Source organism: Lampris incognitus, chromosome 6 (assembly GCF_029633865.1).
Source record: "Lampris incognitus isolate fLamInc1 chromosome 6, fLamInc1.hap2, whole genome shotgun sequence".
NCBI classification, from domain to species: domain Eukaryota; kingdom Metazoa; phylum Chordata; class Actinopteri; order Lampriformes; family Lampridae; genus Lampris; species Lampris incognitus.
The window spans coordinates 58,621,698-58,690,880 of record NC_079216.1 but is presented as its reverse complement, the minus strand read 5'-3'; the positions used below and the strand labels follow the sequence as shown (position 1 = coordinate 58,690,880).

Here is a 69,183-nt window from a genome sequence, read left to right as displayed (position 1 = left end):
AACTGCTCTTGATGAGCTGGTTGTTACCTTGTATGGTTGACACCGCCATCGGGGTGTGTGTGTGTGTGTGTGTGTGTGTGCGCATGGGTGAATGAATTTGGGGCAATAATTGTAAAGCACTGTGAGTGGCTGTTGCAGCTAGAAAAAAAAGGGTTATATATAAATGCTCTCCGTTTACCATTTAATATAGTCAGTCCCTCTCTGGTAAAGGCTGTGTTCATTGAAATCAACGGGTGTTTCGTTTAGCTGAAACGCCACTTGAAGGCGCGTTACTAGCTGCCACCGATTTAAAGATGTTATGTCTACGACGAAAGGGAGTGGCTCACTATGACACAAGGGATAAACGAGACCTGGTTGCTCTCTGTAGGCCGTCGAAGGCGGTCAGCAGATCTCTGGCGTCATCCATCTTGTCAGGGTCGTCGGGGGTTAACCTTCAGAGAAAGAAGGTGCAAGCTAACTGATGCCAGCATATCTAAAACAGTAAAGTGTGACATTCAGAACAGCTAGAGAGATTACCCCAAAAGGATCTCCTCTTCAACCACACCTCCGAGAAGATGTCTCGTAATCTCACTCATTTTGCCTACAAAACATTTTTTTTTAATGAGTCATTAGTGAAATACTGTCTCAAGTTGTGTGTAAAAAGGCAGCTGACTCAAATCTAGAAAGCAGATTAAAACACCTAGGAGCCACTAATCAAAAGCAAATACTTCGAGCTTGTTCGGACTGCTCCATCATCTTTCGGTCCATGTTATCTTTCTGAGTCTGCAGGATGTGGAGATCTTTGCGTAGCTCAGGTATGGCCTTGACATGCTTGGCGAGCTGGACCACCTGTTCCTGTAGGTCGGAGTTGGTCTTGCGTCCCTCCTCCATCTGCTGCTGTAGACATACCCTCTCCTCCTTCAGTTTCCTTATCTCTTCTTTCAGCATTTCCACTTCATTTTCATGGTCCTCTCGCTGGATCTCAATATTATTCTCCGCAATTCTGACAAGAAATGTCCCATCAGCTGTGTGAACTACACACGACATGCACCGTTTTACTTTTGTTACCTTTGTTAAAGACAGGGTGGGTCTCATGTGTGAACGACTTACTTTCTTAGTCTTTCTTCCTTTTCTTTCTCCCCCTGGAGATGTTTCTTTATTTCATCAAAGCTATCTGTGAAAGTGTTAATACAACACAAATGTGTCAACATGATGTGATAAATAGTATCAGTAGTGGTAGTGAGAGTCATGACACGTCTTACCTTTGGTCTCCTTGATGGAGGCGTCGGACTTTTTCTCCAGGATCTGCTTTTCCAGGATCAGTGCATTCCTCTCTGTTTGAAGCTGTGCAATTGCCTTCAGTAAAACAGTAAAATTAAATTAAACCAAATTAAATTACTTTTATTTTGGGGGGGGGGTTTCCCCATTTTTTCTCCTCAATTATACTTGGCCAATTACCCCACTCTTCCGAGCCGTCCTGGTTGCTGCTCCACCCCCTCTGCCGATCCGTGGAGGGCTGCAGACTACCACATGCCTCCTCCGATACATGTGGAGTCGCCAACCGCTTCTTTTCACCCGACAGTGAGGAGTTTCACCAGGGGGACGTAGCGCATGGGAGGATCACGCTATTCCCCCCAGTTCCCCCCCCCCCAACAGATGCCCCAACCGACCAGAGGAGGTGCTAGTGCAGCCACCAGGACACATACCCACATCCAGCTTCTCACCCACAGACATGGCCAATTGTGTCTGTAGGGACGCCCGACCATGCCGGAAGTAACATGGGGGACTCAATCCGGCGATCCCCATGTTGGTAGACAACGGAATAGACCGCCACGCCACCTGAACACCCCAAATTAAATGAAATTTAATCTAACTTTACTGAGCTGTGGTAAAGTATTGTCATTCAGCAACAGACACCAGGAGGGGGAGACAGAGCTGATAATGAGTTATATTGGAAGTTCGTCTGCATTAAACTGACCAGGCTAGCATCCTCTTTTGCTTTCTTCTCTTTAGCCTCTAAAGACATCTTCTCACTGTTCGATTTCTCCAGCTGAGCCTCCAAAAACTGAAGCTTATCCAGGCCTTGAGAATGGGAGCTCGCCAGACTTGTCAGTCTTTCCATCAACCCACGATTCTCTTTGTTCTGTGTGATAAAAAGAGATTCAAACGATCCGAATCAGAATACTTTATTCATCCCCAAGGGGAAATTGGGTTCAAAACAAGCCTCCAGCACACAAACTGAGACACTTTGGGATTGAGGATAAATGTGCTCACCTGCTCTTCAATCTTCTTCTTAAGTCGCTGTACCCTAAAGGACAGCTGAACATTAAGCACCAGCCGACGCATGGTCTGAAATCGCCGTCGAGCCAGCCATGCTCTTGCATACTTCTGGAGGACCAAGGCTTTGTGTTCTTTCATCATCTGAGAGGTAGTAAAGAGATGGAAAGGTTTGTGTTTAAAGTGCTTTATAATTATTGCATGGATATTCTCGACATAACTGCAGACCTTTTTGTATCCTTTGCGTGCAATCCATCCTCGCGTGAAGGCCTGGATAGTGATGGTAGCCAGGTGAACCAGCCGGTAGAGCTGTCTCACGCGGTATCCTCTCCAGTGCCTCTGTATGACCAGCGCTGCCCAGCCATGTTTCAGTGCTGTAGCACTCACCATTTTACTAGAGGAGCACGAACACAAGACGGAAACCTTAACGCCTGGCTTCGGATCGACAGACAACACTGACAAGAGGATCCCAAAATTAATTGTAAATATCAAAGCCTCTCACCGGATTTGCCTCTTTCCACGAACATATTGCTGGAGGACAATGGCTGCCTCCCTCATGCGGCAGTATTTCCTCCTATGGATCCAGCCACGGACATGTTTCTGGATGGTCACGCAGGCGCCCCGGAGCTTGTCAAGACGAAGCTTCTCTAAATAAGCTACCTGGCCGGCTCTGAAGAAGATCTTTGTCCGACCAAACTTGTACTGGTTAGGGTCCTGAAGGCAAGTGGCCAAAGCGACACACACGCATACCATTAAATGTTAATGGATGCCACCATATCAAAAGGTACACCGAGGTACAGCCAAAATGACCTAACCTGAATCAACCTCTGCAGCACTGTCTTACAGGTCTGCTTCTTGCCCTCGAGCTCCAACTCCTGATGGATCATCAGGATGCTGTATCGGCTATAAAACTCAATATAGGTCCACCTGTAAACCAGACAAGCGTTAGTGACTCCAACACGAGTTTGTGGAGCTCTGAAATGAGACCGTGATATGAATGCTAACCACAAACAGGCCCACCTGGAGGGGTAGCTCTGCGCACTGATATGAATAGTTTCAAGGACTCCGCAGGCCCGCAGTTGCTGCACAACTCTCCTGCAGTCATATCTCCAAAAACAAACAACAATAGATTAAATTACTCGCTTTCGGCCAATGGGAAAAAAAAGAACAAATGCACAGGGCTCAGGCAAACAGTTATGGGTTGTGTTGAGCCCCATTTGTCTGGTACTTACTCAAACGGGAGCTTTTCGTCGTTAGGCTTGATGCAGCGCACATAATGAGGGGTGGTGGCGTTCAGCGTTTCCATCAGTAGGTAGAGAGAGTTACGGAACTACACACAGCCAAAGGTTTGACAAGAACGGACAGAAACAAACAAAAAAAACAAACACAAAACTGTGTTATAGTCTCTAGCACAGGGAAACTAGGATTATGGTTACATGAGTGTTCAGTGTCCATTGCGTTGACAAAGTAAACATTTTCACCTTATCTCCAACAGAGGTCCTGAGCTGCTTGTTGACAGGCTTCACGCTGGCTCTGGCAGGCCTCACTTTGATGCCTCTGATGGTGACAGTGTTTCGCTCCTCCTCTTGGAAGAAGTCAGCCAGGAGAGGGAACTGATAGCAGTTTAACACAAAGGGAATGTGTTACATCGAGTTAAGGGCACAGCATCATCCTTTCATATACTACGATACGGCGTGCCTCTTGGAAATCATTGTTGTTGTTTTCTTTCTTTCTTTTGTTTTTGTTGTTTTGTTGTTTCTATTTTTTATTGCTTTTATTATTTTTTTATTGAGTCATTGTCAGAGAGTTATTGAGAATGACTACTCTGATGTGTAAAAAAACTAAAATTCAGGGGGGGCAGCCGGTAGCTTAACCTGTGTCTCCCGCACCACGGGCGACTACATTAACCAGTCGACTAAATTGAGCCTTAGAGAGGGGGCAGGAAATTACAAGCGGTAACTTCCTCCTGCTCCTTTTCGAACATATAATTTTTGTTGGATTCTCTATTGAGAATTCTTGTTGAATTCTTCTGGTTTTATTTCTTTTATTTTGCATGTTCGAAATAAAGACATCTGAATTTCAAATTGTTGAACACAAACAGGGAGAGGGGAGCTGGGAATACCTTGCTGACTCGCATGACGTCAACAAGTTCCTCGAAGAGTGCGTCTCTGTTCTTCTCAAGAAAACCTCGGCATTGGTATTCCACCTGTAAAGGAAAGTATCCGTATGTCAACAAGGGGGGTGGGGGGGGGGTCCAGAAAGGTTTTCACCAGGAAGCGCATTGTATTTTTCTTAATGATCCCAAGGCTCAGTGTGTCAAGTCACGCGGGTAATGGCTCTCCAAGGGACCATAAACTCCACCTTGTCTGCAAAGTGCTGAATCACAAAAGCCTCATTTGACAGCCTGGGCTTCTCAAACAGCGGATTGGCGCCCAGGTAGTTATACAGCTTTTGCAGCCAGTTCTGATCTGTGCCCTGAGGAAACTGTAAGAAAACAAGAAATTAACACAATATGTTGAAGCCATCCAGAACAACATGGAGAAAAGAAAATGTGGTGTTGGCGTCTTGACTCCTGTACGTGGATCTTACCAAACATTCTTCATCGAGCAAGTCAAGGATGCCCATTTTAGCTTCAATGAGGTCAATGACAGGCTGATTGTCATAGAAATCTATCAGTGTCCAAGGAATGTCCTCCTTCATGTACTCCTCTTGCTCAAGTTTGAACACATGCTGATAGAAAATAGGAGGATACGATGGAATAAATGAACCTCTTTGGTTGAGGAAGGGGTCTACAGGTGAGTTTGCGACAACGTGGGATGATGGAGTTGCATACCAAGTTAAACTGCTGCTGTAGTTTTTCATTTGCATAATTTATACAGAACTGTTCAAAGCTGTTGACGTCAAATGTTTCAAAGCTGGGGACGAAAAGGAATTTGCATAAAAAAACTGCAGTGAAACAGAATCAATGACATATTACAGAACGCAGGTGGAAGGCACGCCGAGTAGATTACCCATAGATGTCCAAAACACCAATAAAGGCATGCTGGTTCGCTGGGACTTTCAGCGCCGTGTTTATCTTGTTGATAATGCAGTCAAACAGGTGGGCATAAATTTGCTTAGCCAGGGCATCTCTGGCATTTAGCGCTCGCTCCCTGGGCACAGGCTTCACCACAGTTTCTGCAACCAGAACAATCCTTCGATTGCACAGCCAGCGACACAGTCCCTCAGCGCTCACATCCAGCAACTCACACAGAGCCGACAGGTGGGGATCACCGGACTAGGAATGAAATAAAGAAGATTTGCATATGTCACCTCATCATTACTCGAGATCCCTTTGTGCATACAAATAGAAAATATGCAGCTTGAGTGCAACTTACGCAAACTGAGGATTTGTCGCTTCCCACGTGTCTAATTTCAATGTTTCCCAAGTGCAGAATCCCTGCCAGAACTTTGAACACATCCGACTGAAACTCATTCAGCCCTGGGGAATTTCAGAGAAGCAGGCGGCAAGTTACTCAAAAGACATCCAAAACGACAGCTAGTCTGATGTGAATCTAACCCTTACCCAAGAGCGAGAAGGTCCTTTGTGTCTCTTCCATATCTTTTCTGTCATCTACACCTTCAATACTGATCTTCCCACCCATGCATGTGTACTGGAACTTAGCTGCGCTCACTGCAGATGAGAGGGAAGATTTCAAGTCCATGCTTTTACGCACACACAAAATAAGACAAGGAAGGTTGTGACCTGGTATTTTAAGCCCCATTATGTACCCATTAGGCGAAGTGAAACAATGTTAGGCCCGTCTCAAACCTACACAAACCGACTCCCAGTGGAAAACACTCACACAGTCTTAGCTTCTTGAACTCCGGCAGGTCTGCACAGCTACACAACTGGTAGAATATGTGGTAATTTCGCTCATTCTCGGTCTGAAGGGGACGAATTACATCCAGTTATAACAACTACAACAGCGAACCAAAGTATTATAATCAATGTCAACATTTCAAAATCTAAAAAAAGAATACCTGAAAAACCACTCTGGATTTTTCAAGGAGATATGTCCTCATATTTGCCCCAATGATGCGGTACCTCCTGTCAAATCCGATCTCGGTGTATTTCCCAAATCGACTGCTGTTGTCATTTCGGGTTGTCTTTGCATTTCCTATTGCCTGATCAAACAGTCGCATTAGTCTTTTAGGTCACCCATAGGGCAATTATCAACAAAGTCTCACCTCACTTTGAGAAATTCCACAGAAACATGAAAATGGAAAATAACTGGTGCGACAGCATTGTACAGCACTGTTTGAACACGGGCCCTTAGCGGTTTAGTAAGGAGGCTAGCTATGTGTGGTCTTGTGAGATTTGATGGAAAGGCTCAAGAGGTCAACATCTTTTTGCAGCAGGTCAGGTGAAATCGTACCTCAGTTACTGGATTAGACGCCAGAACTTTGTCTTCAACTCGTGTTTTACTGCCAGATTTGCTTACTACAGCAAAGTACCTCATAGCATACCGAGCAGACACGGTTTTCCCTGCTCCAGATTCCCCACTGACAATGATAGACTGGTTCGTGTGGTTTCTGAGAATGAAACGGTTTGGCACATTGTTATAACTGTATTATATATTCTCTGTAATGCTCTGCGATGCCGTTGTTTGACTGGTCCATCTTACCTCGCCATCTGCTTGTAAGCCTCCTCTGCCACCGCAAATATATGAGGGTCCATATCTCCCATATTCTGGCCCGAGTATGCCTGAATGACTGCATCACCGTAGATATGCAGCTGTTTGTAGGGATTTACTGCTACCAGTATAATACCTGAAAATGAGGAAGTATCACATGTCTGACCCAAAAGCACTAACTGTCCAACACCTAAAACTTCTCAATTCAGCGGACAAGAGACCATAAAAGAGTCCTTTGGTCAGTACCACAGTAGGTATAGATGATTTTGGACTCCACAAAGCGGACTCTGAGGTTGTGCAGGACAGCAGGCTCGTGGAGATAGCTGAGGGCGGTGAGGTCATTCTCCCCTACTAAGATGTCAGGGTTGCGGAGGGGAGGGAGCTGTAGGCTGGCTGGGTCAACAGAGTGGCAGTACTCCTTCAACAGGTTATGAAAAAAAAAAAAGTCTGCTTAGATGTTGGTTTTAAATCACCATAAAGCCCCTTAAGCAAAAGCCATACACCATTTTGACACTCGGCACGGGGCGGTTTAACTCACGGTGCCATCTTCGAGGAGCAGCCGGAGAACTTTATCCCCGGAGCGAAAGTCTCTCGTGATCTCTGCCGATTTCCACACGTGCCGTGCGTCCGGAATCCAGACTCGGTTGAACTAAGGAGCGAGTTTTCCAACATGTACAGATGAGACTGCTTCCCCCCACCCCTCACCCCACTCTTATAATAGTGAAACTAGAGTGAAAGTGGTAATTGATGCTCTATAAGCACCAATCCCGACATTTATGGCGGCTGCAGCGATGAGTTCTGGTTATTTATTTAGTTATCAGCATATTTTGCAATATCAGCTGTAAAGTTCACACAGTACATTATGGGTCATAATGAGGCATATTGGCCTGACGTGTTGAGGAAAGCACCAAACACACGTCCATTATAGTGCACCGTGCTTCATATCACACACATATATATATACCAGCCGCCGGACTTTCCATATGGGTCAGCGAACAGGGCTCCGAATACACGACCGGGCCGAAATTACTCCCAACTTTCCCTCCCTCACCGGAGGGGTGACACAAAACAGCGGAGCTCTTACCTCGCTATACAGTTCCAGCACAGCCATGCTCGATCATGACCATTACTCAGTTGTTATTACGGTCGTCCTTCCTTCCCCTGCCGAGGCGCCTCGCCAGCCATTAGGTGCAACCGCCGGTCCTCAGGTGACGGGCTCGCTCCGGACGTCTCACTTCCTCGCCCCGCCCACCTGCCGTGTGACAGCGGCTTGACTAAGCGGGTGTGCTCCGTCTGATCAAGGATTTCCACAACAATGGAACCAGGATATGTCGTTCGTTCCTCACGATAACCAAAATCCACAAGTCACGTCCATTTTATTGGTATAGCCCAATATCATACAGATGTGAATGTGCTGCCTGGGGGTGGGGGGTATGATCACATAAAGAATATTACATATATATATATATATATATGTCTGGGACATTTGGATAACAACAACAACAACAATAATAATAATAATAGCCCCTGATGATAATCTCAGTGGCGCCCCCAGAAATGTTTCATAGGGGTGGCCAAATGGGGCCACTGAAAATCTTGGAGTGGCACACCAAAACCAAAAGCCATGACTGAATTTCGGGAATTCTATGATGCTGTTGTAGTATACTGCATAGCCTAGTGGAAAACTGTCAATATGAGAGTTAAGAAAAATATACATCATTGATTTAAATGAACAGCACCTAATGCAAAATATCAGATGCAAGCATATTATGCATAATCAGAAGCATATTCTGCATATGCGACTCGTGGCTGGGGGGCCAGGGATAGTATCAGGGTGGCCATGGCCACCCCTGGCCACCCCTTGGGGGCTTCACTGGATGGTCTGGCGGCCTGTCCAGGGTGTCTCCCCTCCTGCTGCCCCATGACTGCTGGGATAGGCTCCAGCATCCTCGTGACCCTGAGAGCAGGATAAGCGATTTGGATGATGGATGGATGGAAAAAAATCTCCCTCTCACCCTTTTTCAGGTGGCGTGTGTCTTCCTCAAGCTCGGGTCCTCTACTCTACCAGAGGCCTGGGAGTTTGAGGGTTCTGCATAGTAGCTTAGCTGTTCCCAGTGCAACAGTGTACGACCACGGATGTGTAGACTCGCTAGCCCTTAGCTAACGGGTCGGACCCTTTAGCTGACTGGTTAGCGTAGTCGCTGGGGACGCAGGTTCGATTCCCCCCTGCTCCCTGAATTCCCGCTATACTAGGACTGCACTCCTCTGGACAGAGACCTCAGATGTTGTTACTGGAATCAGCTGGAGTCACTCTCCCAGTTTGGGGGTCACAGCCCCTAGTGCTCCTATTACCACTGGGACTGCTGTGGATTCCACCTTCCACATCCAATCTAGTTCTTCCTTCAGCTTCCTGTGGTCTTTCTTCCTGATGTTGCCATCGCTTGAGATTCCTACATCGATCACTACTGCCGTCTTCTGCTCCTTGTCGACCACCACAATGTCTGGTTGGTTAGCCAGCACCTGCTTGTCAGTCTGGAACTTGAAGTCCCACAGGATCTTGGCGGCGTCTCCCATTTGGACTTGGGAACTTCCTGTCTGTATTCAGTAGATAGTCCTGTGTACTATCCCAGCCACTTGGTTGTGCCTTTCAGTGTACGCTTTCCCAGATAACATTTTTTATACACACACACACTTTCTGCTTACATATAAAAAGAAAAAGAAAAACACACACACACATACCTCCATATTTAAGAATTCAATTTAGGCTCATGACACTGAACAGTTCGGTAATGTTAAATGTAATATCAAACCAAAACTAATTTCAAATATCACTCCTTCAAATACTTCAGACCTCACTTTCCGAATATTATCGATAGTAGATTCTCGTTATCATTGACGGCAAAACTGTATCACAATATCCCAATTTCACTTTTTGGAAAATTATACTGACGATATGGAATGATTCCCCAGCCCTAACTGAATGTATAACGCATACTATGTGTAGGGCTGGGCAATATGGGCAAAATCAAATATCACCATATTTTTGACCGAACACCTCGATATTGATACTTTGACAACTCTGTAGAGATGACGATTGGTGCTCTCAAAAGATATTTACATAATGACGCTTGATAAACACTCATCAGTAATGTGGATATGGTGTCCAAACAGGCAGACCAATAATGTAAGAGCTAGAACAGTCTAATGAGCTCAGAAAAACACATTTCTTTACTGTAATGCAGCCTTTAAAACCAGAAAAAGACAACACGTATGTCGTATCATATTACAATATCCAAAATCCCAGATGATATCTAGTCTTATTATCATGATATCCATATAATATCCATGTATTGCCCAGGCCTATCTATGTATAATGCGAAACTTGATCTATACTAATTTAGAAACCGTTTTACACCAAATGAGGAAAATAATACTGACGGCAAAAATATTATTTATTAATATGTAATGTTTTATAAGGTGTCAGAGGTCTTTGGCCTTAGATGTGGGTGAGGAAACCGAGATTGAGACTAGCAGGGATCTGGATGGTCTCTAAGGCCACAGGGGAAGGTGTGAAGGTTAAAGTGATGGGGAAGGTGTTGTTGACATCCATCAACAACATGGGCGACTCAATCCTGTCTTTCAAAAGGGTCTATTGATGGAACAGAAAAAAGGAAAAAAGGAAAAAATAGCAAAAATAAAAAATTAAACACCGACAATATTAAAATGAATAGCAGGCATTAAAGAAGTATCACACACTAAGACATACTGGGCACAAGAAAAATTTGCTACTCACTTCAATGGTTCTGATAAAAGTTGATGAAACCCGCTCCTCAGATTCTATCCCCGGGGTATATGAATTCAGTATTTTAACAATCTGGAGACAGGAAACAAAAACAGTGCTCAAAACTGTAGCAAGACACTGCATCTTCTGATTCACTGGTCTTCTATTTCGCATTGGTGACATACCTGTGCAGAGGTGAGGGCCCTGCACATGGTGCAGATAGCTTGGGCATCTGCCTCAGTCTTCTTCCTGATCTTCAAGAGCTGGGCAGCCTGGATGAGAGGCTCCAGAGTCTCCTTGGCACCACATTCTGCCAGCTCCTTTTCTTCCAGCCATTCCTCCAGCTGATACACTCTGTACCTGCAGCCAGGGGAATTGGGGGTGGGGGGGTGGGACAATCAGAATCAACCAGAGTGAAGTCCGGCCTCTCAATTGTTTTGTATGGTCATAATATAATTCAAATGGAATAAATAAAGATGTTACTGCAAAAAATAAATAAATAAAAATCACATTTTTATACATGTCCAGTGTGTCTAGCACTATCCGTTTCTGTGTGAGATCCTGTTGTCTTTGGACCAAGTTTGTTCTTGTTTTGGCTGCTCCCGTTAAGGGTCGCCCAAAAGCGGATCATCCATTTCCATCTCTTCCTGTCTTCTGCATCTTCCTCTGTCACGCCAGCCACCTGCATGTCCTCCCTCACCACCTCCATAAACCTCCTCTTTGGCCTTCCTCTTGCCTGGCAGCTTCATCTTCAGCATCCTTCTCCCAATATATTCAGCATCTCTCCTCCATACATGTCCAAACCATTTCAAGCTTGCCTTTTTTGCTTTGTCTCCAAACCATCCAACCTGTGCTGTCCCTCATATATACTCATACATACTATATACTTGTTCCTATTCCTCTCCAAAAAAAAATTCTTATCTTCAACTCTGCCACCTCCAGCTCCACCTCCTGTCTTTTCATCAGTGCCACCATCTCCAAACCATACAACATAGCTGGTCTCACTACCATCTTGTAAAGCTTCCCTTTAACTCTTGAGGTACCCTTCTGTTGCAAATCACTCCTGACACTCTTCTCCACCCACTCCACCCTGCCTGCATTCTCTGCTTCACCTCTCTTCTGCACTCCCTGTTACTTTGGACAGCTGACAAGTATTTAAACTCATCCACTTTCACCACCTTTACTCCTTGCATCCTCGCCATTCCGCTGTCCTCCCTCTCATTCATGCATATATATTCTGTCTTGCTTCTACTGACTTTCATTCCTCTTCTCTCCAGTGCATACCTCCACCTCTCCAGGCTCTCCTCAACCTGCACCCTACAGATCACAACGTCATCCATGAACATCATTGTCCATGGAGACCCCTGCCTGATCTCGTCTGTCAACCTGTCCATCACCATTGCAAACAAGAAAGGGCTCAGAGCCGATCCTTGATGTAATCCCACCTCCACCTTGAACCCATCTGTCATTCCAGCTGCACACCTCACCATTGTCACACTTCCCTCATACATATCCTGCACCACTCCTACATACTTCTCTGCAACTCCCGACTTCTTCATACAATACCACACCTCCTCTCTCGGCACCCTGTCGTATGCTTTCTCTAAATCTACAAAGACACAATGTAACTCCTTCTGGCCTTCTCTATACTTCTCAATCAACATTCTCAAAGCAAACATCACATCTGTGGTGCTCTTTCGTGGCATGAAACCATACTGCTGCTCGCCAATCGTCACCTCGCCTCTTAACCTAGCTTCTATTACTCTTTCCCAAATCTTTTTGCTGTGGCTGATCAAATTTATACCCCTGTAGTTGCTACAGTTCTGCACATCACCCATATTCTTGAAAATCAGTACCAGTATGCGTCTTCTCCACTCCTCGGGCATCCTCTCACTTATCAAGATTGTGTTAAACAATCTAGTTAAAAACCCCACTGCTATCTCTCCTAAACATCTCCATACCTCCACAGGTATGTCATCAGGACCAACCGCCTTTCCACTCTTCATCCTCTTCATAGCTGCCCTCACTTCCCCCTTGCTAATCCACCATATTTCCTGATTCACTATCCCCACATCATCCAACCTTCTTTCTCTCTCGTTTTCTTCATTTATCAGCCCCTCAAAGTACTCCTTCCCCCTTCTCAGCACACTCTCCTCCCTTGCACATTTCCATCTCTATCCTTGACCGCCCTAACCTGCTGCACATCCTTCCCAGCTCGGTTCCTCTGTCTAGCCAATCGATACAAGTCCTTTTCTCCTTCCTTAGTGTCTAACATCTCATACAACTCACCATATGCCTTTTCCTTTGCCTTTACCACCTCTCTTCACTTTACGCTGCACCTCCTTGTATTCCCATCTACTTTCTTCATCTCTCTGACTATCCCACTTCTTCTTTGCCAACCTCTTCCTCTGTATACTTGGACCACAGCCATTTTCATTCTTTCAAAAAAATCCACCACCATCTGTCCTTCCAAATTCCTCTCTTTGACACCATATCTACCAATCACCTCCGTTCCCTTCACCAACATGCCCATTGAAGTCCGCTCCAATCACCATTCTCTTCTCCTTGTGTACACTCTCCACCACTTCATCCAACTCACTCCAGAATTCTCTCTCTTCCATCTCACACCCAATTTGCAGGGCATACGTGCTGACAACATTCATCCCCACACCTTCAATTCCAGCTTCATACTCATCACTCTGTCCGACACACTCTTCACCTCCAACACACTCTTGACGTACTTTTCTTTCAGGATTACCCCTACCTCATTTCTCCTCCCATCCACACCATGGTGGAAGGGGTTGAACCCACTTTCAATGCTCCTGGGCTTACTCCCCTCCCACCTGGTCTCTTGCACACACAGTATATCTACCTTCCTTCTCTCCATCATATCAGCCAGCTCTCTCCCTTTACCAGTCATAGTTCCAACATTCAAAGTTCCAACTCTCACCTCCACACTACTACCCTTCCTCCTCTCTTTCCCCCTCTTCTTCACCCAACAGTAGCACAGTTTCCACCGGCACCCTGCTGACCAACAGTAGTGGTGGCGACCGCTGGTAATCTGGGCCTCAACCAATCCAGTATGGAAATTTGATTTATGATCCGCATATTTGATTTGGGATGGGTTCTATGCCGGATGTTATTCCTGACACAACCCTCCCCATTTATCCACGCTTGGGACCGGCACTAAGAATGCACTGGCATATCAAGAATCAGGAACATTTTTCATTTCATTCCATGCACCTGCACACATGAAATGAAATAAAATATAGTTTCCCCCAGCCCACAGCAGTGCAACACAAAGACAAAAATACATATCCAAACTACAAGAACACATATATCCAAACTAGAAAAAAAAACTACAAAAACTACAAAATCACATATATCTAAAACTCCAAAAAAAATATTTTTTCCCCCCCACTGTCCAAGACAGCTAATGCCAGGATGACTGTCGGAACTGCCGGCCTGCATGGGCTAGCAGTTAGCTTAGCCTGCCCCGCTTCCGCGTCCTGTCAGACCGCCCTCAGTGTTTCCTCCTCGGGCGCAGCTCCAGGCAGGGCTGTGGTCCCTGGGCCCACCAGACACAGCAGACCAGGCTCCCCCAGCCAATCCAATGCTAGCTCTCCCTGGCAGACACCTTTGACACACCTCCCAGCACTCGACATGATGACACCAAAAACACAGTTAACACTAGGCGAGGCTGCCGCCAGACCACCCTCTGTGTTATCGGAACTGCCGATCTGCATGAGCTAGCAGTTAGCTTAGCCTGCCCTGCTTCCGCATCCTGTCAGAACACCCTCAGTGTTTCCTCTTCTGGTGCAGTTCCCGGCAGGGCTCTGGTCCCTGGGCCTACAGGACGCAGCAGACCAAGCTCTCCCAGCCGATTCAGTGCCAGCTCTCCCAGCCATCAAACGAAGACACAAACTTAGACGCAGACGTGGACAAAGACAAAGACACTGCATGGATGGTACTGGGTGAGGCTGCTGCAAATGTAAATTCGTGCCGCCATCTTGCCACACCAGTACTGGGTGAGGCCGCTGCAAAGTGAATATGCATATGCATCTCTAGTGGCTGGACCATGTTTATACCCATAAAACTAAGCTGCCAAAACTTCTGCTTCAATGTCAAAGTCAAACTCGTTATTCCACTCATTGACCGGGGGTGGAAGTGACTGATAAGAAAAGACAGGCTTTTGAGTATTCTTTTCTTACTTGATCTGCAGGCCTTTATTCCAGGAGCACATGCCCTTCCGCAGTAGCAGATGATTGAGGGTAATGGCGCAGATGATGTAAAACTGCTGCCTGACCACCTGCTTGATGAGCTCTAGGTCCATGCCATGCTGTGTCAATGTAGTGTGGAGGACGTCAAGTTGCAGCAGGAGGGTTTCCATTGTGATGTCCTGCTCCTCTGAAAGGTGGGAGCTTCTCTTCTTCAGGTCTGTTGGTTTGGACCCCAGAACCCCATCTACTGTCTCATGCTCCAACATTCCTGCAACTGCACACCACAGACCAATGTGTTAAACAGGTAAATGATGTTAACCAGTGTATTTTTTAAGCAGCTCAGCTATGGTCAAACCTGTAGAGAATAACATCATAGGTCATTTTAAAATGAGGTTATTTGAGGGTCACAGTAAGTTATGTCAAATCACCAATGAGGGGATTCAGGATGTCCTCCGAGCACTTGATGAGCTGTTGATAGACATGGATTGCCAGGTCACTGAAAACCTGCTGGTATTCTGTCATATCAAAGTTGGAGAGGCACTGCTCATTCTGCCTTGGGGTGTTGTAGTTCATGAAATCCTGTACAAGCATCAAGTACAAATCCATGGTTATAGACGGGGACAGACAACAGTAAACATAGTTTGAGTATCGATATCAATAAGCTTACCCCCTCGCCACTGTACTGCCTCATGCAGTGCAGAAACCGGCATGTATTGGCCAGCCAGAAAGACATCATTTCAAAGTCACCTCTTCTCTATAAGAACAGTTAAATTATTTTTATTCATACATACACACACACACACACACAGGTCAATACATTTGCACCAAATACATTATAATCATATGCTGCACCTTGATGGCCCCTTTGATGCAGGTGATGGTGGAGTTAAGCAGTGAAATGACTCTCTGCTGGTCATCAATATGGTCAGCATAGCGTAGGCACATGAAGAGGATGTATGCTGGCAACCCCTTGATTTGACCGACTTCCTCACTGCGGAGTTTCCGAACTTGGGGGGGGGGGGGTCACAAAATATTAGTACAATGTACTCAAATGACAATTATCCCCATTACTGAAAAAGGTTTCTGAGAATAAAATTTGCCAATCGAAAAGCTTTTACATTTGGAACAATGTTGACATACGTTCTGTCAGATTTTTCAGCAGACGTTTCTCATCCCCGTGCTTATACTCCAGTATGCCCTGGAAGCCTTTCTCCTTGCGAGGGACAGCCACTGAACTTTTCCTCCTTAGTACCACGATCTGTTGTGGAGCACTCGCTAAACATGGCAAAAACCATAATAGCAAAGGCCAGGTTCAGTTAAACAGAAAAATACAATGGTGGACATATGTGGACAGCTGTTATTACAACGTGATCACCTTCAGTTTCTTCAACCCTTTTCGTTAAAATGTTGAGCTGTTTCTTCAACTTGCATATGGTTCTGTCCTGCTTTGCTTGCTGCTCCACGAGGTCCTAAAAAGACAAAAAAACAAAAAACACAAAAAAAACAAGTCTCCCACGCTGCACAGAAATATGTGAAAACCAAAGCCAATCCAGAGGGGATTTTACACAGGAAAAAAATTCTTTGAGCAAAAGCCCAATCTTACATATTTTAAAGTGATGGCATCTTTAATTCCCTAATCCTCCCACAGTCCAAAGACATGTAAGTCAGGTGAATTGGCCGTACTAAATTTTCCCTAGGAATGAATGGGTGTGTGTGTGTGTGTGTGTGTGTGTGTGGGCCCTGTGATGGCCTGGCGGCCTATCCAGGGTGTCTCCCGCCTGCCACCCAATGACTGCTGGAATAGGCTCCAGCATCCCCGCGACCCTGAGAGCAGGATAAGCGGGTAAGGTAATGGATGGATGGATGTTGCAGTGGCTGAACAATGTTCCTCTTACTCAGTCACTGAAACTCTAAACTCTTGTGCTAATGTATAATTGTCTCCTTGTTCTTTATGTATGACATGTGGTATGTATAGTGTGTTTACATGTATTTACTGTATGTGAGGTTCTGTACTAAAGGTGAAAACAAATATCCTATTTTAAGACAATAAAGTATCTATCCAAACAGCTATTACTACCACTGCTACTACCATTACTACTAATAATAATCATTATGATTATATAATAATCATCCGATAATCATCCAATAATCATCCATTATATAATAATCATCCAATAATAGTCATTATGATTATTATTATTATTAATTAGCACACACATTCAAGTATAAACCAAAACTAGTCCAGGGCGAATATTGTTGTGTTGTTATTCTATGTTAAGTACACTGAGAGAGCCATGAACCCGGAGTCAAATTCCATGTGTGCGCAAACCTACATGGCCAATAAACCAGATTCTGAGTAACCCAACTGTAATCTACACAAGGTGCAGCGATGGTTCCAGAAGCTGAGGGTGGGGAGAGACCCACCAGGTTCTCGTTGGTGAGGCGTGTGATCTCATGCCGGAGACATTCCTCAACACGGGTGTCCAGGGACAAAAGATCACTATTGGCAAGGAACTGCTGCAGCTCATTCTCCTCCTTGACCTTGCGCACTTGCTCACACAGCCTCTCACACTCTTCACGGTGAATCCGCCTCTGCTCCTGCAGCTGCCACTCCAGAACCCTAGGGGGTGTTGCAGACCTCATTTCCAAGTTTTGACACCACAGAAAACAATTCATGCCCACCAAATAATTATTACTTTACCTGTTACTCTCTTTCAACCCTTCATAAGCAAGCCAGAGCTCTCCATCCTCATTCAATGTATGGAAGTCAGCAGATCTGAAAAATACCTCAAAGCAGAGGTGAATGTCAGTGACAAGTCATTCCTGGCAGTTGTAAGCAAGTGCGTGTGAAGAAGACCAACCTGTCAATATCTTCTGATGTGATTTCACCAAGATTTGAATTCCACCTTTCACTCAGTGTAGTGTCCTGGAAGCATTAAGTACAGATGTGAGCAACCATTTCAAGGGAGGGGGTCAATTTAGTCCAAAAGCATTGGAAGCAATGATCAGGAATCAGGAACACTGTCATTTCATTTCATGTACTTGTGTACATGAAATGAAATATAGTTTCCCCCAGCAGCACAACACAAAGACAAAAACACATATCCAAAACTACAAGAAGTACAACACATCTAAACTAAAAAAAATAAATTAAAAAAAATCACTGTCCAGCCAATGGCTATCAGAACCACCAGTCTGCGTGGGCTAGCAGTTAGCTTAGCCCGCCCCGCTTCCGGGTCCTGTCAGATCGCCCTCGGTGTGTCCTCTTCGGGCGCCGCTCTGGGCAGGACCGTTGTCCTTGGGCCCACCGGATGCAGACCAGGCTCCCTCAGCCAATCCAACGGTAGCTCTCCCAGCCAGACACCACTGACATACCTCCCCGCACTTCACACGACAACACTATAAACACAGTACACGCTAGGCGAGGCCGCCGCCAGACCGCCCTCGGTGTCATCAGAACTGCCGGTCTGCATAGGCTAGCAGTTACCTTAGCCTGCCCCTCTTCCGCATCCTGTCAGACCGCCCTCGGTGTTACCTCTTCGGGTGCAACTCCGGGCAAGGCCGTGGTCCCTGGGCCCACAGGATGCAGCAGACCAAGCTCCCAGCTGATCCAGCACCAGCTCTCCCAGCCATCAAACAAAGATACAAACTTAGACGCGGACGTGGACAAAGACACTGCATGGACGGTACTAGGTGAGGCTGCCGCAACCATGAATTCATGCCGCTATCTTCCCACACTGGTACTGGCTGAGGCCGCTGCAAACATGAATTCGCGCCGCCATCTTCCCACACTGGAAGATCACCGTGTTAATCGTAATAGTGATCATTGTCCGTTACTCTCTCACCTTATGTTTGAGTGCATCCTGGCGGACCATGTGGGATCGGAGGAGCAGCACCTCTTCCTTGCGCATATCCAGCTCCTCGCTACTGGAGTTAAGCTGTTCCAGCAGTACATCATAAGGCAGTGAGCCCGGCCTGGGAGGTGCTATAGTACTGCTCTCATTTGTCAGAGACTTTCGCAGCTCATTAAGGTCCTGTTTCAGCCTCTTGTTATCAGACTCCAGTTCCTGGCGCTGTTCAATTGAGACATTTTAAAAAAAAAAAAGTAAAATACAAATCAAACAGCTACAGTATTAATGAAGGGTTTCGTTTCAAAATCCTGTAAATCTAGTTTTGTCTAGGTAGATGTTTCCAACTGAAAGTCTATCTTTTCTAAACCAACATGTACTGAACCTGAAACACATCTATCATCGGTGGTCACTCGAAGCAAGTGTCCTCTTGGGAGGACACCTGTGCGTGACTTTGTTAACGCGGAGAGACCGGTGCACAGACAGCCACCACACTGTCCTTGACAGATCTGGGTCAAGATCCAACAACATGGAGTCCAAGATGACTGGGGGCCCATTTCTGCTGCAGCCTTCATCCGCCTTCCCAGCCATTGTGATGCTTCCCTAAAGTCAGCCATCATCCTCTGCCTGTTCCACCGTTGAGATCTTGGTTGGATTGCTCTTTGTCAGGGACCTCCCCCTTGATCTTACTGCCATGGGTGACCCTACCAGAAGCATAGCTCCAAATGGCACTGCTCCTGGGATCACAGGACCATGCAAGCTTCTTCACCATGACAAGGTGACAATCCATGAAGATGGAAAGTAAAGTAAAGGCTACAACATGAATCTTGGTTTTAATACTGACCCATAATGTGCTCATTTTTCATTTACTTCACGGAAACCCTTTTGTAATAATAATAATAATAATGTGTCAGTATTGTCGGGGTGTCCAGGTAGTGTAGCGGTCTGTTCCATTCCCTACCAACACGGGGATCATTGGTTCGAATCCCTGTGTTACCTCCGGCTTAGTCAGGCGGCACAATTGGCCGTGTCTGCGGGTGGGAAGCTGGACGGGGGTATGTGCCCTGGTTGCTGCACTAGTGCCTCCTCTGATCGGTCAGGGCACCTGTTTGGGGGGGGGGGGGATAGCGTGAGCTTCCCACGCGCTACGTCACCCTGGTGAAACTCCTTACTGTCAGGTGAAAAGAAGCGGCTGGCAACTCCACATGTATCGGAGGAAGCATGTGGTAGTCTGCGGCCCTCCCTGGATTGGCAGAGGGGGTGGAGCAGCGACCGGGATGGCTTGGAAGAGTGGGATAATTGGCCAAGTACAATCGGGGAGAGAAAGGGGGGGGGGCAAAAAATAAAAATAAATAACGTGTCAGTTTCTCCAACTGGATAATTAAACTGGAAAGCATTTCCCGGTATAGGCAGCTGATTGAATCTCACCTTCAGTGCTTCCAGGTCCAGTTCTGCTCTGCTGGCAGTTCTCTGTTCTTCTACCTCCTTTTTAAATGAAATTAAAGAGAAAAAAATAAAAAAAAACCACACACACACACACACACACATTGTTGTTAATATCAACCAGTGTAGGCTGAACTAACGATGTAAAATGTATTACAAAACTCAACGGAGGTGATTAGGGGTGTACCATTGCCTTTTCTTGCCGATTCTCTTCCCTCTTGTCAAGCTGCTGTTGTAGAGACTGTTTCTCTTGCTCCAATGCCTTCACTCTCTTCTGAAGCTTCAGCAGCACTGCAAGTATGTCAACTGCTGACTGGGTCATATCCTAAGGAGGCGCAGAAGAATTGTATCCTACTGGTTGGTCTCTCAGAAATAGGGAGTAAATATTTCACTGATTGGATGACATGCTAGAATCTTGGACAATACCTCTCTTTGTACAGAGCAGTCCTCTCCCTCCACATAGCCTGAGCTTTGAGTGCACTCGGATGAGTTGCTGAAGTTCGAGTCTGTTCTCTTGTGACCTGGTTTGTTTTCATTCTGGTCAGGCACATAAATGCAACATCATCATAAGGGTTTACAATGGACCTATCAACCCCCCCTATCCCCGGAAAAAAAAATCCCAACTATGTATGTGGCCCAAAAACAAAATGGGCTGCGATATTGTTTATAGCACTTACCAGTTATCTACTACTGGGCTGAGAATTTACAAATTGCTATGACATTCCTAAGAAATCTGATGACATTTCTCTGATGGAAATGTATGGTTTGTTGCTGCGTTGTCTCAAATCAAATTGAAAGCTTATTCTGCGTTACCCCTTTCCGCGGTAGTAGAAAACAAAAAAGCAAATTCCTTTACATTTTGAATGCTTCATAAGGCTTCTATAGCTTTCCCTCACCATGCTATGAGACATCTTCTCCTTCAGGTCTTCATGATGCTCCTCAAGTTGCAGATATTTACCCAGAAGACTTTGGTAGCGAGAACGTTCCTCATTCAAGTCCCTCTCCAGTTCTTTGGCGGTCGCTTCATAAGTTCTGCTCTCTGAAAAACAGCCAAACCACAAGTAATTAGATTTAGTAATGGCATTACCATTCACATGAAGGAGGTATTGTTCTGTACCCATTATTTGTTGCTCCTGCTCCTGGATAAGCTTTTTCAGATCATCCGTCTCTTTGCTCAACAGGCTGTTTTTCGCATTTAGCTCTGCTATCACCTGGTGGTGAGACGAGAGAAAAAACATGTGTGGCTATTGTAGCTGTACACACGGAAATAAAGAAATCTTCAATAAATGAAGAAAGAATCCTACATACAAAATATTTAAATCCAAATCCAAAGTCATTAGAGCTTGTTTAATCCAGATGAATGCAGATTATGCCTACCTGTTCTATGTGTTCCACATGGGCCCTTGCCTGCTCTTCCTTCTCTCTTCGGGTGGTCTCCAGCTCCTGTTGAAGGAATGTGAGCTGCTCCAGCAGTGAAGAGACCCTCTGCGCTTTGGCCTTGGCTTCTTCTTCTGCTCTCCTTAGTATCTCTTGCGCCACAACTTGGCTCCTCTCAATAGCACTCAGCTTCCCTGATAGCGCTCTGTTTTCTTCATGCTGCAGGGAAAGGCGCATGCTGAGCATGTGACACGGTAACTCTTAAACCATGCAATGCGTCTCAAAACAGCTTTGCAAAATTGGAAACAAACCGCAAGTGTTTGAAAGCGAGGACAGACACAGAGGCAAGGCTAGACCAGTGACAGACTGCAGTAAGAAAAACATAGCCGTCAGGGTGGCTACAAACTCAAGTGTGGGCGAGGGGCGAAGGATGAGCTTAACATACAGACACTGGCTGGGAGGTGGGAGAGGGTAGAAATAGTTATACTGCAAAACAAACATACCGGAATACTAATGAACCAATTTACCCGATGGCTATTAAATAATACATAGGATCTGATGTTTAATTCGTTGTGCAGATATTTAGGGGACAACACACAAAAACCCAATTCAGCAAAACCTTATTCAACAAACTTCCCATACGCATCCCTGCATTCAAAGAAAGCACATCGGGCAGTGCCCTCATGAATCTCCATAAACTTGGTTTCAAATGGCTTAGGTGGCTACCATACTGCAGCAACCAATGAGAATGCCAATACAAGTATGTGCATCCTCACTCTTGATATTAACAACTGTAAGCTAATGGGACAGCTGAAACTGCTGACTTGAAACGGTCTGCTCAGCAGGTGGGAAACTGAACAACTAGTGTATCCTCACTCTTAAATATTAGCAAGAAATGGTTTTGGTGGGAAAGAAAACATTTTCACATAAACTGGGTCTGTAAAAGCAGGTCCAAAGAAGCGAGTTAAAAGACAACACCAATTCTGCCAACCTGAACCTCCTCAGCAAAGACACTCCAAGAGGCAGTGCCCTGACAGAGAAGACCTGCCTCCCTTACTTCCAAGCACAGGTTTAGTTGTTGGGATAGAAAACAGAGGGAAGACAGATTTATCAATGCTGGATTTCCATACTGGTTTCGCATCATGCTCACCTGCTCGTTGATTTTGCGCTGTAACTGCATGATCTTGTTCTCCATACCAACGCTGAGTCTCTTATAGTGCTCCACTGAACGTGCCTCCACTTTCAGCTTCTTGAGCTCCTTCTTTGCCCTCATACGCCGCACATAGCTCTGCAACAGGATGATGGCTGCCAGAGAACGTCTATAATGCCGTCTGACCAGAAAGCCTCTCACCCACTTCTGGATGACCACAGCCTTGGGCTCATACATCAACTGGTAGCAGACAGAAGACACAGATACCACATAAAGAGAGGTCAGCAAACAGGTGACATGATGACAAGATGCACAAAAGTCAACAAGAGGGGGCCGAACGAGTGACCTCATTCATGAAGATCACTGTACATACATACATACAATAAAATTCATTCTCTGCCTTTAACTCATCCTCTATACACAAACTAGGAGCAATGAGCAGCCGCAGTGCAGCGACCAACTCCAGTTCTTTGTCATCACCTTGGTCAGGGGCACAGGCAGGAGTATTAACTTAACATGCATGTCTTTGAGGGTGGGAGGAAATCGAAGCACCTGGGGGAAACCCACACAGACACGGGGAGAACATGCAAACTCCACACAGAAAGGACCTGGGACGGGCTGGGGTTCGAACCAAGGGCTGTGAGGTAACGGTGCTAACCACTGGCCACCGTGCTGCCCATAAAGTGGTGCTTGAAATTCCTTTCTCCACTTGATAGTAAAATCTTGTGCATGCCATTTCTCACTTGATTAATTAGAACAATCTGCGATGGACTGGTGACCTGTCCAGGGTGTTCCCCTGCCTTCCACCCAATGAGCGCAGCACCAGCACCCCACAACCCTAATTAGGATAAGCAGCTTAGAAAATGAATGAATGAATTAGAACAATATCTGTTAAAGTTGTGCTCCTCAGTGTTACACAGGTTGTATAGTTGAATAATATAACCATCTTTAACTCACACAGAAAAAAAGCTCATTTGTGTCCGCCGTCAGTGATTACAATTACAGACTAAGCAGTAAAAAGTTCACACAGTGACCCAAAAAAAAAAAAAAAACTTTGCTGACCTGACAGAAACATGTGGTCTAAGTTTGTGTACAAGTGCGAATTAGGCTTACAAGCTGCCAACAGTTGAGTAAAAGTTTGCAAGCCAATTCCGGGCCAATTAACTTTCGCAGGTCATGTCGTAGAATTAGGAAAGACTCCCCCCCCCCCCCCCCACTGAAATTCTACATGTGTATATGGGGACTGACTCCTTCTGTAAAGGACTCTGAGAGTGTTTTGAAAGGCCTTTAAATTTTATGCTGCTGAAGGCGTTTGGGTAGCGTAGCGGTCTGTTCCGTTGCTTACCAACACAGGGATTGCCAGTTCGAATCCCCGTATTACCTCTGGCTTGGACGGGCGTCCCTACAGACACAATTGGCTGTGTCTGCGGAAGGGAAGCTGGATGTGGGTATGTGTCCTGGTCGCTACACTAGCGCCTCCTCCGGTTGGTCAGCGTGCCTGTTCAGGGGAGAGGGGGGACTGGGGGAATAGCGAGATCCTCCCATGTGCTACGTTGAAACTCCTCATTGTCAGGTGAAAAGAAGCGGCTGGTGACTCCACATGTATCCGAGGAGGCATGTGGTAGTCTGCAGCTTTCTCCGGATCGGCAGAGGGGGTGGAGCAGCGACTGGGATGGCTCGGAAGAGTGGGGTAATTGGCCGAGTACAATTGGGGAGAAAAATGGGGGGAAATCCAAATAAATAAATAAATTTTATGCCGCTGTGATTTTCAGTGAGTGTGATCTTACCTTACGGCAGCGCTGTCTGGCTTTGTAAGCCCGGAAGAAGGACTGGATGGTGATAGCTGCAGACCGCTGCTGCTGGAAGCATCTCCTGGCCACCCACATACGCAAGTTCCGCTGGATGACCACAGCTGCCTTGGTGCACCGCAGGATTTGAACATAACTGAAAAGAAAGATTTTTGATTATAAGATGATATTGTACACCATAATCTTCAAAATAATATCATCATTGTTCAAAGTTTTTTTTTTCTTCCACTCACCAACGGGCCTGGTAAGCACGCACATATTTCTGTATGGTGATGGTGGATTCCCTCATCTCCAGGTATTTCTTCCGTGTCACCCAGCAGAGGATGGTCTTCTGGATCATGATACAAGCCATTTGCAGCTTTTCAAAGCGCAGCTTCTCCAGGTATGCCACCTGGCCAGCCCGGAAGAATATTTTATTTTTGCCAAAGAGATACTTTTTCTGGTCCTGGAAGGGGGAGGGATCATATATATATATATATATATATATATATATATATATAGTATATATATATATATATTAGATTATGATGGGAAATCATTTGTATATTTCCACTAAACAATCCATTCCTACCTTGACCAGCTTTGCCAAGACATTTTTGCAGGTCTGTTTCTTGTCAGCGAGAATGTCCTTTTGCGTCATTAGGACACGGTACCGACCAAACAATTCTTGGTAGGTCAGTCTGAAATATCCAGAACAATATGCCAAGTTGTAATAAATACATTCAGTATGGGATGAGTTGTAAATGGCATAAACATGGTTAAACAGCATTGTTTTGTGCATAAATTGATGACATCATCGGAGATGCCAGGAGACACAAGTGTCCAGGGGAGGCAAGATGATGTCAGTGATGTGGTACCGGGATGGGAAGCCTGCAGCAGAAATCCGGATGGTTTCCAGGATCCCACAGGAGCGTAGCTGCTGTACCGTCTTCAAGGGGTCTAAGCTGTAATAAATGATACCATACAACTGCCTGTTATCAATGTACAATTTTAGTTTACTAGAGACACAAACAAGCTCTGAACGTCTCACAATTTTTCCTTCACAAGCAGTGTTGGGGAAACTACTTTTAAAGCATAGCTTACAAACAACCAATTACTTCACACTGAAAGTAGCTCAACTACAGCAAAGTGAACCACAAAAGAAATATAGTTCACTTAAAATGTGACAGTATAAACACTATAAAATTGTTTATAGTTTATATATCCTGTTGTTAAGTACACCTTAAAATGACAAAAAAAAGTACCTAAGCTACAAAATCACTGGGCAAATTTGAAATTTTGTTTAACTACCAGCAAACTACTGTAGTAGTTTTTGCTTTTTTCACCCCCCTTTTTTCTCCCCAATTGTACCTGGCAAATCATTCCGCTCTCTGAGCCGTCCCGGTCACTGCTCCACCCCCTCTGCTGATCCGGGGAGGGCTGCAGACTACCACATGCTTCCTCCGATACATGTGGAGTCACCAGTTGCTTCTTTTCACCTGACAGTGAGGAGTTTCACCAGGAGGACATAGTGCATGGGAGGGTCACGCTATTCCCCCCAGTTCCCCCTTCCCCCCGAACAGGTACCCTGACCAACCAGAGGAGGTGCTAATGCAGTGACCAGGACACATATCCACATCCAGCTTCCCACCCGCAGACGCGGCCAATTGTAACTGTAGGGACACCTGACCAAGCCGGAGGTAACACGGGGATTTGAACCGGCGAGCCCCGAAAAACTGCTCCCCAACACTGCCCACCAGATAATCATCATAAAGTTAACAGGTAAAACAATCATCCTGCTCACATGAAGGGGGCTCTCTGGTCATTTGGCTTGATGCAGCGGACGTAGTGGGGGGTTGTAGCATTCAGGGTCTGCATCAGCAAATGTAGCGACTGTCTGAACTGAGTGAAGAAAAGACATCATTTATAGTAAATTCATGCAAAACATAATGCTTACGCATTCAAGGTTCATGTATGGCTTTGCTGAGGAGTTTCTCGTGATACAATTAATTTTAATTTTCCATATTTTTCATTGTTTGTCCACATCATATATACATACATACTTTTTTTGCTTGTTGTTAAGGGGCTCATTAAAAAGATCTAAGACTTTGTTTTGGCTGAGTGTCATTTGAGAAGACACTAATCACATAATCACTAGATCAAGTAAAATACAACATTCAAATTCTATCAAGTTTGCAAACTAAATAGTTCCGTGAATTCGTTAAGCTGTTGCAGTTCCCTGATAAGTCTCCTAGCCTCCTCTTTGTGTCCCCTACCTGCAGTCCAACAGTCTTCTTGTTGTCCCTCAAAGTCTGACCAAGCCTCGCCGTCTTTGGGTGACCGCCAGCAGAGGTTGTGGCCTTCTCATTCTCTTGGAACAACTCTGCCGGCAAATCAAACTAAAGGGGACATGCGGTGATCTCAGCAACAAGTTATTATTTTTCCACATCCCACCAGCAGGTGATAGTGTTTCCAGTCTAAAATACCTCGGGGCAAAAGCGTCTCACAGGAGCCTTTCTTCCACAATTGTAGGAAGTGTGCCCATTGAGTTGCTTTTGGCAGAGGTGGTGCTGACATCAAGTTTAGTTCAACAAAATTCTTGTTAACTTTCACAACTGACTACATAAGGAGAAACCGACACAAAGAAAAACGAATGTGTAAACAAATTAATAAAAAAGTAGACCTTGCTCATTTTCAGCACTTTTATCTGCTCTTCATTGACCGTGTCCTTGTTTTTTTCCAGGAAGCCGTCACATTGGTACTCCACCTAAGAACAAAAGGCCAGGTCACACAGTATTCTCCAACTACGACGATGGAAAAGATGATATTCATCATCCAGAATGGGGCATTTAACTGATTCGGATGGGTCTAATAATAATAATAACAACAATAATAATAATAATTACATTTTTGGTATGCATTCTTCTCACACCTAACCTACTAATGTGTATGCTGACTGAGTAATTACGACTTCCGCAACATTCAGCTCTATGGCATTGCTGATTGGGAGGCGTGCTGTTTCACAACTTATATTTAGCTTTGAAATAAGCACCTTGTCTGCAAAGTGGTGGATGATGAAAGCTCTGTTGGAAAATCTGGGTTTGTCGAAGCGAGCATTCTGCTTTAAAAGGGAGGCGTACAGCTTCTGGGCCCATGTGTCATCAGAGCCTTTGGGCATCTGAGGAAAGAGAAGGGTTGGGACAGGATTTAATGGTTGCCTTCGTCATATCCTCTTTACTCATATCCTTCCATCCAGCGGTGTGTCCGCATTACAAAGCAGCAGAGCAGTAAGTTGGTGAAAATTAATTTGTTGGGTGTTACCTTAGACTCCTCATCCAAGAGGTCCAGAATTCCCATTTTGGCCTCGATCAGAAGAATGCAAGGCTCATTGTCGCAGAAGTCGATCATCGTCCAGGGGATCTCCTCCTTCAAATACTCCTCTTGCTCCAGTTTGAACACATGCTGGGGAAAACGAGTTGTAGACAATGTTTTACAAAAGGCATTTTTAATTGAAGTATAGGATGATCCCAAACAGCAGGGGGGAAAAAAACATGTACCATGTTGAACTGTTGCTGGAGTTTTTCATTGGCGTAGTTAATGCAAAACTGTTCAAAGCTGTTAACGTCAAATGTTTCGAACCTGCAAGAAAAATGAGTGACAAATAAAAGCAACAACTACATCCATAAGACGTCTCTGTGGAAGTTAAATTGTGGGTTGATAAAAAAAAAAAACACACACAACCAAAGAGAGAAATTCACACACCCATAAATGTCGAGCACACCAATGAAAGAGTGCCGTCTGGCAGTAAGTTTCAGCATCTTGTTGATGTGGTCAACGATCCAGTTGAAGATTTTGGCATATATATGCTTAGCCAGGGCATCTCGGCCATTGACGGCATCCGTTTTGGGCACAGATTTGACATAAGTCTCTGAGGTGGTCTTGAGCTTCTTATGGCATAACCAGTGGGCCATATCCTGGTAGGGGACACCCATCAACTCACAGAAAACCATCAGATGGCAGTTGTCTGGCTGGAGGAATACAAGTCATGATCCGATCCGAGCTAAAGCTCCCGATAATGCTCATATGAGAAGAACGTGATCTAAAAATCAGCCAAACCAAACATTTAATTATTTTGCTTTTCCGTTATTTGAGAGGTAATCGGGATTTACCACAATGCTGCTCCTGTCTGCCGACTGATCTTTCAGCTCCACATTGCGAAGATGAAGAATAGCAGCCAGGATTTGGAAAATTGCCATTTGATCACTTTCAAGGAATCCTGTAACAACCACACAAAAAAAAACACTAGGAAAACCTGAAATTAACTGTATGTGAATAATTTCCCCCCGTTTCTCCCCAATTGTACTTGGCCAATTACCCCACTCTTCCGAGCCGTCCCGGTTGCTGCCCTACCCCCTATGCTGATCCAGGGAGGGCTGCAGACTACCACATGCCTCCTCCAATACATGTGGAGTCACCAGCCGCTTCTTTTCACCTGACAGTGAGGAGTTTCACCAGGGGGACACAGTACGTGGGAGGATCATGCTATTCCCCCCAGTTCCCCCTCCCCCCTGAACAGGCACCCCGACCGACCAGAGGAGGCGCTAGTGCAGCGATCAGGACACATACCCACATCCGGCTTCCCACCCGCAGACACGGCCAATTGTGTCTGTAGGGACACCCGACCAAGCCGGAGGTAACACGAAGATTCAAACTGGCAATCCCCGTGTTGGTAGGCAACGGAATAGACCACCACACCACCACACAAGCTCAACACACAAAGTTGAGCTTAAGAACTAGAGTGAACAGATATGCTGCTATGAATGTTAGCAACAGAACAACATTTACAGAAACACAAGCAGATCCGGAAATGATCCCACTGAGTTCTGAGGGTTTTCAGCAGTGCAAGGAACACAAAACGTATAGTTGATATAGAAACGTCTCTGAGATAAAACCCATCACACTCACCTAGCAATGATAAAGCCCTCTGGGTGTCACGCATCTCTTTGGCATCATCGACTCCATCTATGTCGAGGCTCTGACCCTGGTTAGTACAGTGGAAGTCACCGGCACACCCTTCAGATATGTATCAAAATGTCATAATCTACCATTAAGAACTGCTTCAAACACATTTTCAAGTTGTTGTGCATTAGTTGACCCGTCTTAAAGGCAGCTCAAGAGTGATTTTGCTGAATACAATAACTGTTATTTTTCAAGCAAGATGTCTTGATGCATGAATAATCCAGGTGAAGAAATCACAGAGAGGTGAATCAGTTCATCTGGACACAACGTTTATTGAGAGAAACATTTCGACACTCATTTCTACGTGACCTCTTCAGGACACTGACTGCAGGTCTCCCCACCCTTATAAACAATACAGTTGCATAACCACAGTGGCGTGTTTGTTTTCGGTTGTTATGCCACTGTATTGTTTATAAGGGTGGGGATACCTGCAGTCAGTTGATACTGAAGGGGCGTCCGGGTAGCGTAGCGGTCTATTCTGTTGCCTACCAACACAGGGATCACCGGTTCAAATCCCCATGTTACCTCCGGCTTAGTCGGGCGTCCCTACAGACACAATTGGCTGTGTCTGCGGGTGGGAAGCCGGATGTGGGTATGTGTCCTGATCGCTGCACTAGCACCTCCTCTGGTCGGTTGGGGCGCCTTTTCAGGGGGGAGGGGGAAACCGGGGGGGAGAATAGCGTGATCCTCCCACGTGCTGCGTCTCCCCCTGGTGAAACTCCTCACTGTAAGGGGAAAAGAAGTGGCTGGCGACTCCACATGTATCGAAGGAGGCATGTGGTAATCTGCAGCCCTCCCCGGATCGGTGGAGCAGTGACTGGGACAGCTCGGAAGAGTGGGATAATTGGCCGCATACAATTGGGGAGAAAAAAGGGGGGGAATTTAAAAAGAAAAAATTTGAGTCACTTAGATGAGTGATGAAACGTTTCTCTCAATAAACGTTGTGTCCAGATGGTTCAACTTTCTGTGATTTTCACGCAGGAAGTTATTCATCCCCATCACTGATCACTGAGCCACTTGAGTTGCCCGCCAGATAGTGGCAGTAATTAGAAGCAGAGGACGTCTAAAGAAAAGAGCTGCATTCATCTCAGTCATAGTAAGATTTTTCCGGCATGTTTCTTACATCTGGTCAAAGGGATGAGCAGTTTTTATTAAAAAGGGGTCACATACCCAACTTGAAGGCTTTAAATTCTGGTAAATGTGAAGAAGCACACAGCTGGTAGAATATGTGGTAATTCCTTTCACCATGAGCCTAATAAAAATGCAGACTGTATTAATGGTAAACAACAGCAACAAAGACAACATGTGAACATGGATAAACTGTCTTTAAATTTTAAGCAATAGCCACACTACAACAACAACTCCAGCTTTCATCAATATTTCTCAAATGACTGTTTGAGCTGTCAAAATGTGGCCTTGTACTAGACTCAAACAGGGAGAAAATGAAAAAGGGGTGACAAATGTATGGTATATGCTTAAAAGAACTACCGCCAATCCTTCTCAGCTGAGGAAAGGGCAGGCAAAACTAGGCGTTGTCTGTGATGTTAATGATAAGCCAAGGCCTTCAGTCGATTACAGGCAGATTAAAGTAAGTGTTTCCAAATCCACTACCAGCAAGAAGAGGCTTTACATAAATGACCACATCAGGCATCGTACTGTACTTCGGAAAAATATATATACATGGTTTTTTTCTCCCTTTTTCTCCCCAATTATATTCAGCCAATTACCCCACTCTTCCATGCTATCCCGGTCGCTGCTCCACCCCTCTGCCGATCCGGGGAGGGCTGCAGACTACCACATGTCTCCCCCGATACATGTGGAGTCACCAGCCGCTTCTTTTCACCCGACAGTGAGGAGTTTCGCCAGGAGGGATGCTGCGCGTGGGAGGATCACGCTATTCCCCCCACTTCCCCCTCCCCCCTGAACAGGCGCCCCGACCGACAAGAGGAGGGGCTAGTGCAGCGACCAGGACACATACCCACATCCGGCTTCCCACCCGCAGACACGGCCAATTGTGTCTTTAGGGATGCCCGACCAAGCCAGAGGTAACACGGGGATTCGAACAGGCGATCCCTGCGTTGGTAGGCAGCGGAATAGACCGCCACGCTACCCAGATGCCCACTTTTGAAAATATCTAAGCCAAAAGGAAAAAAGAGTGACACCCACCTGAAACACCACTCTAGATTTTTCCAGTAAGTAGGTCCTCATGTTAGCCCCAATCATTTGATGCTTCTTGTCAAAACCGATTTCAATGTACTTCCCAAAGCGGCTGCTGTTGTCATTTCGTATTGTCTTGGCATTTCCTATGGCCTGCATGAAAGGCAGGGAAGGCTCCAGGTAATGTTAGTCATTCCACACATTTCAGGCAATTATTAGTATTCCTACTGAGCTCCCTCCTACCTCCATGATGGGGCTGGAGGCCAGCACCCTCTCCTCAACGTTGGCCTCAGTAGGGGAGCTACTGACCGAAGCTAGGTATCGCATAACAAACTTCGCAGAGATGGTTTTGCCAGCCCCCGATTCTCCACTCACTATGATTGACTGGTTTCTTCCATCTCTGAAGGAACAGCAAAATCCAATGTTGATGTAAACAAGTGGGAACCTTTAAACAACCTCAAGTATCAAACCAGAAATAAATACTGACAGGTGGCAAATGAAGGGAAAAACCAACATAAAGTGTCTTGGTAAGGTATTGGTCCACCAGGAGCCTCCAGAACAGCTTCAGTGCTCCTTCTCATAGATTCTACAAGTCTCTGAACTCTACTGGAGGGATGGACACCATTCTCCCAGAAGATAATCCCTCATTTGTTGTTCTGAAGATGGTGGTGGAGAGCGCTGTCTAACATGTTGGCCCAAAATCTCCCATAGGTGTTCATTTGGGTTGAGATGTGGTGACTGTGAAGGCCATAGCATATGATTTACATCATTTTCATCCTCATCAAACCATTCAGTGACCCCGTGCCCTGTGGATGGGGGCATTGTCATCCTGGAAGAGACCACTCCCATCAGGACAGAAACGTCTCATCATAAGATAAAGGTGATCACTCAGAATAACTTTCTATTGATTTGCAGTGAACCTTCCCTCTAAGGGGACAAGTAGACCCAAACCATGCCAGGAAAATGCCCCCCACAGTGTAACAGAGCCCCCAAACCCCCTCACTGTGGGGGTCAAGCGTTCAGGTTTTTCCTTTAATTTGTCATCCGTCTGTATATCACACGTTTTATAAACATGAAAAGAACTATAACCAGAGGTGTCACAACCTGTACATCTGTTTGTATGCTTCCTCTGCTACTGCAAATATATGGGGGTCCATGTCTCCCATGTTCTGGCCACTATAGGCACCGATGATGTCGGCTTCATAGATGGGCAGGCTTTCATAAGGGTTGATAGCAACCAGAACAATGCCTGAAACCATAGCAAAGTAAATGATATCTACAGGAATGTGTATAAAATTATGATACATTACAGATATCTGAAATAATGCCCTGCAAAGACAGAATGCAAATCACTCAGCATATAGGTTTTCATCCAAACGTATACTGTAAATATGCGTCCCTTTTAAGGGCAGGCTTGGACTATAATCAGTGTAACGTGGATTATGACAGGTGCCTGTGAACAGGACTCCAAAGTCTACAGCGACACTGATAGTGAGTCAAAATAGCTGGAGCACTTTACCGCAGTACGTGTAAATTAACTTGGAGTCGATAAAGCGCACTTTAAGGTTGTGTAGGACTGCTGGCTCATGGAGGTAGCTGAGGGTTGTGAGGTCGTTTTCGCCCAGCAAGATGTTAGGATTTCGTAATGGTGGTAGACTGTTGGTTAGGTGGTCTATGTGATGTTCCACTTCCTAGAAAGATAAAGAAAAAAATGTATTAACTGCAAACTGAAAAACAAAAATTATTTTAATTTGGAAGCCTGTCACCAAAAAAAAAGCAAGAACTGGGTGTGAACAGCTGCCTCTAGGTTTGCTTGTTCCTTTTTAACTTGATAATATCTTGGCCTTATTTTCATACCTACAGTTCATGCCTAAACTTGACTCCATAGCTACAGGCTACGGTTACAGGCCATAACTTAACAGAGGAACGTTTCAAAAACTTGTGGGTACTTCTTGACTTCAACACTTCTGTAAAAATAGACAATTAAATAAACTCTAAAGTGGGTGTTTGTGTTCACCCTTTTGTATATTATTAAAGAAGTTCCTCACAGAGACGGGCTTACATTGAGTCACTATTTCTTATCCTGGACTAGAATATCTAAAGGCGTTGACCAAAACCATGACATTTTTACGATGTGCTTCTGATTTGGCTTCCTTGAATCAGTCAGCACAGTATATTCATGATTGATTCCCAATTTTATGTTGTTGTTTTTTTAAGTATAGAAATATGAGGGTGCACGGCATTCTGACAAATACCATGCACCCTCAGTACCAACTCAGCTATTCCATCACCTCCACTCTCTTTGCCCGTCTTACCGTGCCATCTTCCAGCTGAACGGACAGAGCTTTGTCCCCGGGGGTGTAGCCTTTGACAATCTCTGCAGACCTCCATACCTCAGCTGGATCTGGAAGCCACACACGGGCATGCTGGTGACAAGAGGGGAGAAGGGGGTCAGACAATCTAGCTCCTGTACATCTTCATCCATCCATCCATTATCCAAACCGCTTATGCTGCACTCAGGGTCACGGGGATGCTGGAGCCTATCCCAGCAGTCATTGGGCGGCAGGCGGGGAGACACCCTGGACAGGCCGCCAGGCAGATAGATAGAGCTAATTGTCCCTCTTGATGAAATTTGTGACCACAACCTGCACACTAAAATACAAGTTTATCCTCCACAAATATAGTACACACACACACACACACACACACACACACAAGTATGTGACCTTGTGTGGGACATGGAAGACATAGGTACGTAGAGGTCTGGTACACAGAGACAGACACTTCATATGACGATGACGATGATGATGAATTTCGAACACGTAGATAAGCAGGATATAACATACAGATAGGCCATCGCCAATAATCTGAAGTGATCAACAAATCCACACATCAAACTCAGCGAGCAAATCTCCGTATGCATCAGATTACTCGTGACATGTTGGAAAAGGAGCAGGAGGAAGAACACACCCCCCCCCCCGACCCCTTCTCACCTACTCTTACATGAATTCAGCTCCTATACATTTCAAACTCAACTCCCACTGGACTGTGTAGTTCAAATCCAATGCAAGTTGAGCTGCACAATATAAACTCAACTAATGGGAACAATGAGAGAAAAGATAAAACACATGAAAGAAGAAAAACACCCTGATGTCACGCACCAAGAATACACTGATCGGTGTCATACAAAGAAAAAAATTAATAATAAATGTTTAGAGATGAATAAAGCAACTCTTCGTCATCCCGGCACCTCTTGATAATCAGCCTAGTCAGATGGCTGGGGGGACAAAACTCCCACCGACTTTGTTCAGCTGCCATTTTGCATTTTGACGCGTCTCGACGAGGCAAAACCAGTTGCGAAGACCAAAGAGCGGCCACGAGCGGGTCTCGTGCGGTTGAAGCGACGTTTTTAAAAACACGAGAAGAAGAAGAAAGTTGGTTGGGGTTTTTCATCGACAGAGCTGCTAATCAGACGGCGGCTCGAAAACTGTCCCCAACTCGTAAAAGTCGACCTCGTTTGAAAACGCACAAATTTACGCACCGGGACGGTTTCCAGGGACGGTTAATGAAGTAACAGTTAATAGAGCGACATAACAGCACTTAGCTCACCTTGGAGTACAGCTCAGCAGCTGCCATGTCGACGAACTAACTTCCCATTAATAGATGGCGGAGGGACGGGGAGGGGGGGCGGCCAGGTGTGTGGTGGAGCTGCGGCGGCCCTCGGACAAGCGGCGTCGTTTAAAGATACGTGTATACATAAATACACGTGTGGAAAAGGGGGACGGCACTCCGGCCAAGGTTTAAACTCCAACCGGCACTTCGACATATACAGGTGCTAATTGAAATCATCTGGCGCTTTCTTTAGACGGGCACTTGCGCCCCCCAGCGGACAAACGTCTCATCTCTAGTAGTCGCCGACTGAGCGAAGTGAGGGCCTGAGCCGCATTGACTGGGGGCTCTGTAGGATTGTGTCGTTCGCCGTCAGTTCAATTGGCTCTGTCCTGACGTTGTTTTGACCGGTTCGTTTTCTAATCTGGCCCCATGTAGCTTTTCGGTTACTGTGAGAGTTTTCAATGATTGTGATGAAGAAGTCCACCTTTGCTTTTCTCAATTCCCTTGTCACCACGTTTCTTAGCACTGCGAATGCATGTCTAGCGTGGGACACCTTTGATTTTGTGGCTACTTTTAAGGCCTTGTCCCGCCCCTTCGTTGATTTTTGGACATTACTGTTCACGCAGGGGCGAGTCGGATTCTTCTTTTTGCGTTTCGTCTTAATCGAAAATTCATTGATTATAAATAAGTAATCCAATATAATTTGCCCTGTGATGGCCTGGCGGCCCGTCCAGGGTGTCTCCCTGCCTGCTGTCCAGTGACTGCTGGGATAGCGGTTTGAATAATGGATGGATGGATGGATGGAAAAGGAGGGAACTGGAAAGCACAGTTATGCTCTCTATTTTCAGACTACTGAATGTGCTGCAGAAACAGCAGGGTAAAGGGCGACAAATAGGGTTGCCAACTCCTTGAAATGGAAATAAGGAACAGGGGACAGGGACGGGGGTTGGATGGACGGGGCCATTTTATTTGAATTTTCATGCTTCAGCCATTCAATGGTTAACAAAATTCAAATGATAATTCAGTGGGGAAAGACGGCTTCAAATGGTCTACAGATCTGTCAGTCATTCCCTGAAAGCTTGCTCATTCTGACAGCCACAAAACAGTGACATGCTCAAAACTAATTAGTTCATCATCACTGCGAATCAAAGTAAATCCAGACATAGTAGATTATCCCTTCCCTTGCCTTTTACCAACCGAAGCGAGCACATGACCTCTGGTGCCCAGCAGTCTTACTGTATAATTTCCATGCTTATGTTCACATGGTAAACACGGGGGTCTGCTGAGTCTACTGCACCAATAGTTTTATAGAGCAACTTCTACGAGTAATGAGCAGTTTAGAATCTGGTAGTGGTACAAAGAACATGTTTAACTTCCTCTTCAGTCATTCCCCCCATCCCCAGAGAGATTTTATTTGGGGCGCCAAATACATTTGCAGAATTTCTTCCAGTCTTTTGAAGATTTATACCTGCAATACACATTTGGGCCACATGACGGAGCTCGTTGGCGAGATAGCCTGTTAACGCCGCAATTTACACTCACTGGCCACTTTATTAGGTACACCTTGCTAGTACCGGGTTGGACCCCCTTTTGCCTTCAGAACTGCCTTAATCCTTCGTGGCATAGATTCAACAAGGTACTGGAAACATTCCTCAGAGAGTTTGGTCCATATTGACATGATAGCATCACGCAGTTGCTGCAGATTTGTCGGCTGCACATCCATGATGCGAATCTCCCGGTCCACCACATCCCAAAGGTGCTCTATTGGATTGAGATCTGGTGACTGTGGGGGCCATTTGAGTACAGTGAACTCATTGTCATGTTCAGGAAACCAGTCTGAGATGATTCGAGCTTTATGACATGGCGTGTTATCCTGCTGGAAGTAGCCATCAGAAGATGGGAACACTGTGGTCATAAAGGGATGGACATGGTCAGCAACAATACTCAGGTAGGCTGTGGCATTGACACGATGCTCAATTGATACTAAGGGGCCCAAAGTGTGCCAAGAAAATATCCCCCACACCATTACACCACCACCACCAGCCTGAACCGTTGATACAAGGCAGGATGGATCCATGCTTTCATGTTGTTGATGCCAAATTCTGACCCTACCATCCGGATGTCGCAGCAAAAATCGAGACTCATCAGACCAGTCAACGTTTTTCCAATCTTCTATTGTCCAATTTTGGTGAGCCTGTGCAAATTGTAGCCTCAGTTTCTTGTTCTTTGCTGACAGGAGTGGCACCCGGTGTGGTCTTCTGCTGCTGTAGCACATCTGCCTCAAGGCTTGACGTGTTGTGCGTTCAGAGATGCTCTTCTGCATACCTCGGTTGTAATGAGTGGTTATTTGAGTTACTGTTGCCTTTCTATCAGCTCGAACCAGTCTGGCCATTCTCCTCTGACCTCTGGCATCAACAAGGCATTTTCGCCCACAGAACTGCCGCTCACTGGATATTTTCTCTTTTTCGGACCATTCTCTGTAAACCCTAGAGATGGTTGTGCGTGAAAATCCCAGTAGATCAGCAGTTTCTGAAATACTCAGACCAGCCCGTCTGGCACCAACAACCATGCCACGTTCAAAGTCACTTAAATCACCTTTCTTCCCCATTCTGATGCTCGGTTTGAACTGCAGCAGATCGTTTTGACCATGTCTACATGCCTAAATGCATTGAGTTGCTGCCATGTGATTGGCTGATTAGAAATTTGCGTTAACGAGCAGCTGAACAGGTGTGCCTAATAAAGTGGCCGGTGAGTGTATTTGGCCTCAATTATAACGCATTTATTTACATGTGTATGTTTTCAAGAGCACGCGCATAAACGAAGCTGTGATTAATCAAACGTATATCTCTTCTAAATGGCTGCTTTACCTGTTCAAGACAAGATAAGGTGATGCGGAAATGGCAGTAAGATGGTCAGGAACGTTCATTTATATATAAATTCGCTCTTCTCGCGATTTATAGATCAGGCATGTTGTGAATTGGGTCGCGATGGTTTTTATTTTCAAAAAGTGGACTCCTAGAAGAAGAAAACCAGTTCGGAAAACAAGCGGCCTACCAGATTTGTGACGCACTCACTGAACTTCCCTTTTCTTCTTCTTCCATTTTTCTTTTGAATACAATGCACTCTAAACTTCCATCCGGAGCAAAGTAAACAGTCCGAGTAGCTTACGTTCATTACATTGTTGGACACCCAAAGGGAAATACCATTTGTAACTGTACAAAATGACTCATCAGAGAAGGTATTATGCAAAACTATTTTATTTACAAAACAAATGGCACAGTGTGACAGCACAGTAAATGTACATGCACACTCTAGACAAGTCAAGGGAGCTGCATGCCGTAAAAGCAGACATGATTCTAGTCAAAGTGGCAGACATTTCAGGCTAGATTCACAAGATTCTTTCTGAGTGAGCAAATATTGCTCAGGAGGACCAGTGGTTCATTACTGTTAAGGCCATTTAAGAGGTCAGGGCAATATGCAGATCAACAGCAGTCTTTGAAAATCAACGTTATCATAACAAATTAAAAGAAAAAAGGATCAGCTGTTAAGCTTTATTCAATTCAGAGTTCACTGCTAAAATGTCAAATTAAATAGCTGTGGGCAGAGGCGTCATGTTCAAGGAGTCAATAATGCTAGAACGATTTACTTTAGCAGAACTTTCTCCATTTTCTTTGCGAGATCCCATGAGTTTATGAAGCCAACCACGTAATATTATCACAACACAATTCCGTTTTAGCCAGGTCATTCAGAAACCACTTTTTACATTACATGCATTACATAAATGGGCAACTTGAAAACATTTTTTGTCTGATAATTTTAATAGTTTTGCTTCTTTCAAAAAATCAAAAACAAGATTATTTTCAAGCACTGTCATTAGTAACTACAGCTCCCTAGGGCTAAAAACAAAGGCTTACTGTTCTTGTACTTATATGGGAGGTATACATTGTAAAGGGTGAAAAATGTTCTGCCAAAGTAAGGAATCATAGCTTCTGTTTCGTGTTTTCAAATTGTACACCAAGTGAATTCATACTTCTTGAACTTGCATCACCTGTTCACTTAATGCCTGCAAGTTGCCCAAGTTTTCTGCATTACGCGACTCGATTTGAAAACTGTTCTCCAGAATCCACACAAAGAATAACATTAACATAAAAGGGGACTGGTAGGTAAAAGATGGATGCTGGAATGGTGACAAAACAGTAAACTTTAAAATGCGGTGTCAATCAACCAGCTAGCTTGCTGGCCACGATTGAAGGTTTTCTCTGCGGCAGGTCCTGAGGTGTTGGGATGTGATCCCCTGTGATCTCAGTTTTCTCTGTTGGGGCCATGGGCAACTGTTTGTTCTTCATCTTTGCCTTGGCCATGTTGTAGTCGCCAGAATCGAAATACTTTGGCTGAAAAGGAAAGACACATAAGATGTGAAGAAGCCTCAAGCGTGAAATCTTTCAACAATACAGCTGTCTGGGAACAAGTGTTGGACGTTAAACACACCCCCTTCTGCAGTCTTTTCCTGAGCAAGTCAGAACCCCCGGGTTTGGCTCCAAGATTAGGATACCGGGCCTTCAATTTGGCCTCCTCGGCTTTCTCCGGATTTATTACTGTATCCTCCATTTCCTATTGGACGACAGCGTGGAGAAGATGGGGAAATAAGAGCTCCGTTAATCTGCACGACCAACTGCAGCATGTGACGTGAAGACCCGGTATAACCTCCAAAAATGACTAGATTGAACTGCAGTGTCCTCCAACAACGCAGTCGAGCCAGGCGCGAACTTAATAGTCCCAAAGCCGATACCAAGCAGGCATACGAGAACACTTCAGCTGATTTACACCATTATCCTAGTCTGCCACGCCAGCTACCGACTTCGCAGTGTTTAGCCACGAACCAAACGTACCAACGAGTTTAGCTGGCGTCGACAAGATTGCCCCCCCCATGCTAACTGGCTAGCTACTAACCGTTGTCACGCTAGCGCCAGCCAATCAATTGCGACCGGCTACCGCCTCGGTTGACGCTAACTAGCTTGATGCTAGTAGCCCGCTAATTTGCGCGGCTGGAGCTCGGCGCGCCTCCGGTGTAAACTACAACCGCTAGCTAAGTAGCCTAGCAAGGTTGGCTAGCTATTGTAGCAATTCCCAACGTTTTGACCTACCTGAAGCTCCTCGGACGTCCTTGTTCCTTCAACTTCCTCAGACATAACTATTAAATATAAACCCGTCTCACAAAATTACTACAACAAGATATCACTATCAACCAACTGACCCTGACAGGGAATCACTAAAACTGGCAGGAATTGAGCGGGTTGACAGGAGCCGCAACACAGTAAAGTCAAGTAGCCGGTGAATGAACCAGTCCGAGCACAGGCTTATGAATCGACGCCAGAGCGAGTCGATCCAGGTCACGTTTGGGACGCCGCAACAAAGCTGCTGCTTCATTCTCTGTTTGTAAAAATGCTCCAGTAGTTCGCCGAAATAGATAATTAGCGTTTTTGTCATCTTACAAGCAGATCTTAAAGATGGCGTAATGCTTTTTTTGTGTGTGCCGTGGGTGCAATTCTCTACTTTACGTTAAATCTATATATGAGAGAAAACGTATGAAATATTCAAAACCACCCTTAATAAATATAATTGTAATGGCTGAAATGATGCGTGTCATACACGGCTTTCTGTGATCTGGGGATATTCTGTATCACTATATTCAAGATTTTATGTGTTTTGTTAACATTCCCCCCCTTGTTGCCGACGACACCCAGCTGATCTTGTCCTTTCCTCCCCTCTGACACGCAAGCAGAGACACGCGTTGCTGCGTGCTTGACTGACACCTCGGAGTGGGTGGCGACCCACCACCTGAAGCTCAATCTGGACAAGACAGAGCAGATGTTCCTCCCGGGGGAAAGGTTCCCCCGCACCGAGACCTGGCCATCACCATTGACAACACCGTGGTGACGCCAACTCGGACTGCGAGGGATCTGGGTGTGATCCTGGACGACCAACTGTCGTTTGCTGCAAACGTTGCATCGGTTGCTCGCTCCTGCAGGCTTCTCCTCTATAACACCAGGAGGAGTCGCCCATTCCTCACCGACGAGACGGCACAGGTGCTCATCCGGGCTCTGCTCATCTCCCGGCTGGACTACGGCGACTCCCTCCTTGCTGGCGCCCCGGCGTCGGCCATCAGACCTCTGGAGTTTGTGCAGAAAGCTGCAGCTCGTCTGGTGTTCAACCGCCCTAAGTTCTCCCAAACAATTAACTCCCCTTCTCCTGTCCCTTCTCCTGTTCCCCAGTAGCTGCTCGCATCCAGTGTAAGACTCTGGTGCTAGCCTACAGGGCAGTGAAAGGAACAGCTCCTTCCTATCTCCATGGTCAAGCCCTGCACCCCCCGCCCCACTTCGCTCTGCTGCCTCGGGACGCCCGGTTGCCCCGTCGCTCAGAGGCCCCTGCTGCCGATCGACCCGGTCCCGGCCGGCTCTCCTTTCTGTCCTGGCCCCACAGGGGTGGAATGACTCCCCACTGATGTCAGGACAGCGGAGTCGCTGCCCATCTTTCGGCGTGGGTTGAAAACTCACCTCTTTAAGAACTACTACCCTCCTGTTACTTGCTCTTAGCACTTATTGTGTATTCACTCATTTCTTGCACTTTTACTTTAGCACTGGTTTTGCTCTTAGATGCTTGTTTAGATGCACTTATGACCTCTGGTGACGAGGAGTTCTCCTGATTTCCTATTTAAATGCACTTATTGCAAGTCGTTTTGGATTAAAGTGTGGGCTAAATGACTGTAATGTCATGTAATGTAATGTAATGAGAATGAGGATCAAAAAAGAAATGCTTGGTTCGTGTATGTTATATTAACATGTTGATTATTTAATCATGTTATAGTTTCTAGAGATTTATAGACTCGTTTCTGTTGCTAATAACTTAGATGTTGCTCTCCCCTCCTCACTTAAATGCCCGACTGCATAGAATTCCTGCAAATACGGGTGGTCCATCTCTGCTGTGTCTGACTTGGGCAAACATGAAGGCCACACTTTGTTATTCTCTCTCGACCAATGTAGTGCTTCCTCTCCCATTTGACTTAATTTATATGCAGATATATGCAAAATTACTAATGACGTCCATCTAGCAAGTTTTCACATTTGGTGCAGCCACCTGCAACTTCACTCACAGAAAAGTTGACTACACTGAAGCAAGCATGTGGAAAACGCTAGTCAAGTACAGCGACTACACAATCGACTGACAGACTGGATACTGTGCAGTAATACTGTGCGGTTATACTGTGTGGTTATACTAATATGTCATTTGTTACTTTTGTTTTTCACACGTGTTTTGCCAAAGTGACTGTGGGAGCTGCTCAACACATCATGCATGGGGGACGACTCAATATTGTTGACTTGTTTTTGTGTGTATGGGAAGTCCAGTTTTGGAACCCCCCCCCCCCCCCCAGCCAGATTTCTCAACCCCGCCCCCACCTAAAATGAGTAAGCATCTAACCAGCTGCAGCTTCATCCTGCTATGCTTCCACCACTTGGCCCCAGGATCGGCCCAGCACTTATACATGGGATTTCACCTTTACATAAAAGTAGTGCAGGGTCTAGTTGCTCTTTAACCATCAGTGAAAGCCTCAATGGCACCGTGTCACTTTTTGCTCGTCACGTAAACATAGCCTCCCAAATTTCAAGCTCTTAAGTGGAATATGAAATACTGCTAAAAATGTGCAATTTTAGCTGGTAAAAAACACAATTCTACCATTTTCCATGAAATCAATATTTATAAGGTATTTGATCGTCATTTTAGACAGTTAATCAATGTGATGATGTTAAATGGCTACAAATCCAACGTCCCACTGACTGATAGGCTGAATCTTTAATCCATTTCATATTTAGAGAAATGCCAGGGCCTGAAGATTTACCTGTAACCTCTTCATTCACCAAAAGGACAAATATTTTTCTACTTTATTGATTCTTAGCAACACTATCCAATTAATATCTTGATGGCAAAACTTTATTTCCATAATTCTAAGTTTACATATAGAACAATTTTGTATTATTTTACAATGTAACAATATAAATTCTGGATACTTCACATAAACCATCAAAATTATGTGTTGTCTTGCGTCAGGTGGTTTTGTGACTAAAACTATGCATGTAACCCTGTATACCCAGCGTATACCTACAATCTGTACTTTCTATACACATTGTTGCTATGCGATTAAACAAAGCCCTCCACTTACATTAAGTGTCTGATGGCCCATCTAATCCCATCAGCTAGTCTGGTCCAAATGCTATTATCACAACCCAATGAAAAAAGATTTGTTGACTCCGTCGGTAGGTGATGCTGTGCGTTTCAAAAGCGGATTGAAGATTTGACATCTTTTTGTGCACCAAACCTAATTTACACAGTGACAGCTAGTCAGTGGTGTTAATGTCCCAACAAGGTTATGGTTAATTAAATTCTTGTCCCACACCAATAATCAATCACAGCTGTTAATATATTCACATTCCCTACATGCATACCAAGTAGACTTGGTAACACTCAAATGTGTCTTAAGCACTCAACTAAATAAGCACTTAAAAAACCCCATTATGGAAAGCATTTATTTTTTGTTTTAAAACAGGTTAAATTTTGCTATTTTTGTATCAGTCTGCAACTCGAGCTAAATAATGATCTCAACCAAAGCAGAATAAAATGGCAAAGATGGAATATTTACAGAAATTTCTCTCAAATGCTGAAAGTTTCTATATTACATACTACATTTTTATTCATTAAGAGTCATGGAAGCCAACTGTTGCTGCTAATGGAGAATTCACAGCCCAAAACTGAGGGGCTAAAACATCAGTTTGTGGTACAATATTTTTTGGGGGGGGGGGGGGGAAGTGTTCTACAAAGTGTGTATTCCAGAGCAAGCATCACCACCCATTGCTGGAATGTGTACAAGGTCAGCGTGTTCTTGACTTCCATGAAACAAAAATGTATATATAAACAAAAACAAAAAAAAGTATTGGGTATGAGATTTAAAGGTCATCATCCTCCATGTCCACATCCTTTTGCAACTCCTGCACCATTTTTTCTTCCATTTGTTTGGCTTTGCCTGTTGAAAAGAGATGAAACTGATGTTGAAAACCCATAAACTAACCAATCCAGAGGATAAACGTTGCATAATACTGAGCCTGACATGGTCAAAGACTTGCAAAATCTTATAGGCAAGCTGCAAAAGTAGAATATTCAACCTAATTTTCATGTACCTCTTACAAGAGGGAGGGAGGAAACAGAGAACAGGTTAGTTATCCTACCAGCATGTGGTGCTTTGATGAGGTGAATATTTTTCTTCACTTCGTTGATGACCTCTTCTTTCTCTAGTTGTTTGCCCTTCTTCAATCTAAAGGAAGGAAAAAAGTGATAGGAATGAGACCACAGGTAAAAACTTTACTATCACTATTCCCACCAACTTTCAAAACTTAGTAGTCTATACTAACTTTATAATACCATGAGCATATTTGTTGTCCTGACAAAATTGTCAAACCTTGATTTTTAATAGACATCCATTTTAGATGGCCAAGTTCTGAATTGTCTGTGTATTAGATTACATTCCTCCCATGTTTGCTGTGTTTTGCACTATGACTAATCAGAGTTACGGTAAGTCACTTTAAACATGACAAGCAAACTAGTCATGATAAGCTATCGATAATGACCATGCTCCATGTCTGGGGAAGCTTTTCTTTCTGAGATTTTAACATCACATAAAATATATTTTATTTTATTTTTCAGTGGTTTTCTGAAAATGCTAGCTAAAAAGGTAGTGTGTGTTAGACAAGTATTCTGTCATATTACTTAAGCCAATATCACAGCAACAGATAATGGGGTAGTTACAGGGAAACGACCTTGCATACTCATGCAGCTGGCCATTTTGCACCCAATTAACTCATTCTTTATAAAGCACCAACACCTAATTCTATTTGATGTTTTCCAGTAAAGACATAAAAACAATGCATAAAAAAGAGGAAGAGCACCATAATGGTCGGGTTGGAAATTGGAATAAACCTTCACCCCAATGTTAGGGTTGGAGAAAAACAGTTGAAACAACAGGGCAAAATGGGCCTCACTTACCTGTTCATGATAAATCTTGCCTGTCGTTTCTGTTTAATTTCTTCCACCTTCTTCATAGCAACCACTATACAAAATAGGAAAATAATCACTCATTATTCCTCTGTTCAACACTGAAACTACACCAATATCTGAAAAGAAACTATATGCAAAAAGTAGTAGAATCATTTATTACCGGTCTTGCCCCACAGCTCCCTCTGGTATTTAACAGGGATATTTCTGCGTTTCTCAAACTCCAAAGAGTTATCCTGGAAGAATATATTTTAAAAGTTAAGTGGGTACAAGGTGACTGTAAAGGCAGTAGGGGAAAGAACATAAACACCTCACATTAAACTCACCACTGTCAGCTCCTTTCCTGATGCTTTTCTGAATGCTTTTGTCCATCTGGTTTTTCTTGGATTACGCTTCTTCTTGAAGTTCTTATGGCACTTGGATTTGCAGAACCTAAAAACCTATTATTAAAACCACATAGAAAAACTTCATTAAAATATAAGAAATGCAAAGGGATTTAAAAAAAAATGTATGTAAGAAAACCATCTACCAGACAGGTAGATATTACACAGAGGTATAGTTGTTGTGACTGGCACGAAGATGTGACCCAAGCCTGTTAGACCTTCACCAAAAAACTGATACTACCTCATCAACAGCTAATATCCAGTTTCAACTGTATTTTATGTTCGGCGGTAGAAAACTGGCAATTACCAAATATCCCCACAGATGATGATGAGTTAAAACATAAATGATGGTTTTCAGAATTGCAGCTTTTAAGAGCTGGCTGACAAAAGTAAACCATTTGGAAATTTTCTTGTGGATGCCAGAAATGGCGTCAGAGTTGGAGAGCGAAATTCGAAATGAAAACGAGGACACAAGCGGGGTTGAAAATAAGAAAAGGAAGAACAAGACATCAAATTTCTCAAGCGACTCTACTCAGTCATTGATAACAAAGGAGACGTATCTCGTTGGGGTGACAGCTGCGACAAGAGAAGACGGGATTTTCAAGGACTCACATGATGTCGGACAGTTTATAGGGGAAAAACTTGGAGATGTATGATGGGTCAAGATAACTAGAAGTTCAGTAGTTAGCGTTGATTGTATTTCAAAGCATCAGAGATAAGAGCCCTTAAGATCAAGGTATTTAGAAGGTATCTCTGTGTGACTTGCTTTCCATCTCGGATTAAGAGCAAAGAAGAAAGGAGTGATAAGAGAAGAAGGGAGTGATAAATCACGTGCCACTGTCAGTAGAGTCATTTCGGGATGTTGCAGGTGTGTGAGGCAAGAAGAATGACTAGATTCTGTGAAGGGGAGAAGGACAGTAATTCTGCGTGTTTGACTTTTGAAGGGGAATCGCCAGAAAGAGTGTACCCTGATTATGTGTGTTACAGGGTGAGACCATATGAGAGCTCCTCTCCGACATTTTTGTTGTTAAGAATATGGACATGTGACTTCAAGGTCCTGCTTCTCACCTTTAAGGCTCTTAATAACCTAGCTCTTTCATATCTTTCTGAACTCCTTCATATCCACACGCCCTACCGCACTCTCAGATCCTCTTCTGCTCTCCAACTCACTACACCATTGGCCTGCTTGACTACCATGGGGTCTAGAGACTTCAGTCATTCTGCCCCCTGCCTATGGAACTCTCTCCCACAAGACATTCACAACACTGGCTCTCTTTCAACCTTCAAACCCCATCTCAAAACGTACCTTTTCAAACTGGCATATTCAGTCTAATCCACGCCTCATTGAGTTTTGTGCAGATGATGATTTTGTACTTATTTGTTGTATTAACTTTTTATTGTCTACCCTGCTTTGTTTTGATTTTATGCTGTCTGATACAGCGCTGCTTGTTTTGTTTTGAACTGTGTTCTGTAAGGTGTCCTTGAGTGCTCTGAAAGGCACCCACAAATAAATGCATTGTGTTGCTGCATTATGTAAAGGAGTCAGAGATGTGGGGAGGACGACTGCAATGATGAAGACTGTAAAGCTGAGAAAGCGCAAGCCAAGTGCCCGCACCGCAAGGGAAATCATGATACGGGATTGGCAGTGTCCAAAAAGAATTAAGGGAGAGAAAGTCAAGTCAATTTTATTTGTATAGCCCAATATCACAAATTACAAACTGAACAAAATGAGAGCAGAAATGAGACTGTTGTATGCTGAAGCTGCTGAGAGAATGGGGAGAAATAAAGAGATGGTGCAAGTGCAAAAAGGACGAATGGGAGCTGATCAGAATATTTGTATGGACAAGAAAAAGGTTTTTCGGATTCAGTGCCATTGACATGAATTGCGCTGCTGACATAAAGGGGAAGTGGTTATGGAACAAGATGGTGCTGGACGCTGCCGGGAGATACTCGAGTGTTTTTGACCAACCTGGGGAAGATCTCTAGAAGTTACACTGCGGGAAGGATTTGCATCAACCCAGGCTGGGTCTGGTTTATAGAATGGAGGTCGGGAACGGGATCACTCCGGGTGCACAATGTAAATAATCAGTACTGCGACTTTCTCATAGGTCACTAAGTGGCGGTAATGCAACATTTCTGATGCCAAACGCCAATAATAAGCAAAAAGAAGAAGAAAGTAAACCATCGGAGGGCGCTACACAACCGCAATCTGAAGGCTGCACACAGGCCCCTGTTAGGCTGGCAGCTGGGGTCTGGACCGTAACGTGATCAATTATAAAACACTTTCGATAATCACAACCGACACCCGAAACAGCCGATGGATTCAAACACTATCACGTCACACTAACACGTGTATCATACACCCGTTTACTTGACTCGTTAGACAGCACTACGCTGTCACGTCCCCACGTGGGACTCTTAGCACCTCCAATTAGCATTCGGCCAACAAAAAACCATTAAAACTGGAGAAATAATGAGGCTGCAGGAGCGGCGCCTTCAGCAGGGAGTGGGCCTACCTTACAGTCGTTCCTCACGAACATCATCCCGTGGCCGGGATACACCGGTCCCGAGCAGAAATAGCACTTTTCCACGCGCATTTTCGCGACCCGTGGATCAGCCTGGCAGGCGAAAACAGGGGCGCAGCTCTTCTTCGTCTACTTTGGGGAAAACAGTGAACGTACAGAGGTTATGCTGGCGACTTGCCGCCCCCTGCTGGTTGCTAATAATATATATATATATATATATATATATATATATATATATATATATATATATATATGTATATATGTATATATATACATATGTATATATGTATATATATATATATGTATGTCTGTGAATGTTCTGATTCATCCAGGTCATGGTTATCCAAAGGAATTGAATCAAGTGCAAGTATATAGATAAATACCAATTCCAATTGCACTTGATTCAATTCCTTTGGATATATATAGCTATGGACACGTGGAGAGGACAGTCCTATCATGGGAACCTCGTTTATTATTGCAAGGTTTATTACCCTACTGCCACACAGACTGATTTTTTTTAATTGTCATCAGACCCCCACCTACATATTCTATGTTCATTAATTCTGACGTTATGCTACATCTGAAATAAAAAAACAACTCTACTGATAAACTAACTGCTGAACGTGGCCTTACATTTATTATAGACAGAAGGCCATAATATCCCCTCAACTTGCATACCTCAAATGATATAACTGGTGTGCAACACTTACATTTGAAAATGGTTATCAAAGTGTCTGCCTTTCTTTTTGTCCTTCAAAGCATCTTTCTCCATATCTGTACTGTATGTTCGTCTTCTTATTTTGATGTCTTGTTAAAAAAAAATACACATAATTAAAAGAATCAGAAAAATGACATCCTTTTTGATACGTGGGGGTACAAAATTAAACCTGATTAAAGAAAAATTTAGTAGACCTTTTAGTTTATCATTTCCTTGAACATTTTGAAGAGCCAAACTATCTCTGGTGGATCAATTTAGGACTATTCTTTTGGCAGACATCACTTAGAGTACTATTGTAAGGGAAGGGATCCTTTTTATAACTCACCTTAAATCCTTTATCTGAACGTTTAAAGGAAATTCTGTATCTTACTATCGTAATGGTAGAAATCCCTTTTGTAACTCACAGTAATATTAATCCCTTTATTCTCTTTCATGCTCCCTCTCAGTCAGACACGCTGGAGCACAGCTACACACAAACAGTGCTGAAAGCAATGAAAGAAGCAGATTGTCAAACACATTGCATTTTATTACCTATTTATGGCCATCTTCAGAGTATCAGAGAGGTTTTTGGTTTTTTTTTTGGACATGTTTTGATACAGAAAATACCTGATCCTTGATGTTTTACTTGGGAGTAAGAGGTGTACAGTGGTACGCAAATGTAGATATAACAGAAATGCACAAGTTAAATAATAATAATAAAAGTCTACTTTCTATTTTCACAATTGGAGCCTGATTTCAGTGAGCAAAACGTTGTATCTGGATCCAGCCCGGGCTTACTTTATTGATGCGTACCACAGGCTAATATTTTACTACAAAACATCCTTATTAAATTAGGCAAATGTCACATTAAAATTGGAATTTTTTTTTGGCTTTTCTTTTTCTTTTTTTTTTATACAAAAACATCATGCTAGGAAAGAAACTCGGAATTAAAATCCCCAAAGTAATTTTAAACACTTTTTAGATGATAAAAACAATTTCAACCCTTGAAGCAAAAACAAAAAATCCCGACTAATCCTCATGTAAAAATGCCTTTTCAGCTGTGAAAACCCATGAAAATCATATCACATCAATATGCAAATATTTTTCCTTTTTAAAATGCAAACCAAAGAAAATCACTAAATAACAGAGACTTCAAGTTTCTTTGGTTAGGATTACATGTGTTTCAAAGTTATAAAAATTGATTACGTTGCTCTTCACACATGAGGGTTATCATTTTGATAGTCAGAATCCTTGTCTTCGTCACAACCCCACAGCTAATAAAATGGAAGGAAACATAACCCCCCCCCCCCCCGTGCAGCATTTTTGGTGAATAGTGATGAACGACTCTCTAAATTCAGAATCATCCTCATCATCCATCACTGGAAGAGTACACTGGATCTTTGGCCTGGTGCGAATAACATGTACCAGTCAACACCGAGGATCAGCTTAGGGAAAAAGCCATGCCCATGTGAGGAAGCAGACAACTCTTTGGATAATAGCATCGGTGCCACCGCTGAACTTAGCAATGATCCAGAAGGCAAGTGGAACACGAGTCAAGGAGACGCGCATTAAAGCTTTCAACAGAATAAAGCATTAGAAACATTTACATAGAGAAAAGCATTCATAGAACCGTTCTGAAGGAAATTTACATCATTGGCAAAAACATTTTGGCATACGCACTTCTAAATGAGAGCCAGTCTATATTTTTAGGATGTCTTTCGACATCTATTGAACTAGATCGAAGGGCTTTTCTTTGGGTACACGTCTTCCTGTCTTTGGATCTCCTCCTGTATAAAATTCAAAGCCCTTTCCATATTAAGGCCTTTAAAGCTTTGGGAATTTAGTGCAGTAGAAATGCCATAAGACACTAGTATGATATTACTCAAATCTGTCAGTGACATCTAATGCACTTATTCTTCTCACAACCTTCTTACACAAAACATGTGAAACATAAAAGCTCTTTTGACATTGCAAACACAATAACGCTACAACACAGGTAACATGACAGGGAGAAAAAAAATAAGTTTTGACCTTGTCCCCTGAGTCTGAGAAAATACTGCACCATGTACTGTAAAATGGAGGTAGTATTCTATATAAAATACTGAGGTAGGCAATAAGCAAAATAGGGTTGACAAAACCCTCTGCTTGAGTAAAAAGAAATTACATATAATGAAAATGTCTAAATATAAATTTCTGGCATTCTTTTGAACATTCATCATGGGGTGAGCTTTGGTTTAGGACAGACAATACCAAACACGCAGACAAAGGTAGCCAGTTTTAAAAGTTTGCAAAAGAGAAAAAAAAAATCAACATCCATCCAAAATCCTGAGGTAGGCCAGAAGCAGATGCCCATTTCCCATCATAATATTTCGCTTCCTGGTCCCTTGTGCCTCAGAAAATGACCTAGAGACGCTGTTCAGGAGCAAAGATGTTAAAGCAGACATAGCTTCGGCTGCTGGAGTGCAGGTCCCAGCCGGGTGGGGTCACGAGCCTGTTGGCAGGGATGTGAATTGGGCAGGATGAGACACTTCCACCACTGAGATGCAGCAGGGCTGCAAGACCAGGTTAGCATCTTGGGCTGGATACTGGAGGGGAGGGCTTGGTTTTTCTTCATTTTCCCTTTTTAAAGATGCCTTCAGCTCTTCCAACACGGGACTGTCATCTGGCCCAAAACACTGAGGTCTGGAGCTTTGGTTTGCAGAGGAATTGCTCATCTCCTCGTTGCTGTCTTCATTGGAGTAGTGTCCAGAGTCTCCCGTCTCTTGGCTACCTTCACTGGTGTGCGAGCTCTCTGAGTAAAGCGGCCCATAAATAATCTCCCGGGAGGAGGGATGGAGGGGCGCTGCACCCAGCCTTTCCTCATACCTCAGTACAGTTTTGCCAGTCTCATAAAAACAAGCTCTGTTCTCAACCTACAGACACCAAAACAGAGTCAGTTACACTGCACCACAGCATTTAATAAGAGTAAATATGAAAAGCCCACTGAATTCATTAACAACTCATTACATACTTCATCTTTATGTGGATTCTGTTTATTCCCCTTGAAGAACAGCCATCTCTTACTGTGGCTGCCATGGTTTACTGGGCCACAACTCCGTATCACTATATTTGGTCCACCCTAGAGCAATTGAGGAGATATAAATACACAAAGATATGCTGTGCATGGACATACCTGATAAAATAGTGTTAATAAATTGTTCATAACTGTGTCCCTTTAAATTATGCACTACTGTTAAACTGTAGATTCTCAGTATCCATGCACCAAAACATTGGTATCCCACAAATTTACTGAACTCAAGTAAGGTAAACTTAGGTAGTTCTTATTCTAATGACGATAATACCGAGAGTCTCCAGAAACTCAGCACAGCTATTATGCAGACCCACACCGGAGGTCACTATGTAAACTGGGTCTCACCTTTGAATCTATGAAGTGATCACTTATCACAGGCATCGGAGTCTCAGGAGCATGTTCACTGGGAAGGGACAAACTAGCGTGAGGACCTTCCCCATTCCCCACGCCAATGACTTTGGTACTCGCGGATTTTCTATTAGGCATAAAAAACGGATAAAACTGATGAAAAACCAGTAAAAAAAAAAAAAAATCTTTGGCAAATACCTAAAGTTAAGTGAAATTGTTATCCATCTTGAGTTTGAATAACTGTATACGGTACCTGGATCTGCCCTTGCTAATGAGGATCAAGGCACACATGACAATGCAGGACAAGGCAATGCACACACCCACAATGATCCCGCTCATGGACTTCTGGTCTATGTGGTACAGACCATCGGAAAACACTGGAAATCAGGGAGCATAATCATTCAGAGGAGAAATCGTTTCACGCCAGCTATAGCTATTCACGGATGTGTTAAGAAATAGAGGGGAGGTGACACTGGAGAAAGGCAGAAGGTAATGAGCTCCATACATTTAAATCCCACAATGGAGAGAGACCTTTGAGCTTCACTGCATTTTACTTGATTAATTCTATATTTGCACTTAAAGGTGCAATCGTTAAGATTTTGTATTATCTTACACTTGAAATGTGATGATGATGCGGTGATTCTGCTGGACATTTAATCAATATCAAAGTCCAACAGCGTTCCAATGTAGTTGGATGTAGGAGCCAGGGAAAAATAGACCTGTTTCAAGTTATTTTCATGGACTACAAACAAGGTGTAGCAGCCGTTTTAGCTCATGTGCCGTTAGCTCACCAGTAAATCGTCCACACCCTAATTCAACAGCAGCATACAGAGACTGGAGAGTGTCTCCAACTATGGTAAAGATGACAGCTCACATTATGGAACTTGATTCCACGGCCCAGATGGATAAAATAACAATTTATAAATGGAGAAATGTTACGGACTGCAGCTTTAAAGACATATTTGGATTCAGATAAAAGCCCGCAAATTCAATCAGTCAACCAAACTAGGCAGATTGAGGGTTATGTCATGTTTGCAGCAATTTCTAATACTGACCAGTTGTGTCCGAGAAGCTGTCAGAGTGTCTAGGACTCTTGCTACGGTGTGAGCCGCCACGCGGCAGTACCACCTCTGCTATGTCGGAGAAGGGTCCATCTCCAACCTGGTTGGAGGCAGATATCTTCACTAGGTAGATGTTACCAGGCTCCAACTTCTCCAGCAGCGCCATGGTATTGCTCCCTGCCCACCACATCAAATCAGAGAGCAGGTTTAAGAAACACAGTAAAATACATTAGGACTAAACTCAGCTCACTAAAAAGGGACGAATCTTCTTTCCCCAAAAGGTAGACCGTATTATTCCAAGCACAGGATACCTTATGCAAGACAGCCTTTGACCGACTATATTTATATATACACTATACTTAATAATATACTAAAACTTGTAATTTAGTGGAGGGATCACCAAATAATTGATAATTCAGGCTTTAAAACATCATATGATCATCATTATTTTGTTCCTAAGGTAACTGTTGCTTAGTTTCACTAAATACACCTTACTTGGTCTTTTTGGACCTTTTGTTTTTTGGGGGTAGCTCTAAAAAAAGTAGATAATGACAGCTGTATTTGTAAGAATGCCATTCACGAATGGCTTCTTTTTCTTTCTTTTTTTACCAGCTTTGGCTTCAGGGCTGCTGAGGTGTTAAATTAATCACTGAAACGAATGTATAGTGCTTCACTACACAATTTTGAACAACATTTCAAAAAACAACAAACAGCACAGAAAAATATGGGGCCAAAACTTATTGTGAGCCTTCTCAATATAAGGAATTTCCTTGATGATCCTACCAGATTGGGGCAGTATTGCTGGAATACTTGTTAGATGTTGTGGCCCACAAAAGTTACTCTGTGTAATGACTGCTTTGAGAGGTCCTTGTACAGAAGACTACTCACCCTCCCTTTGTATGATCTTCCAGCGTCCAGCCAGCCAGGCTCTCTGAGAGGCATACAGGATTGTATAGTGGGTCACCACCACATTAGGCTCCTCAGGCTCCCTCCAGGAGACCAGTGCAGTGTCATCCTCGATCAGGGTTATCCGCACTCCTGCCGGAGGCCGGCTGGGTGCTGCAGACAGAAAAAAAGCACATTTAAAATCAAAGGCATTGACAACATTCTCGTAATCATCAAATAGGCTGTCATTGAATTATAAGTTAGAAACAACATTAGAAATGGTCGAAACATAATCGTAATCACATGAAGCTACAATAATGTCCAGTGTATTACCTGCAACTAGGGTCCTTTGGCGAATTACAGAACTCCAGGGACTCGACATCTGGTCCACATGAAGACGAACCACAAACTCATAGCAAGTGTTGGCTTCCAGGTTCTGCACCATCACACTCTGCTTGGTTCTGTGGACAAACAGGTGTCAATGCACATGTTAAATCAGAAATACCACCTTTCATAGTTCTGCACTTTAGGCATTACACAAAGAGTCTGCAAGAACTCACAACAAGTGCAAGTAAAAGTAAACAATATGGGCGGCACGACGACAAATACACTAGTGTCTCAACACCGAGTTTCACAAATTGAGCTACGGTGCTGCCTCCAACTCGACCGGGAGTCGCAGCAGGAGAAATGTGTCAAAGTCATTGCAACTAGTGATTCTACTGGTGGTAGGCCGCCTGTACAGCCACAGGAGAAAAAGAGTGGGCCCCTGCATGCATAACAGTCCCACGCACAAACCTGCAGCTGGCAGGTAAAAAGAAGCTGAGTGACTCTGCACGTATTGGAGGGCTCATATAGCTAGTCTATAAGTAAGCGTTGTGCAATGGCAGCGCCACACAAGGGAATTGGACATATCAAAATCAAGAATGAAAACGGGGTTAAAAAAAGCAAACAACATCTCTGTGACCTTGGGATATCTATACATAATTAATGGATATGACAAATGATAGTTATGGAATTGAGAAAGTCAAGCACAAATTCACCCCCCCAACACACACACACACCCAATGACATGCTTTGCTCTCGCCAGGGATGATCAATGATGAGATGGGTGATGGAAGATTTTTTTTCATGGCGTTCCCAGCTTACGTTTGTAGGTAGCGTATGGCAGAGGCATTGTGTGAGCCCAGTGGAGTACAGCGGACTGTAAAGCGAACAGCCTTCCTGGAGATGAAAGCAGGAAGGCTCCAATTTAGGGACACTGCAGATGAACTGTTGGCCACGGATGTCACATGATCAGGAGGTGGAGGGGCTACTGCCAGGTGGTCTCTTGCTGCTAAATAAAAACATATGTAGCAAGATGAACATTTTAGCCACATCTATATATTTTGGATTAAGTGGTGTGAATTCAAATCTAAGCACTCCGACTTTGGGCATGACCGCTAAAGCCATGTACTTACACACACATCCAGGAGTACCGACTGTTTGGTCAACCTGATAGCCATCTCCCGCTTGACTGAAAGCAAGGAGCTTGATGTGATACTTCTTCCTTGGATCTGGAATGCAAATAATAAATTGCCATTTTTTTCTATTTATTTTCAATACCAAAACCTTATCTAGAGATTTGTCCCAGCAGTTTATATTGTTAACAATCTAATACATCACAAATCATTTTAAAAGCATCCCCACGATCCTGACAGCAGGACAAGTGGTTCGGATAATGGATGGATGGATGGATGGATGGATGGATACTTGTGGGCAGTTAAGTTGACAAGAAACAAATATAACTTCACATATATTTGTAGAAGAAAAAAGGCAGAGAACAATTTCACAATTAAGCTCCATAGGGCAACCGCTAGGTCAAAACCGGCCACCCCCCATTCACAGACAATGCATGGTCTCTCGAATCACCCTAGGCCCTCATCTATCATGTGTTGTCACTGCGTTGGGAGCAAAAGAAAGCATAGCCAGTGCACCGGACCGGTAACTAGGGTGACAAGATCAATGTGCCCCATGAAAATCAGGACTATCAAAAAACAACACTCTTTCTCCATCTTAGAACCGAAACAAGTGAAAACCTTTTACCACACGGTTGTGCTGTCTGGTACAACACAAACAGATGAGCAAAAACTGTGAAGGGGCCAACTGAGGTGGATGTGGAAGGAAGACTTATCCTTCCTGTGCGCTTATTCGACTTATATGAATAATCAAAGGACAGAGGAGGTCCTCCTCCTCGGCTAAAACAAGTGAAGAGGTAACAATCAATGAAGTAGGGTGGTACCTATCCATTTAGAAGCATGCAATTAAATTTTCTGTTTTCACTTTTGAAAAAAACCCACTGTTGCCACAGCTCCTAAATCAGGACCTTTTTTAGGGACCATTAAGATTTTTTTTATGCCTCCGGTGTGAAAGGTTAGCTTATGGGTATTGACCAGTAAATGCAGTATGTCCAGGCCTGTTGTGGGGGATGGGGCCAGGGGCCATGTTCAGCTGCTAGGATCCTGGGCCCATGGGACTAAGGGGGTTTGACTGGGGTCAACGGGTCAGGCCAAGATAGAACAGAAGGAATCCGGGCTCAGGACTGTGGGACAGGAGATGGGCCTCTTTGTTTCCCCTTTCAAATTCTTCCTATGGCCCCTGTGTCTTCCAGCCCTCAGCTTGAAGCAGAGAAGAACGGGCATGGTCAAATTCATATTTGAGTTCAGGGATGCTCTGGAAAACTGAGCTGCTTCCACCAGCTTGTGCCATACTAAACATAGACCCGAGACAGAGGCTGCTGCTTTTTTAGTAAGCTACAACTACAAACTGATTTATGCATTGCCAAATTCTAGCAATTAGATCTTCAATCAAATTAGAGCAAACTTTTTTTTTTTTAGAAAAATATACAAAGAATTTGTAACTGAAACAGGATAATGTATGGTTTCAGTATTGATCAATATGACAGTTGTCTATGTGGGCTCTGGTGTCCAGGGCATGGTGTCTTATTTACATAAACAGCACTGAGGACCTTTGGAGGCAGGGTCCTAATCCTGCCTGCTGTCTCACGATTAGAGGTCAGCGGCTCTGTCCTGCTCTGGCCAGTCACATGGGTCTTTGTTTGGGCACACCAGTGTCCAGCTAAAGGGGGAATAGTGGCTAGGGTCTGGCAGGGCGGACCAGGCTCTGGACACAACACAATGGCCAAAGGTAATTATGCAAGCCGGCTGATGGGAACAGTGGTGGGAGGGACATCTAGAACCTGACCTCTGACCCTGAGAGTCTGCACTCATACAATACCGCAGCCAGGCTGGTGAGGGCTGCTGTTTACAAAAGAAGGGTCAGCCCATATTGATTAGGGACAGAGGGCCAAAATGCAAATGCTCTATGTCACTGCCCACTGAAATAAATTAGACAAGGCAAAGGGGACCACTCTTGAAATAGGGGCCGATGGGTCGCGCTCTGTCATCTCAACAATCAAATGTCTGTACGGTAGAAAAGATCTAAATACTGTAAAGATTCTATTAGTATGGTCTGTCTGTCTGTCTGTCTATCTATCTATTGATCTATCTATCTATCTGACTTGTGGCAGTGTACATTTGGCTCTCCTTTTCACCGCCTCCTGATGCTGTAAGGTGCACCTACACGAAATGCACTTGAATTGACATGCACTCTTGGCTGTGATATGATTACCATTTAGTGCTCTATGATGCCTATTGGTAACAGTCGAGTTTATCTGCTAACTGCTGACTCTTTTGTAAGTCACGCTGGATAAAAATGTAGTACATGTAAAGGTTAATCTTTTAAGTTTTACCCTCAATCCAACATCATATAAGCATGAACTTGGATAGAGCATCACTCACCGAGGCCACCGATGGTATACTCTGAGGAATCGGACTTGAGCTGGATGGTGGGCTGCTCAGGTTGGCCCTCCTCATGATAACACAAGCGATAACCTTGAGCAAGTACAGATCTGGATGAGATTTGCCAGCGGGCCTTGATGGAGGTGCAGTTGAGAGGCTCCAGCTGAAGCAAAGGGGCTGATGGGACTGAGGAGACACAGCAAAAATCACAAGACTAAAACACACTCACAAATGGAGGGACATGAACATGTGATCACACAAACTTGGACACAAACACTGTTATAAAAGCCTCATTTGCAAGCTAATTTTCCACAGATCTGTAAATGCTCATAAACATATGTCTCTCGCCAGTAGAGTCGTCTGTGGGTGAATATTGTATAATGGTGACCTGATGTCATCTCCTGATTTTTCCCCCATTTGTGTGCCCATTTTCTAGTTCTACGCAGAAGATAGTAGCTATTATTCCCTAAATTATTTAACTCCCTTGTCAAGTAAACGTATTCCAAGATACGCTTAGATTTTTATTCTTCATTATCTAATGTCTGATGTGTTTTTGTGTAGACACCCCACCATGTCAGATTCGTTTATGTGCAAACTTACAGAGCTACTACACAGTCTCTGAGTGCTGAAATGCTTTCGGCCAGCTCTAGTGGTGTTACAGACATTTTGTCATTGTGAAAACATTATCCAAAAATTATCCCTCCTGTTAACATAAGAGGGTGGCTGTGTATAAATTCATATCACATTAAGCATTTGTTCAAATCGAACTGATTTTCTTCCTCTCGTTCTCATCAAGTCCGTTGAGGAAGGCTTTCCATTAGAGGGGGTTGCTTTAAACATAGAATTATGAAATATCTTACAAGTTTTAAGACAGTGGTTTAGGGTCTCTTCAGGAAGGAACTGTTATTATTTTGGTAAGACTGAGCATGTACATATAGTTTTAGTTTTATATATATGGTTTTACATGCTCCTAAAATTCAGAAATCTGGTCTTGGTGGACAAACAGCCTCCCCCTCCACAGCTATGAGAAGAGGCTATTCTTCCCCTCACACAGACGCCTGAGGCCCACTCTTTATGACCCGTGACTGAGGCTGCTCTAAAACCACTGACAGCGAAGGGCAAAGGTCCCTGGGTAAGCAACACAAAGACTGTGGGACAATACTCCCGGCACAAACTGTGGCCATGAGCTGGCCACTTTGTATAGGCACACAGGGAGCTTCTAAAAGAAGCAGAATAACTATGTGTCATAACAGTAAATAGTGGCAACTGATAGATTTTCCACCATATAATGCTGTATTTAGCATTTATCTGCTGTTTGCTTATGAGCCTAATAAAAAGTCTTGTCAAAACTCTTCTGAGAACTAATTTCATTTCATTTTCAACTTTGGAAAATGCTTTGTCAAATGAATCAGGCCAAACTGCTTGATGTAAAGCAGTACACAGGTGTGACTGTAAGCTAAGGAGCTATACAGGACTTCATATATCACCTGACTGAGAGTTAATTTGGCACATTTCTCACTGTTTCTGCAGTAGATTTACCTTTGCTGTTGGATGTCTTGGGTGTGCGATGTGAGGTCCATGCTGAGGGAACACACCAGCCCACACGGGTGGCTGCAGCCATGCGGAGCAGGTAGATGGTGTCAGGCTGCAGACCCTCCAGGAGATACTCAGTGCTGTTCTTGGCTAACTCCACAGAGGTAACTGCGTTGTCCGCAGCTGTTCGATAGGACAGCCTGTATGCAGAGACTCGGCCACGACTTAGCTTGGCTGGCAGCGGCTGCCAGCTCACCTGAATAGCTGTCGGACTGCTGCTGGTCAGACTCAGCTCTGGGGTACGCAGGGGCACTTCAGTAACAAAAAAAATAATGATAAAAAATACCACAGGTATAGTCAATACCCTAACAGTGGCAGATTCTGTCAGTTTTAACTCGCATTAGTTAGCATACAAGTTGCTATGTCCGACTCGTTTTCCACCATAATCTATAACAGCAACAGGGAACACATTTAAAATACTTTGAGAAAGGCATTTCTCTGGCCTTTATTCCTCCTCCAAACATTCTCTGTACACACATCAATCACATGTATGTTAACTTAACTACCGGAGTGATTTACTGCAAGGAATGCTGGAAGCCTCAGTGGTTTATGCTTACCATCCTCCAGAGTATGTTGACTGACTTGGTCTGACATACGACTAGCTCCCATTGGCATATAAGCCACAATGTAAAAGCTGTAGTTCCTCGCTGGCTCCAAATCGTCAATAATGTAACTGGTTGTGTCGTTGCCAATAACAACTTGGTACTCTTCATTGTTAAGACCTAACGTGCACAGATGAGGAGAAATAGATGAAGTTAAGATTCCCCCAAACAAGATGAAAGGATGTGTAGTATGCAACGTAAACATTCACTGTCTCTGGTAGCTTGATGCTTGGGCCTCTCCATGTCACCCAGCTCTTTCATAAACATGCATGTAATGCAAGGCAGAGCCACATTACTGCCTCCAGGTTTTCAAAGCAAATCCAATCAAACATCTAGAAATGGGAGCGCTTTGCTCTTAACAAATGCAAGTTTAATTTATCTCAGTTAGTGAACTCACTTTAGTGGCAGAACTCCTTAAAAATGTCCCAATACAAGTTTGCAACGTTGCAGGGGTTTTAAAACGCTCCCTTGTCCCTTTAACGGCAAGCAAAAGAGGGATTGGGGGACTGGACAATAGGCAGGCTAAGCCTGTTGTTGTAGATGTTGCCATTCTAAGTCCCCCTTGACCTCTGCTCCCTGTCGTACCAACAGATGGCCTTCACCAGAGAACGTTGACTAGACATCAGTTATATAGTTTGCTGGGATGGATTTTCATCATCGGGCATCTCTTCAAATCTTCAAAACTACTACACATTTCAATGGGACTATATATCCCCAATTTGATTTCTTTCAACTTGTCTCACCTTCAGCCTTCATATAATGGATGGAGTAGGCAATGACTTTGTCTGCATTGTAGAGAGGTCTCTCCCAGGCCAGTAAAATTGCTGAGCTGGAGATAGTTTCAGCGTGGATGTTTCTTGGCACACTGGGCCTGTCCTCTGACATGACAACGATAAGGCGTGCCAAGGACAACACAGAGCCCTGCTCACTCTCTGCCACACACTGATAGATAGCGTCATCCTCCGGAATAATCTGGGTGATCACCAATTTACTGCGATTCAATTGAATAAGAAAAAAAAGTACAGACAAATTAGTTTTGATCAGCATATTTCACTGTTATTGGACTTGAACAAGTGAAATTAATGATACATTACAAGAATTAGCTGTGAAATTTTTCTAAAAATGAGCCATCTCAGGGTAGGAATGTGTTGGGTCATACCTGTTGTACATCTTGATTCTGCCATTTAAGTGAACCTGTTCTCCATTTTTCAGCCAGCTGATTTGGGGTGGGGGCACTCCCTCTGCCTGGCACATAAACCGGGCAGTGCCAGCTCTTGGACGGGTCTGGCTCTCAGGCCTCTCAACAATGGACGGTGGCACTGAAACAGAGATGCGAGTGAAAAATCATGATGATATAAACTTATTCATGTTGGTTAGTATCCTATGAAAGACAAACACATTTTGCATCTTACTTCTAACACCCAGCTTTTCCTTAAGTCATACTCTGTCTTTTCTTTATAAAGTTACTCAACAGTTCTGAAAGGCCTCTTTCCTATCTCAAAATGTAAAATTATGCATCTTTGATGATAAAAACAATTATGATATACTAGACAGTATGGCTGCATGTGTTAGGCATCAAAATAACAGGTCAAAAGCTGCCATGAGAGTATTAATTGTGTCACTGGCCCTTTTATAACAAGTAGCAGGGCAAAGGGTGTAGACTGGCACCATATTAATCCGACATAAAATTAGCCTAAGAACTACAAAACCTGAACTTTTGTTGTTTACTGTATATTGCAGGAGCATGACAATAGATCTGACAGAGAAACGCTGACTCAGAAAACTGTGTGGTACTGTAGATAATGAATATTTTACCTAAAATAGTGAGATTGGCTGCAGCCACAGTGAAGTTGCGAGTGCCAGGGGTGGTGGCCCTGCAGAGGTAGACTCCGCTGTGCTGGGAATTCACATCAGTGATAACCAGGTTCCCACTACCCAGCACTCTGGCATTGTACACATCGATGGGCTTACTATCAGCGCGGCTCCAGGAGATGATAGGCTGTGGATTACCTGTGGCAAGGCACTCTAGCACCACTGTCTGATGAAGAGAAGCTGTGATATTTTGAGGTCCAGCAATGATTCTGGGCCTCTGAGGGGGTTTTGGGTGGGCACCTTCAAAAGAAAAAAAAATTAGATGAATGAATCCATAGTTCTCTATTGCCCACAGTCCATAGGTTTAACGTTGACCTGGCTACTGCCACAGTCTACATACCAAGCTTGACTGTCAGCCTTGCCTCTCTACTCTTCATGCGACTGCCGATATTGGTTGCCACACAGCGGTACTGTCCAGCATCTTCCAGTTGCACATTGTGGATCTGAAGGACTCCACTGGGCAAAACTGTAATTCTTTAAACACACAGAGGCAATATTAACCACCATATGAAACATTATATGTAAAATTTTCTAACCAAAGATAAGACGCTTGTAAGATGTATAAGATGACCACAGTCACAGGGCAGATACCTCTCTGTCTCAAGGGGTAATGTGCTTTGGTTGAGCTCCCAGGTGATGGACGCGGGGGGACTGGAGGTGACTGCACATAGGAAGCGAGCCACTGAACCCTCAGTCACCACCACAGGCACAGGATGCAACACAAATTGTGAAATACCTTGGGCAAAAAATGAAGCATGTTATCTAATGGAGGCCAGCAGTATGAAAAGAAGGAAAATCAAAACTTAACAACAAAACGTGTCCCATGTTGAGACGTTTATGAAATTGCTGGGCATTTATTACAGAACTGGGCCAGTGGTCGGATGAGATGTGTCCTTATGTAGAGAATGATTTATCAGGTATTTGTAATCCAAACAGACAATACTGCATTTATATTTAACATAATGTTACCCATGCAAAGACCTGATGGATCTTTAACTCATTCTGTGGGTGGAGTTAATCATCGTAAAGCTCCATGATCTTGTCTTTGTGCAGCTAAGCTATCAGGTCCACCACTGCTGACCAGCTGGTCCGATCAATGGATCAATGAGAGAATGACACTGAATGATGCATTGTTAAAGATAAACACCAATCAATTCACTTTCCCTGCATAATAAAAACTGCCATGAACCTTAAAGAGCATAAAAAACCCCACTGGTGAGATACAAAAAAGGTATACTATTTCTTGCAAGAAGTCATGGATGGCAAAGTTATGCCTTTTCCATACCATGTTGCACTTGTCAGTTATGTATTTTTGAAAATGCTATGTGAGCCCTTCTATGTAAGCAATAACTAGAGTTAAATCCTCAACATAACGCTGCTCACAGTATGCTGACTCATATTCTGGTAGGCGCATTCCGGGGATTTTTCAATGAGCGGCAAGATTCACCCAGATCTTCCTTTATCTCAAAAACACGTATATGACCAATAACCTTCATTCATTAACACAGAAAGCCTCCCCTCCTCACCAGCCGCAGGAGGAAAGTCAATATCATGTTAAAGGAAATCAATGGCTGGTTCTCCTGCTGAAACTCAACATTTAAATCTTGTGTCTCGGGAGGATTAACTTAAACAGCACTTCTTTGCATCGCGGCCCAATTGCTTCAACATTACACATATATATAAACCGGGAACCCTGCTCATATGAAGGGCAGTGGGGCTAGAATGTAAACCAGGCCTAGAAGTTGGGCTCCTTCGTGATCTACTTTTGAATGTCTCCTGTGAATATGGGCTCTGTAGCACTTTAAGTGTGACTGAAAAACAGGAAGGAAACTCTGTCTGGTCAGCTCCCAAGTTATACCCCTACACCTTTATGTTAGGACTACATCTGAAGAAGGACAAAAACATCAGCCATAATAACTGGGGTTGCCTAGAACACAAATGCATTTATTTACTTTTTTCAAAGTAAGCATGTATAACTATCATAAGACATGTTGACCAATCCTGCACACAGATTGCTGAGTAACATGAAAAGCCTTTAACGCCACATAAAGATTTTTTTAAGACACTGAAAGATTCACTCCCCACCCAGAGATTAAAGAAACCATCTTTACTCAAATCAGGATCAGTGATGAGGCTGGTGGGGGTGGTCAGCAACGATTGGTTGCCGTTATGGTCACCTCTGTTGTAAAGAGCTAATCAATAGTCAGGTCAAATGGCACAAAGCTTCACCTAAAGAGGTCAGAGTTCACCTCAGCCCCCTGTCCATCCATTGTCAGCCCAAACTAGAACCCCATCAACATCAGTTTGCCTATGTCTGCGTAACACAACCTGACTATTTGTATGCTGTACATAACTTATGTAAAATGGTAGTTTAAATTGAATACTATTGTAATCTCTGTAATTATGCGCTAATTTTCATAAAATTAGACATTCTTCAGACCCCCTTAAATCTTACACCTGTTAAACCAGAGATGCAGCCCACAAATTATTATGCATTCTTGTAAAATAGTACCTGTGTGATAACAAATTTTGCAGGGAGCAATCATTATTCCATAGAAATTCAAGGTCTATGCATTCACATGACAAAGTGGGCTTTTGACAAAAAGGCTCAACTTGACAATGCTACAGAGGGGGGAGTCAGTGAAAGGACCCATGGGCTGGGAAAAAGAACAGCCGTGCAACCAAACAGAAGCAGGCCGGTGACATCACACAAAGCCTTTCCCTGCTGACCTCTGACACCCAGGGCCTCTGGACAGAAGGGGAGCCCTGCGGAGACCCATCCTCCACCCTCGGTCTACAGCTGACCAAAACATTTTACCCTTTCACTGCCGCAGGCTGGCCCCCACAACCAAAATGATGTTGTGTGGCCTTTTAAGACAAAAAGTGATACAACTTTTATTAGTCATGTGTTAGTAAATGGACACCAATAAAAGAGTCAACTAAAAAGTCCCAGTGTGCCCCCTCACCGAAGTCTTTTTCAGTGAGTACATTTTGGATTTACTATATTTGCTGTTATTTGAAAAGGATGTCTGGTTCATGATGGCGTGGTTAATTTATTTTATTTGTTTTTTTTGGGAAACATAACTACCTCAAGTTAAGTGTGAGATAAAAATTTCTCTCCTATACCAAAGAGCCTTGACGGTTTCCATGACACTACCCAGGGCGAACCAAATGGAGAATTGTCTGTGGTGGATGAGGCCCACTCACTAGACATAGCTGTCCTGTCCACTGATGTGTGGACAAATGCGGGCCCTGAAAAACTGGCCTTTTCTTCAGGGGCAGTCAGAGACACGCCACACAAAGACTAAAAGGCAAATGGCCGATCAGAGTTTCTTCTGTGTAACTGCATAATCACAGAGCCACAGACAACAATGGCAACACAAGAGGACAAGGGGCTAATTTTAAAATCTTTACCACTATTTACAGAGTAATACATCAAGTCTATACATGTTAGTTACTTTTCCTCCAAAACCAAAAGGCAGATAAACAGAAATATCTCTTCGCTTTTACAGGATGTCCTAAACCATTTCCTAAAAATCAGCCTGTAACTGCACTGACAGATTTTTTGACTCAAGCATGGCCCACTTTGAACAACTCCCAAAGACACGAACAATACGACTTTGAAAGGTTCTTTCCTTGACAAACAGAGGAGGGGTGGAAAACATCTGCTTCCTATCTCAAGGGTCAAAAACCCATGAACCTGCCAACCTGATGCTCGCATGTGGAGACCACAACTTGGGCATCGCGAATAAATCCAAACTCAATTTGGGGGTTACCCTTTGGTTCACACCAAGGGTGCCTTCGGCTCATATACTCACTTGCGATAGTCAGATGTGATCTTTGGCTTAGTATGGCTCCATATTTGTTCTGGGAGAGGCACTGGTAGAATCCTTCATCGGAATCCTCTTCGTCATGCTTTACCTTTGGTATGTACAGGGAGCCGTTGGGCAGAAAGCTTACGTGCTCGCTCTCTGCCAGCCGAACTCCGTTCTTAAGCCACTCGATGGTGACTGGAGGCTGCCCATGAGCCTGGCAGTCCAAGACAGCCGGATCCTTTGGCAGCACAGTTACATCACTGGGCTCCGTGATGAAGGACAACTCACTGAAACAGAAAACACCTGGGGGGGGGGGGGGGGAGAGGACGGGTTCACGTGCTGGGCGCATGGCTTTCTGAGCGCGCTGAAAGGAAAACGACCGCTTTTCAATCCGGATCAAGCACGCAGCCTATGTCTCCTTATCTTCTACAGCAGCATTGATTAAGAACTGTCAAAAACTTTTTTTTTTTCACTTTGGGTTCAAACTTAACGTGGAAACGCGAGAAAAAAAAACAAACGGTGACATTTGGTGGCTTGGGTGAAATGACAGAACTATCGACCACCATAAATCACAAATAATCATGTACACCACGCAACACCACCGACCACCATCAATCACAAACCATCGTCTCTCCGCCGGCAAAGTGAAGGGGTGACGCACATATAACAGCGCACCGGCCGCCAGAGACCCCCCCCCCCCCCCTACGACTGTCAGTCAGCGGGGCTGCGCGGGGTGAGCGAGGCTCACCCGCGACCGGACTGACGCGTCTAATAACGGCGACACAAGTACCGGTTGAAAAAAGAGAAAGCGCAACTTACCTGACAGAGGGAAGGATAAAACAAAATACAGGCACCGCCGGAGGACTTTCATTTTACACTTCGCCATCTATAGCAGCGAAAATGACGCCGCTTGTCATTTTCACTACCGCGGACCGCAGGACTCCGCCGTGTCGCCCCCAGCTCCGCCGAGTCGTTAATAACGCCAGCGGTGCGACAACTCCACAGGGGTACGTCGACCCCTCCAGCCCCGCCTCCCCGCCTCCCCGCTCACCCCGCCCCGCCCCGCCCTCGGGCGCATGCGCAAACGGGTGAGCGACTTTATTGAAATTCACAACGGGCGCTCACTTTTATTTACAGCCCATGACCGCGTCCTCGACGAGGTGCGAAGTGCAACTTTTTACGATGAAACTTGTTTGGATGTTTTCATCGTATGTTGAGAACTGAATGTACAAGTGGATACGATTTAACCCGAAGTCCTGCAAATGCGAACCCCCCAAACTGTCAGGCCGAGAAGCTGAGCCCGCTTGTGATACTGAATTCAACGCAGCGGTGGCACGTTTTTTCCCCTCATGTGTGGCGCTTTTCCACAGCAGGCTGCAGAGCAAACAAGACATGCAGGGAAAACACTGGGGGCAGCTGATCTACCCACACAAGCCTTTCTTTCTTTCTTTCTTTCTTTCTTTCTTTCTTTCTTTCTTTCTTTCTTTCTTTCTTTCTTTCTTTCTTTTCTTTTATCCTTTTTCAGTGAAAACAGACAGATACAGTAAATGACAACAGACGACATTCTATATGCTTGTAGAAACTTGAATGAGGAAAAAGCAACTTATTAGGTAAAAATTGGAGAAACCTCAGCGAGAGCATGAGAAGAGGGACAGAAAAGGCACACGCACGCACGCACGCACACACACACACACACACACACACACACACAATTTGGTAATTATGAAGAGCTATTGATGGCTTTACGTTAGCTGCTTAATGAATTCAGATATTGATCCAACGACTGTGCCTTTTGACAATGACCTCGTCCCCCAGCCCTCATTCACAAGTAATACAATGGACTCCAGCTGTGAAATCCGCTGTGCCAAATCTGCAGCCCCGTCACCAAACAGGGGTAAACCGAGAGACATCTGATTTGAACACAACAAAACTGAACTTACAACTGAGCCCAGTTGTCTTAAAAACATCCCATGTGCGACAATATGTAGAAATGGTTGTGTAGAGATTTTGAGGGGTTATTCCCTGAAACGTTGCCTACACCTCCTCACTTCGATATGCAATCAAACGAGAAGGGGTGTGCGGTGTAATTATATATTGATTAGAGCTTACTATTGATTCAATCATCTAAGCCCTTAGAGCTGTAATTCAAGGCTCAAAACCAATGGTAAGGACACATTTTACTCATAATCTATTTATTTATTGTGATTCTCAGTGTGTATTATCAATAATTCTATATTCAGAGTTGATTTGAACTGCACTTAGCTTCTGTTCAGAGCAATACCAATGCTGTGTAGGTAAACAGTCTCATGTCCGTGTTAAAAAAGGAAATTTCTACATGGTTATTGACCATTTCAGCCGTCATAACAGATGCAAAATACTCTCATATTCAGTGTCTTCCTGTGCTCAAGTCTCAGTCATTGCTTAGATTACATTTAACATTTCTTGAAGTTTATGTGTGAGATTATACTTTGATGTTTTGCAGAATTATCAACCCATAACAAACAAAAAAAAAAGAAAGAAGGAAAACTTAAAAATTCTTGATTTTCTGTTTACAACCCTGATAATGTGGATGGCTGACTTTTTTTGGTCAAGGAAAACTACAATTTGATGTCATCGTCATAAAGCTCCATGGTTTTCAGAGAGAAAAGGTATCCCTGTAGCAGAATATACCATTGTGGTCCAAACCTAGATCTGGCTGAAGGCATGTGTTGCTCATTTTTAGTTCGTCCATAGCTTTTAACAGGGGAGTTGCTTACCACTGACATGCTGTATACATCTTACATTTCTGGCAAAGCCTGTCACTCAGTCTTGCCAAATGGCCCGGTGTGGATACTGAGAGTACCACAGGGTTCGACATGGCTAAAGGTCAGGCGTGGAGGCCATGATCAATAGGGTAAAGGTCATTAACATGTTATGAATATCACGAGGGCCTGGGAAAGCCGAGCAGAGGACCACTGGACTGAACCCTAATTGGTCAGGGCTTGTATCTTAGGACAGGCCACTCCCCAGTGACCTCGCGGGGCATCTGAAGAGCTGACGTGACCTCTGCCCCCATGCCAAGAAGATGATGGA

The 69,183-nt window shown here is 44.2% G+C and overlaps 5 protein-coding genes across 11 annotated transcripts in view; all 5 read right to left on the bottom strand.

The window, feature by feature from the left end:
- The window catches only part of myo5c (myosin VC), an 11,708-nt gene extending 3,597 nt beyond the window's left edge, over positions 1-8,111 (bottom strand). Inside the window, exons 1-27 of the mRNA XM_056282642.1 lie at positions 8,017-8,111; positions 7,471-7,581; positions 7,179-7,350; positions 6,924-7,068; positions 6,675-6,831; positions 6,280-6,423; positions 6,102-6,183; positions 5,822-5,929; positions 5,634-5,737; positions 5,268-5,533; positions 5,090-5,171; positions 4,846-4,986; positions 4,618-4,740; positions 4,379-4,462; positions 3,738-3,869; positions 3,489-3,586; positions 3,277-3,363; positions 3,072-3,183; positions 2,759-2,970; positions 2,485-2,650; positions 2,254-2,400; positions 1,958-2,122; positions 1,242-1,335; positions 1,090-1,153; positions 708-982; positions 517-580; positions 351-431 (exon numbers count right to left, since the gene is read on the bottom strand). Of these exons, the coding sequence (XP_056138617.1) occupies positions 351-431; positions 517-580; positions 708-982; positions 1,090-1,153; positions 1,242-1,335; positions 1,958-2,122; positions 2,254-2,400; positions 2,485-2,650; positions 2,759-2,970; positions 3,072-3,183; positions 3,277-3,363; positions 3,489-3,586; positions 3,738-3,869; positions 4,379-4,462; positions 4,618-4,740; positions 4,846-4,986; positions 5,090-5,171; positions 5,268-5,533; positions 5,634-5,737; positions 5,822-5,929; positions 6,102-6,183; positions 6,280-6,423; positions 6,675-6,831; positions 6,924-7,068; positions 7,179-7,350; positions 7,471-7,581; positions 8,017-8,043 (3,443 nt within the window). The 5' untranslated portion in view covers positions 8,044-8,111. The remainder of the gene's footprint in view (positions 1-350; positions 432-516; positions 581-707; positions 983-1,089; positions 1,154-1,241; positions 1,336-1,957; positions 2,123-2,253; positions 2,401-2,484; positions 2,651-2,758; positions 2,971-3,071; positions 3,184-3,276; positions 3,364-3,488; positions 3,587-3,737; positions 3,870-4,378; positions 4,463-4,617; positions 4,741-4,845; positions 4,987-5,089; positions 5,172-5,267; positions 5,534-5,633; positions 5,738-5,821; positions 5,930-6,101; positions 6,184-6,279; positions 6,424-6,674; positions 6,832-6,923; positions 7,069-7,178; positions 7,351-7,470; positions 7,582-8,016) is intronic.
- A 1,567-nt stretch (positions 8,112-9,678) lies between these two features.
- LOC130114703 (unconventional myosin-Va-like) lies at positions 9,679-35,511 on the bottom strand. Of its 7 annotated transcripts, none has more exons than XM_056282583.1 (40): positions 35,324-35,507; positions 34,030-34,140; positions 33,234-33,405; positions 32,819-32,963; positions 31,958-32,114; positions 31,724-31,867; positions 30,728-30,809; positions 29,504-29,611; positions 28,708-28,814; positions 28,301-28,566; positions 28,096-28,177; positions 27,860-28,000; positions 27,591-27,716; positions 27,222-27,305; positions 26,815-26,937; positions 26,343-26,440; positions 25,417-25,503; positions 25,131-25,239; positions 24,793-25,004; positions 24,539-24,695; positions 22,752-22,991; positions 21,602-21,820; positions 21,342-21,435; positions 21,121-21,263; positions 20,651-20,761; positions 20,418-20,549; positions 20,210-20,266; positions 18,779-19,006; positions 17,795-17,859; positions 17,635-17,709; positions 17,358-17,553; positions 16,309-16,402; positions 16,074-16,208; positions 15,786-15,940; positions 15,601-15,687; positions 15,362-15,512; positions 14,925-15,207; positions 10,899-11,073; positions 10,726-10,806; positions 9,679-10,581 (listed from the first exon to the last, which is right to left on the bottom strand). In XM_056282583.1, the coding sequence occupies exons 1-40, from the start codon at positions 35,348-35,350 to the stop codon at positions 10,429-10,431; spliced, it is 5,412 nt and encodes a 1,803-aa protein (XP_056138558.1). In that variant the 5' UTR covers positions 35,351-35,507; the 3' UTR covers positions 9,679-10,428. The 7 variants fall into 7 exon arrangements, 6 of the variants coding, with proteins under 6 accessions (XP_056138558.1, XP_056138557.1, XP_056138560.1 ...); XM_056282582.1 differs by having other exon boundaries at positions 20,412-20,549; positions 35,324-35,506; XM_056282585.1 differs by having other exon boundaries at positions 20,412-20,549; positions 28,301-28,512; positions 35,324-35,506.
- A 3,066-nt stretch (positions 35,512-38,577) lies between these two features.
- Positions 38,578-40,683, bottom strand: arpp19b (cAMP-regulated phosphoprotein 19b). Its single transcript, XM_056281938.1, has 3 exons — positions 40,471-40,683; positions 39,815-39,937; positions 38,578-39,717 (listed from the first exon to the last, which is right to left on the bottom strand). The coding sequence occupies exons 1-3, from the start codon at positions 40,513-40,515 to the stop codon at positions 39,547-39,549; spliced, it is 339 nt and encodes a 112-aa protein (XP_056137913.1). The 5' UTR covers positions 40,516-40,683; the 3' UTR covers positions 38,578-39,546.
- A 2,359-nt stretch (positions 40,684-43,042) lies between these two features.
- rsl24d1 (ribosomal L24 domain containing 1) lies at positions 43,043-48,453 on the bottom strand. The gene is made up of 6 exons (XM_056281922.1): positions 48,324-48,453; positions 45,751-45,864; positions 45,588-45,660; positions 45,416-45,479; positions 44,602-44,687; positions 43,043-44,399 (listed from the first exon to the last, which is right to left on the bottom strand). Exons 1-6 carry the CDS (start codon positions 48,402-48,404, stop codon positions 44,323-44,325), a joined length of 495 nt encoding a protein of 164 aa, XP_056137897.1. The 5' UTR covers positions 48,405-48,453; the 3' UTR covers positions 43,043-44,322.
- Positions 48,454-50,394: 1,941 nt separating this feature from the next.
- Positions 50,395-67,066, bottom strand: LOC130113671 (protogenin B-like). Its single transcript, XM_056281248.1, has 19 exons — positions 66,931-67,066; positions 66,115-66,414; positions 62,888-63,032; positions 62,637-62,770; positions 62,240-62,536; positions 61,584-61,743; positions 61,168-61,415; positions 60,380-60,544; positions 59,769-60,074; positions 58,230-58,415; positions 55,851-55,946; positions 55,540-55,726; positions 54,727-54,854; positions 54,397-54,567; positions 53,503-53,685; positions 52,701-52,824; positions 52,445-52,574; positions 52,040-52,147; positions 50,395-51,941 (listed from the first exon to the last, which is right to left on the bottom strand). The coding sequence occupies exons 1-19, from the start codon at positions 66,995-66,997 to the stop codon at positions 51,513-51,515; spliced, it is 3,564 nt and encodes a 1,187-aa protein (XP_056137223.1). The 5' UTR covers positions 66,998-67,066; the 3' UTR covers positions 50,395-51,512.
- Between the last annotated feature and the right edge of the window lie 2,117 nt (positions 67,067-69,183).

Bases quoted from the DNA above. Each gene is read 5' to 3' on its own strand.
- LOC130114703 (XM_056282582.1), bottom strand. From the start codon at position 35,350: ATGGCAGCTGCTGAGCTGTACTCCAAG. The intron at 21,821-22,751 runs GTGAGCATGATG...CTTTCCCTGCAG, and splicing joins AGCGCAAAATCAACGAGCAG to CATGAAGAAAACAGAGCGCT. The intron at 16,403-17,357 runs GTGGGTCTCTCC...TTGTCTTTTTAG, and splicing joins GCCTCACCAACGAGAACCTG to GACCTCGTGGAGCAGCAAGC.
- arpp19b (XM_056281938.1), bottom strand. From the start codon at position 40,515: ATGTCTGAGGAAGTTGAAGGAACAAGGACGTCCGAGGAGCTTCAG. The intron at 39,938-40,470 runs GTAGGTCAAAAC...GTCGTCCAATAG, and splicing joins GGACGTCCGAGGAGCTTCAG to GAAATGGAGGATACAGTAAT. The intron at 39,718-39,814 runs GTGTGTTTAACG...TTTCCTTTTCAG, and splicing joins GGAAAAGACTGCAGAAGGGG to CCAAAGTATTTCGATTCTGG.
- rsl24d1 (XM_056281922.1), bottom strand. From the start codon at position 48,404: ATGCGCGTGGAAAAGTGCTATTTCTGCTCGGGACCGGTGTATCCCGGC. The intron at 45,865-48,323 runs GTAGGCCCACTC...TTTTAATAATAG, and splicing joins TCGTGAGGAACGACTGTAAG to GTTTTTAGGTTCTGCAAATC. The intron at 45,480-45,587 runs GTAATAAATGAT...TATTTTGTATAG, and splicing joins GGAGCTGTGGGGCAAGACCG to TGGTTGCTATGAAGAAGGTG.
- LOC130113671 (XM_056281248.1), bottom strand. From the start codon at position 66,997: ATGGCGAAGTGTAAAATGAAAGTCCTCCGGCGGTGCCTGTATTTTGTT. The intron at 61,416-61,583 runs GTATGACCCAAC...ATTGAATCGCAG, and splicing joins AGAATCAAGATGTACAACAG to TAAATTGGTGATCACCCAGA. The intron at 52,825-53,502 runs GTCAGTATTAGA...CCTGATTTCCAG, and splicing joins CAGCTTCTCGGACACAACTG to TGTTTTCCGATGGTCTGTAC.